Genomic DNA, 56,832 nt, shown 5'->3' with positions numbered 1-56,832 from the left:
AGAAGTGACACTTGGCCAGACTTTTCTTGGAAACATCTGTGGACATTTTGTGCCCCAGCCAGCTGATAGAAACACAGGAATGACAGAACAATTGAGGTTGGAGGAGACTTCTCGAGGTGGCTGATCCAAGTCCCTGCTCAGGGCAAAGCCAGCTTAGAGCAGGTTGCTCAGGGCTTTTTTCTAGTTGAGTTTTTAATAGCTCCAAGAACTGAAATTCATGCCTGTTTTGACGTGTGATCATTTTCATGATGAAAAAAAATTTCCCTGATACAAAATCAGAATTTTCCTCATTGAAACTTGTGTCCAGAGGGAGCAACTTGAAAGTCCTAGTTTAGCATCACTATTGCTGGAGGTCACCTCAGTGGTGAAGAGCATCAGCACAGCCCCAGTTGGGTTTGTTTTCTGGTGTGGGGTGAGGGAAGGGTCTTGCAGGACCACGCCAGCATCCCTCCCGCTTCTCCCCCGGGGCTTCTCAGCCCTTTCTGCTGATCACAGCAAGCTGTTGTGTGGTCTGTGCAGGGAGGTTGCAGTCTGCCAACACTTTGCTCTTTTCAGCTGGTTTAATTATTCTCTCATAATAACTCTTCCTCTTTTTTTCTATGAAGAACAGATGATCGACATGGATCGCATGGCGTTTCAAAAGCTGCTGTGTACATCGAGGGAGCACTTTCCAGCCACCTTCCCCCACCTCTCCCCAGATCTGCAGGGGTTGAGCTCGCTCGACTGACTCCAGAGTCCTAACTTCAACAATGACAGTGTTGCCAATACAGATATTAAACTAAATGCTTTCCATGTTGGGGCACAAGTAACAATAGTCGATATTTTGGTGAGGCTGAATTACAGGCAGCAGTTGCAACAGCTGCCTTTGGTTTTGGCTCTAACACCCTGCTCCCCAGTGAGGTACAACACACCATTTGATGAATTCCACACTCTGTTCTTCAGTTACAGTTTATTAAAAGATGGATTAAAACATTGGCACAACAGTGGCCACAGGAATATTTTTCCAGCAACATCATCCCAGAAGGCTTTGGAGACGCAGTATTGTGTCTAAATTGGGACACCATTCATACACAGTTTGAACTGGTATTCAGAAAGCTAATGCTCACTATTAAAGGAGTAGTTTGCTGAAAAAAAACAATATCTATGTCCTCTATAGGCTCAATATTGACATAAGTCACTACAGATATGATAAAGTCTGAGAAGCACCTTTTGAGCTTTGAAATCAAAGTACAGAGACCAGGAAGACTTGGAAAAACATTGATTGCAAGCAGCTGTCAGACATCATGTGTGAGCAGCAAGATCTTCACTGAGTTCAACAAGTTATACTTCCCACTGTGCTGTCTGGATGCAGAATTTAATGCAAGTCGTGCAGGAGTTGAGTGGCCCTTCCAGGAGACACACTTTACCGGTCCCACATGTATAAATCCTGTATTCCATCTTATGATCCTCCAGGTCATGGCTTTTACAGAAAAAGTGAGACTCTGTGACTATAATCCAGGCTTTAACATCATGGAAAAATCCTCATGAGCAATTGAGTCAGTTCCACAAAATGCCATGACAAGTTATAATTCAGGATGAGCCAGGGAAATGGTGGGAGCTGAAGTCGACACAAGCCAAGAGGCAGCAACAAAGCCCCATTTGAGCTGAAATTCTACTTATTCACCCACTCATTTTTCCTGCTGAGCATGCAGAATTGTTCACGACATCTTAGCCAAATCGTTTGGTGTGAATGAAGACACCAGGCAGAAACTGAGCCTTCAGAGCTGCGGATTTGCTCTCTGCTGCACTGGGGAAGCCCAAGTCCAGCTGTCTACTTGCGTGCCAAGCCAATAATCTGGCCACGATCAAAGAGGTGAGTGCACTCAGCAGTGCCGCTCAGCACGTTTCCCTGCAGCTGAGATGTTCCATCCTTTGGAGCCCTTCAACAGAGGGATGGGAGACACATTCCTGCACACAGCACTAGGGCATCAACTCTTTCATAAGGGAGCTGCACCTCTCCAGCACTGTGAACCATCCAGCTGGGGTCAGAGACTGAAGGGAGAAACATTAACCCAAGTATATTCCAGATTTCAAAATAACTAGCCAGTGAGGAAAGGAACTTGACCTTCTACATGTGTTTAAAATATTCCCCATGCACCTCTATCCACCAATACTGCAGAAGGACTGCACAGAGCCGCTGCGACCAGACCTCCTAGAGAACATTTGCTGTTTCTTTTTTCCTTGGTACAACTGCCAGCTTCACCCGAGAAACAGCGCTGAAAAAGAACATTTCATGGCATTACAATGAGACGTGTCATAGTTGCTGGCAGGCAGCAGGCGTGTGCTGTGGTCAGCCACAGAAGCCATAGGCACTGATGAGGTGATGGAGGCAACAAGAGGGTTTGCAAATCACTGTGCATGCTGCAGGGACAGGCAGAGAAGGGTACCCCTGGCAGATTTGTTTCAGATGTTCCTTTTCAGGACTCAGTGCTTTATCCACTTTCTCCAACCCACCCCTCCACTACGAAGGGAGGAGTTAAGGCATCACCCTGGTACCTCTTGCCCTCCCCACTCCTACTTCCCATTTTCATCACTAACGTATACAGGCATGTGCTAACACCCTGTCCTTTGGGGAGCTGGCCTGGATGTTCCAAAGTCTGTTCTCACATCAGAGCACGTCAGAAACCACTGGCAGATGTGTGGAGGAGTGGGAGGGAAGGGGAAAATGTTTTGCATTTCATTTGTCTTTGTGCTTTTGCATTTGCTATAGGGGCATGCAAGCTGGGTTCAGTTCCACTGAGATACTCCTTCTCAAAGTGAAATTTAAAATATTTTATTTATTTTTAAGTGCACTTGGTTCCACATAGGTTACCAACCCACCATAAGAGCCCTTCTCCTGCATTTCTTTGAAAATTAGCTTGCACACAAGGGATCTTTATTTTGAAGCTGTGCATATTGTGTCCCAAATCTGGGTTGACAAAAAGATGTTACCTCGAGAAATGAGTAAATATTTTCTCCCAATGGCTACCATGGGAGTCTTTTCCACATTCCCTCTCCAAACCAGACAGATGTGCATACAGCTGTTTCAGTAGCTCAGTACCAGCTTTCATAAAAGGCAGATTCCTGAGAGCTGCTGTTGCATGTGGAAGACAAGGCATCTTGAGTACAACTGAGAGATAAACGAAGGTAAAGGCACTAACAACTTCCACGAGACCGGTCCCATCCTAAACAAGCCAATCTCATGTCATATCCATCTCAGCACTGCCAACCCTGCTCCTGCCAACAGGCCAGTCCACCAGCAGGCTCAGTTTGCTGAAATAAAATTCTGCTGGAGCCCCGGTCCCTCCCCTGGGAGCAGCCAGAACACAGACATCCCTCCCACCTGAAACAACTCCTCTTCCCTACAGATGCATGCAGCCCAGACTTCCAGATGTGTCAGGCAGAGCTCCATCATCATTCCTGCGATGGGAACAAGGGCTTTTCATTACTGTATGAGGAAATAAGTAATTTGCTTTGCTTGCTGCTTCAGCCAAATCAGGCCACACATGCAGAAGTTTGGGGTTTACATTAGTGTAACTTCACTGGCTTCTGCCAGACCGTAACAGATGTCCCCCATGTCTGTGGCAGGTTGAGTTCAAGTTGGGCCTCAAAATAGCACAGATCTCTAGCAGACAGAAGACAAAAGCTAATTCTTCCAGTCCAGTTACCATGTGTTCTACTTTGGTGCATAGCATCTTGCAGTAGAGGGGAAAAAAAAATCTTATATGTTGACATAGGCATCCATCATAAATATTTCGAGTCTGTCAGCCAACACCCTTTCATCTCACCTCTTAAGGGAGGCTTCATCCACAGAGAGCAACTCACTCAGAGCTTGATGTGAGTGTGGAACCTTCCCTGAGAAAACACCTGCAAGTGTCCACACTTTAATGCAACCTCTTCCTGGAAACTTGAACATTTGCCGTTTAAAGGTAAAAACGCTGAGAACTACTGCAGGCTTTCCAAAGATGGGAGAAGCTCCAGGAGAGAGTAGTTCTGTAATATAGAAGGTGGTATTTTGTCCTGAGAGCAGGTTACAGTTTCTATTGCACTGTCTGCATGTCCCTCATATCATAGCCATATTTAGTACTGGAGACCAGAGTGTTGTTTTTCAGAGGAAGATGCCCCATCACAATGTTCTATTGCATCTCTCCAGCCACGGTGACATTTCTCTTGTTTGAAGGGTTTACAGGGTTTTTTTCTCCATTTCAGTTCCCCCTAATTTATTAACACAAGAGACCTGACCTCTGCAGGAATTTGCTTTCATATCAGAAAGCACACTGAGGCATCCCAGCCCTTCAAAAGCCAGCTCTTCCCTTCTATCTGCAGCTTACAGCACTGACTGCACCACAAAGCAACATAGCTGGAAAATGAAACAGTGACACTCACATCAAGGAAAGGTGAAGTCTTCAGGAACACAGGCATCCAAAATCAATAGCAGCAGACCCATTTTATGTGCAGAAGTCTTCCTCCAGGCAAGCAACAAATCAATGACGGACATTTTCATTTTGCAGATCTACCCAGACCCAATCTTAAGCCTCAGCTTCACAAATCACAGCACAGCAGCAAAGTCCAGAAGCATCCCTTTAGCCAGCAGTGATACCAGAAAAGATGTGTCCCTTTACATTGACATAAATCTCAGATCATCACAGCTCATTCTCACCACACACCAGAGGAACATGCATGGGCAGCTGCCACAGCCCAGATGTGGTTTACCAAACCACATTTTTTCTCCGTCGATCATTCACGGGTAGGCAGTTTTCAAACATAGTCACTATTCAGAAGGTCTATGCAAAGCCCAAGGAAGCAGCCTTCATCCAGCAGAAGCTGTCACCAGTGTCCTGCCTTAGACTCAAACAGCTGCTGCAGAGAAAAGCTTAGAAATTAAAGATTAGCTGGGTAGAAAATAATTCAAAAAGAGTTCACCTAATCAAAAAGATCCTTCCATGTTTAATAGCTGTTATCTTACTTTTAAAAAGCTTGGTGATTTATAGCTTGTGTATCACTAAGTCAAATAAGTACTTCCTCTTGCATTTTACCATTTCTATTTTAACCATTCTTAGCATTGGCCTCCATAATAGCACCTGGCACGATGGACAGATGTTCCTTTACACCTGCAGTGATGCCAGGTTCTCTGAGGCAAGGACAGGATCGCTGTGTGAGGCCAGGAGAGGTGAACACCACTCAGCAGATGCACATCACCATGAGCAACCTATGCTACTTCTCCACCAATGCCTCTCTCTCACCTTTCTCCTGACCCCACCATCGCTTTCCTACTTCCTAGAAGAAAAGAAATCTTGGTCCCTGGCCAGGGTCCCCCATAGCAGCCTTTTCACAGACATTATTGAGTGTGACTCTCTCCGTCAGCACTTCTGGCCACTCACAGTTCCAGATCCTTGACATTTCCACTAACAAACCCCTCTTTCCAAGTGCTACAACTACCCGAAAGGAGATTGTAGTATGGAGGGTGTTTGTTTCTTCTCCCAAGCAGCAAGGGATATGATGAGAGTAAACGGCCAGGGCAGTTGTGCCAGGGCAGGTTTAGATTGGATATTGGGAACAATTTCTTCATGGAAAGGGTTGTTGGGCATTGGAACAGGCTTCCCAGGGCAGTGGTGGAGTCACTATCCCTGGAGGGGTTTAAAAGACAGAGAGATGAGGTTCTTAGGGACATGGTTTAGAGACAGAAGTAGGTTAATGCTTGGTCTCTATCTTGAGGATTTCTTCCAACTAAAATATTTCTACGATTCCAAGAGACACTCACGGGCTCTTCACTACAGACTGAAGCCTTCAACTGCAGTCCCTGTGCAGGCAGCCCTGTGAAAGGCCAAGGACTGGGACCATCACAAAGTTTGCTGACTACATCCTAAATGCACCACATGGTGTTCAAAATGCCCTTGCTCCTCTGAGTCATCTGCCTTTTACGGGAACAGCAACCACCATCCCGGGAGAAGAAGAGCTCTTCCTCATCCAGGGGTGTTGTACCTTCCTCCAAAAGGGTAATTCTCACCAAACAGGAGGTGGTATACAAAATTGGGAAAAGGTGGTTTCTCTGGCTACAGGAGATGCATGTCAGCAAGCAAGAGTCCTCTGCTGTACCTGTCCCAGCACACACGGCTACACTGGTTGCAGTCACGGCGATGTGACAGCCAGGCTGTAACGAGTATCCTCCAGTGAGATAAGGTAAATTCGTGCCACAGCCTTCCAACTGAAAAGCTGTAAATACAATAAGGTCTGGATTTCAGCCAGGGCTGTGTTCAGCTGACAACAATTTGCAGTTAGAAACGAGGCACAGTTTTGTTTTAAATGGTGGGACTGAATCCATAAGGCTGGAGGCGATTTTCCATCAGTGGCGTTATTTAAACCAAGACTGGATGTCATACAAGATGATAGAAATGATGTCGGATTTGTCAATCACTCTTGGGCTGTATAACCCACTACCTCAGATACTAAAGGCTTATGCAAAGGGCTCTCATGGGATAAAAACAGACTCTTATTTTTTAACAGTACCTTTCTAGTCCATATAACTAAACACTGGAAGAGCCTAGGTAGCAATTTGTGTAAGTGATTCATCAGCCCTCCAGCTTACCAAGAGATTTCAGCTGCGGCACATGTCTCAGGGCACCGTCAATGTTGCCATCATGGCTTTGGGCTCATCTGTGCCACCAACACCAGCCTGGTGGGACTCTGTAAGCCATAGGGGAGAAAGCACAGAGCTTTGCACACCCACATCAATAGAATCATAGAAAAGTTTCGGTTTGAAGGGACCTTCAAAGCTCATCCAGTGCCACCCCTGCCATAAGCAGGGACATCTTCACCAGCTCAAGTTGCTCAGAGCCCCGTTCAGCCTGGCCTGGGATGTCTCCAGGGATGGGGCATCCACCACCTCTCTGGCCAACCTGTTCCAGTATTTTACTACCCTTATTGTAAAAAATAGATCCTGGCTGCTTCCACATTGTCTTTTTAAGGGACCTTGTTCTACTTGCAGGAGGAGAAAGGAGCCCTCATCACTATGGGTAAGGGACGGGGCAGCACTACTAAGATGAACCAGGTCATGGGGATGAACCAGACATTGTGTTCCAAAACTCCAGGTTAGGGTTTATATCAAGGGGTGAAGAGGGAGGGAAGAGCATGGTAACCCACATAGCCCCAGTAGGTCCAAAGTTCTTATGTTTGTCTCCACAGAGTTAATAAGTTTGGCTTTCAATCACAAGCAAGTCTAACTAAAATAAAAAAAAAATAAAACAAATAACTAGTCATTTGCTTCTGGAAACATGCACCACCATCTCCTGCTCTAGCCACTAACACCCCAGCCTTGCAAAGCTCCTGCAGATGCCAGCATCCCTTCACATGCCAGCAGCCCACCAGCTCCAGGTTTGCAGCCCCTCCTGCACCACCACTGGCATTTCGGGCTGGATGTGCCAGGGAAGGTGATGAAGGTGTCCTGGAGACAGAGCATGTCCTCATCTCTCCTTCCTCAGAGATCAGGGATGGCTAAAGTCAGCAATACTGGAGGAGGCAGAGGCCCCAACTTGGCCCTGGTCCCAGCTGAAGACATGATGTAGCAAGTACATATCTATCTACAAGAGGTCAGTCAAGTACCTCCCACTTAATATTTAAAAGCTGTTTCTCTTTTCAGGCCTGGGTCTCTGGAGTACTCATGGCTCACAGAACAACAGACCACATTCACATTTTTCAGATGTGTCTAAATGTTAAAAATAACCCATCGGGTTTCTCTTTAAGCAGGGATGAGATCAAGCCTCTGAATACCCCACTGCAACTCTGCGTCAATTTGCAATGGTCCTTGGGGGAGAAGGGAAGGGCAGGGGGAAGAGAGAAAGGTATTTTATAATGGAAAAAATGATGAAACCACCCGTCTCTCACTGCTCTGCGTATCGTTGCATGATGCAGGAACAGGTCCATAAAAGACATAAGGAAATTCCCATCATTGCTGAGTGAGGTCGTCTGGTCACAAGAGGCCGAGTTTTACCAGGCTACATGGCTCGAGAGATGAGACCTGATGGATTCCTGTTGCAGAGTGGCCTGTCGGAGGGCTCTTGTTCAATATTGCTTCTTTAGCTGATTAAACAGGAATGCATTTTGCAGCAAGAGGGTTCCACTTGCAGTCCTGGAGAGAAAAAAATAATAAAAGGAAGGGGAAAGAAGAAAAAGATGTTCCTGTTGCTTGGAGAGATGCCAAGGAAGGGTGTTAAGATCATGGTTCTACCTATGCACCACTGCTGTCCATGTTGGGGTTTTGGAAACACGAGAGGGTGGATTGGATAGACATAAAACTGCAATGAGAGTCAGAGAAAACTGCAGCGGCCTCAACAAGTTGGTACCTGGGCATCCCACCTTGGGTCTGGGTGGCAGCTGGGGCTCTTGGCTCTGCACACACCCCAGGGGACAGTGCAAGGTGATAGCTGCTCTGCCAGACCTGCCTACAAGGTTACTGAACCTGCATTTGTAGGACCCACATTGTGCTGTATTCTTCGGATAACCGAGGAGCTGTTGCCCCTCCTGTTATGAAGGGGTTTCTAGAAGCTGAAAGAGGTTCAAGAATGGGTTTTTCTGGTTGTGCTGGAAAAGATTTTTGAGGGGAGCTCATCTTTCACAGTTTCCATACCATTATTTGTTCAATAAATCTTATTGCCAGCTGGATCAGGCTTTGAGATACCAGACAAAAGGCTGGATGCATTTCTGCATTGGAAGCTTGACTCCAGCGTGATGGGAGAAAGGACAGGGGAACCCTGACGGGACTCACACAAGCAACGGGAAGAGTGAGGAAGGTGCATTTCTGGGTATATTGCCTGGTGCTCAAATCAGCACGGCCTTCCTCAAAGTTCCTTCATGACCTGACACCCTTCACTCTCTATTGCAAGTCCCATGAGGTCAGCATGTGGCTGGTGGCCCGGGACCACATAGAGGGGCATGGTGCTCACAGCGGTGGTGGCAGCTGCCTGTCAGCGTGATGGATGGAGCGAGCCAGCAGGATCGACCGCAGCCAAGTTCGTGCGTGCGACAGAAAATGCTCAAAGCGGGGGCTGAGGCGAGACTGTCTGAGCATCTCAGAAGCTGTCCTCGGAGAAATAACCCCGCAGACCCATCGAGATGTACAGCCGTCGAGTGCTTGTTTGTTTAATTGGTGAGTATTGCTCTGCAAGCCAAGAGAAAGCTTAGAGGGTGTTTTCTTTGTATTGGCTGGGAAGAAGGAGAATTTGTGGGGGATCCAGAAAGAGAAAGGAAGTTTTGTGGTTTGGTTTTCTTAGTTTTTTTGCTATCCTTAGAATTTATTTTTCTTTGATTTTGGCAAGATAAATCCCCCCTCATTCCCCACCCCCAGATGGACAGAGCAAGAGCAAAGGACAACTAGCACGGAGGAAAAGGAACTCATCTCATGACAAGAAAGACAGGGGCAGGTCGGGCCCAGATTTCTCAGAAAAAAAAAATGCCCATCAGTCCTGCAGCCCAGAAAGAAACATCTCTCCCTGTCACTGCATCCCTCATCAGCAAACCCTCCCCCCAAAATGCGACAGATTGGAGAGGCCAGCCATTGCTTCATCAGCATTCAGCAGCATTGCCATGGCACGTAGGGGATGGAGGCAGCGAGCAGGGAGAAGACACGTGTCTGCCTTACGCGTGCCCCTGCAGCTCTGGCTCCATCCCCTTCCTTGTGTGCTCAAGCTGCTGGCATGAGGCACGGACCACAGATGGCCAAGAGGGTCACCAAGACATGGACAACACATGTGGTTCTGAGTTTGCATGCCAGCTCCTGCCAGCTGCAGCATTTGGGGGTTGGAAAAGAGAAGCAGGAGGATGGATGCACAGATCAGTTGAACTGTAAGAATCCTCCCCATGACTCCAAGGCCAAAGGCTTGACAAGGTTTCTTTGTCCCTTCCCATATCTGACCCAGTGTTGCCTCCTCTTCCTCACTCCTGTGCTGGGTGGGACGCTAGAGTGCCCAGAGGGGAAGGGAAGGATTAATCGCACCAAAAATACTTGCACACTGACACGAGGACACACAGAAACACGCAGACACAGGATCTGTGCACCATCAACCAGAGTGCGTTTGGCCAGGTGATTGCTCATGGTAGGTCCTGCTGACAGGGCAAAGCACTTGCTGCTTGTGCAGCGGAGGGACTGGCTAGGACACTTTTCTGTCACCCCTCATGCTGATACAGGCGGCAACTATAAAAGCCAGAGCAGGACTTCGGACAATTTCTGTGTTGCATGTTTAGGGGGACAACTAGAACCAGTCACAACGTCACCTCTCTCCTAACACCTGAACAGACGTGCCAGTCTCTTTTGCTCCCAGTCTGTCAGCAGCAAACAGGCCAGATGAGATCTCCCAGCTCAGCATATTTCTAAGGGTCAGTGATGACCCATGGGAGCCCCCATGTACACCTGCAGCACCTAGTTTTCCAGGCATCCTTCTGTTTAAGTGGATGGGACTGTGTGGCTTCAAGGTCAGAGGTCAGATACATTCAACACTGTGCAACTGGTTAAGATTTCTTCCCATCTTGTTCTGTCCCAGTCCTGGATTCTAGATTTCTTCCTCTCAGACCTCACTGAGGTGTGGGTGCCAGCTTCTTCATCTCCTTCCCTTTGTGCTTCATCCTGCATCTCCAGCTGTCATGTTGCTTTCATCTCTCTCCTGATCTCCAGCACAATCACTGACAGAGCCCCTGTCCCCCAATTTGCACCCTAGATTTTCTCCAGCCCAGTTCCTATCCTGCAGTCTCCAACTCCAGGGATGGTTCCCTGCCTTGCCAGTTCTCAGGATCAGTTTTCCAGCTGTGTCCGCCCCGTCACTTTGAAACAGCCAGCTGTGCTCTTCATTGTCAGTTCTTTCCTCCCTTGGTCCCATGACTCGGATCTCTCCCTGCTTTTTTTCCCAGCTCCTTAGTCACTCCTTGTGCTCCGCAGAATTGCACTGTGAGCAGTGTCAGCTCCCTTCTGAGACTGTCCCTTTCCAAGATGCCTACAAAAAAGCATGAATAAGGCCAGTCATGTGCTAAGAACTCTGGCCATTCAATACTTTCTCATTATTTCATTGCACTCCTCACTCTGTCTGTCATCATCTGAGGGCTCTTGTCTTGAGCTATGATGGGGCTGCTTTCTGGCACACAAATATCCTTTCATTTGGAGCAGCCCGTGACGGGGGGTCTTCAGCATGAAAAAAATTGTATATAAATAGCGCACAATACACCTTACCCTTATGATCACAGCAGGGACATAATTAGTGAACAAGCCCATGATACACAAAGGTGCATTCAGACTGCGAATATCACAATAATTTTGAAAAATATTCTGTGCTATCCTAACTCCATAGACAGGACTAGTGGTATTTACTCACTCGGGCTCTTTCCAACAGCATTGTCCATGGCCCTCCAAACATCCACCAGCCTCTTATGGTGTTCTTGGTTGTTATTACAAAGGAAAATTCTGATTCATCCGTGGATTCAGCAGTAATTTTTATGGACGTGGAGCACTGGAAACTGATTAAAAGAATCAGATTAAAAAAAAATATCAAGATTCCTCAACCACTCCTCCCCCCAGTGATAAGACATTTGGCATTCTTTTTCCCTATCCTGTGACCATCTAGGGAGGTGGCAGAATAGACCCTCTTTCCTAAAACAGCCAAACCACCATGCACAAGACTCGTCAGGGTCAGGATCAGAGCAAACGCAAATTATTGCACATTGAGAAATATTTAACATTTTATTGTAGGGAGAGGGGTCAGCCTCCCATCGCTTGATGAACCATCAAGTACATCCTGCCAGCAGCTGGAGAACTAAGTGCAGCCCCACGCCTACCCCACGGGACCTCATTCCTTTTCCCAGAAATGGGGGAGAGGTCCCTGCTCATACCAGTCTCCCCATGTAGGAATTGGGCTTGGTTTGTTTTTATGTTCTACATATACACAAACAGAGAGCTAAGACCTTGGAGTCCATCTGAAAAAAAAAAAAAAAAACAAAAAAAAAGTCAATGTGAATAAACTCTACTAAAAATTCAGTAAAAGTTTGTTCTGTCTCTTTGATAGCCTCTTTCCAGTTTTGTTTTCAGTGGATTTTTCTCCTATTTTTAAAATCTTGTTCTCCAGGACAAAGTTAAGGAGAGAAGAACCCCAGTTACACAGGTTTAAGTGGCGCCTGGGGATCATGTTACTTATCAGGTGCTGGAGACACAGACAAGAAGAAGAAGTAGGATTTGAAGATTAGAGTTTTGAGATTTGGAGGTGGAGGGGAATCTGCGAACCCTTTCTGAGGGACCTGAAAGAGATAGCTTAGGAAACCAGCAAGTGATGTGGGTAGGTCTCCTTTGGAGGTCCTCACCTTGACAAAAATGTGGCAAGTTTCTACAGAATGATAATTGCTGTCCTTTTTTCAGCTCTGATGACCCCTCAAGTGCTGCCTTCTGGCATGGTGCCATGCTATAAGCACAGACATCCCAGTTCACACACTCTCCGCTGCGAAGTTTCCACCACTGCCACACAAACACCTTGACAGCGGGCTACAGTGTGCGGGGAACTGCACACATCAACATCGCAGATGAAAGAAAATGCGGTGCCCGGTTGTGCAAGTATCCCGATTCCTGCGGTGAGGCTCACTGACTCACTGACACCGTGATGCAAGGGATTTGACTGTAAAAAAGAGCAGATCCCACTACCTTGAAGAGCAAGCAGAGGCAGGAATTATGATTGCAATAAGGCAGGCAAAATATCACCTCAGTCAAAAATTAACTGTCCTCCCTGAGAACAAGCGAAGGGCTCTGCTGCCCTTCTTAGATACCATTTGTGAATGGCAATCAGAGAACACAGTTCCTCCCACTGGGACCAGCCCCAGGAGAGGTGGTGGCTCCAGGAGAGGCCATAGCACTTCTGCAGACCAGTGAGTCCAACTCAGTCCTTGCCTCTTCATCACCACCACCGAAGAGCTCACCATGAAATGTGCAGAGCAGAACGGGTCCTTAAGGGGAGAGGGGATCTTCTCTGAGGCCTGGTGTTCATCCATGTCTGATGGAGAGCAGGAACAAGTGATCCTACCTCCCATTAGAGTCCCAATGTTTCTCTTTTCTTCCCCATTTTGTTCAGTGTGAAGACTAGAACTCCTGGAATTTCAGGTGGGGATGAGCAAAGCACTGTTCAGTATAACCAGTGTTCAATACTATCTCCCTGAAAAATGCTGGTGAACTCCATCAGCATGCAGGGTTTTATTTGTATTAGATGATTGACTCTGAGCCCACCGCACAGTAGGAATTTTTAATGTTATTGTTCTGCCTCAACGGCGTGAGATTGAATTTCTACACCTCTCTTTCTCTAAATGTTGCCCAGGCTAATATGTAGAGAGGTCTTTTTCCTTATGCATTATACACTTTTGCAGCCTGCAGTGGATGTGATCAGAGCAGGTTAAAAGCAACCCCAGACCTTCTTTGCCAAGTCTGTGCATTAGGAATTGGAAATTGTCCACCGCTGGTCATAATGGCTATTTTACACCAACACCAGAAGCTCAAATAGAAGCTATTGATAAAATATTCTGTTAGCACTACAGGGAGCTTGCTTTGATGGCCCAGCTGTGAGAACATTTGCAAATGTTATACATTGCATGCCTGTTAGAAATAGATGTGTTTTCTGAATTTTCAAAGAGCTGGCTTAACAACATGAGTATTACACAGAGACATGCCAATATGACATTATTACTGCATTGTTATTTAAGATTTTGAGCACATCAGGTTAAAAGCATAGACACTATTATTCCAAGCATATTAAGGGGATGAAATCCTGTTCATATCACCCATTCCAAGGCCCAAAGGGTACCATCGGATTACTTGGCAGCATCTGGCTCTCACATTTCCTCCTGCACTCACTGTGAGCCAAATCCCTTGTGTTTGCCAGGTAAACAGGATTCAAGAGAAAAAGAATCAAACATTTTCTTTGTTGGTTGTTTCAGTGGCTAATCACTCTGCCATGATAAATGTGTGGCTTAATTCTGGCTGTTGTCTGTCTGCCATCAGCCACAGGTCCTTGCTCTGTCCTTCTTGTGAGATACCCAGAGATTTCTCTCCAGGTAGATGCAGGGATAATAAGGTCACCTCATCATCTCCTTTCTGTGAAGAAAACAGATAGAGCCCTCTAACACTCATGGTGCAAACATATTCTCCAGTCCTCAAGTCACTTCTGTGACTCCTTTCTCCAGAGACCAATGGCCCAAGCTGGCTCTGCAGGGCAATGAAAAAGGAGCTGTGGTTTCTCCACCATAACCTGATTCAGCCCTTCTGTGCTGCAAGGCAATCTCTGTCACCATCCCCATGTCCTGGAGCATGACCACAGTGTCTCCAGTAGCTGATGACCTGTTTAGTACAAGTGACCTCTGCTTCTCTCTGGATCTGAAACAAGGTGTTCAAATGCACACTGTGTGAACAGGCCAAGGAACCCAGGTAATTTCTATTATCTTAACTACCTTTTGCCTAGTCCCACATTCCTTTCTCAAACTAAAAAAGATGCTTTGAATATCACAGGCCAGACAGATTAAGGCATCACAGTTACAGCTTTAAAAACATGTCCAGAAAACATTATCATGCCATTCATTTCTTCCTTCTGTCTCCGTTTGTCACTGCCATTTGTCTACTCTCTTCCTCTCACAGCCTCAGATCTTTCCTGCAAAAAGATAATAAGAAAGAAATGAAGGAGAGCCAGATGAGAAATGCCTGGGATACATATTGTCCACCTGTGTGGTAGATTTCCTGTGATCCAGGCACATTCTTAGCAGTTCTAAAATTTTAAAGGCAATAGGCACCTCACAGCCCCTAAGTCCAATAGAAATTGGGTGTCTTTGGCAAGGTAGGAGGTAGGCGATGCCTTGTTTTGTATGGCCAATGGAGCCTTTGGAATCAGTTCCTGTGAGTATCCTCCCCTCCAGGATGAATAACCATCCCTCCATGTGGGATGGATGTCCTCCTCTCCATCCATCCATGATGAATGTCCATTCCTCCATCCATCCACGATGAATGTTCATTCCTCCATCCATCCACCCACGAGAGATACAGATGACATGTACACACAGTAGCAGAGGAGGACCTGGGGCACCACGCAGTCACACTCAGCCTGCGTGTAAGGAGCCGGTGAGCTGGTGAGACGACGGCCAAGCAGTTCTCCTGCCACACTGCTCCGTGTGCACAGGCATGCTCTGTTGGAGGTGGTAGACAGTGTCCTTTCAGCCCTTCAGCTTCAAAGTGGAGGGATGTTTTTCTGTAAGGCTGCCATGAGGATTTTTAAACAGGCTTTCCATTCATGCAGAGGTCAATTAACGTAGGCACCTCTGGTGGTATTTTCAGAAGCCCCCAGATACCAGAGGGCTTTGAAACGATGCCTGCAATCACAGAGCTGGGCTCTGTGAATACCTGGACTCACACAGCAGCACTGAACGCCAACTAGCCCCAGGTTTTGACAAACATTCATTTTGCTCTACTCTGCGTATACCACCACCCTGAAAGAAAGGTTGGTGTAATTAGGGTCCCCTAGTTTGCTTAGTGGCTGTATTATCCGTACGCAAAAGCTCCGGGCTCTTTCTTCTCACAGTCATGGTGATGAAAGATCAACACTGTGCAAGAGAGCAGTGGTGGCTGGGGGACACGAGAACACAGTGATGTTAGTTAAATACATTTTATTTTTTTTTCTCGCAGCCCAACCCCATTCCTCTGTCCTTTGAAACATCCTTGTTCCGAGTGCAAAACAGATAGTATCAGAAAAAAACAACTGTTGCTTGAATCTTCCAGAGAAAAAGGCCAAACCTCCCATGTCCTCTGTACAGTTTACATGTTTACATGGCGGGGGTGGGGGGGAATAAGAAACCCAAAACATCACTTGGCTTGGCAGGTCTGCGAACCCAGAAGGATGTTTGACCTTCTCCAGAGAAGCACGGCAGTCGCCATGTGCTTCCAGAGAAAATCTCCACAGTTCTGGGAAGTTCAGGGGGGGATTCAGAGGCACCAATCTCTCTTGACCAGGAAACAGGAGGATGGAATGCAAAACACTTCCCTTCAGAGAAGTTTGGATGTGAAGAAAAGAAACAAAATATTGTTTTCCCACACTGAGACCAACCCCAGCTATTGGTGTCTCTGGATAATAACTTTCTGGGGGGCAACACTCTTGGTTGGGTTTTTCCAGGAAAACAAGGAAGAGCAGCTGAAACGTTAACACTCCCCTCTCTAAGAAGCTGATCAGATAATCCTCAGCACAGACGAGAGCTGCATTTCTTCTCGCAGTGCTGAGCTCTTCAAAAAGCTCCCTATGCAGATTTAGTACCAGCCATCAGGATGTTGAATGAAAGGGACATTTAGAGCGAGCTCAGACATGGGACAAATGATGCTAATGATAAATCCATCCCCCGACGCTGGACAGACATGGATGTCCACAGCTAAAATAAACAAATGGTCTGGGCAAGCTGACAGGCTTGTTTAGATTCTGCTTGGAATAAATTGCAGTGCCCTTTGATCCCGTGATGTTTTTGGCGCCTGTGTTGCTATCTAGCAGCAGGGTATATTTTTCTATCCCGAGGAGCAAGTGGATGCAGCCGCCTATAGCTGATTTATAGTAGGAAGTGATTCACAGGAAATCAAAGCTTCTCACACAGTAAAAATTGCTGTCTTTTCACCTCCACCATCAGTGCAATGATTAGAGCTCTGGGGACTTTGGTTGGGAAGATCAGCAAAGTGTTTTGTGCTTCGCATAAATCACTTTATTCCGTGACTCACAAAGGATGCTCACAGCAGGCTGCACCTGTCTGTACGTCCTGACGCACAGGCATTGACAGCATTTGCATTCAGTCCCATTTCAGGGATTTGAAATTCATGTTTCTGTGCTCTCTGCAGCAATGCAGGCAGGTTCTAGATTTGAATTTCCTCTATTAGTCATGTCATTGCTTGCTTGATTTGGGTCTCCCACAAAACTTGTAGGTCAGAATGGGTGTGAGTGCTATAGTGGAATTGTCCCTGACCGTATATCCCCACAAACTATGTCAGGCAAGACTGTCTTTTGTCAAATGTCTGAGGCATGTAGCAAAATGAGGGCTACATTTAAGAATAAGAGATGCTACCAAATCATGTTTATCACTAATAATGGCTCTGGATTACCAGGCACATGATTTAGGAGCTGGTTACTGCTTGCAGTTTCTGGTAACTGCTCACATCAGACTGAGAAGTCAACAGAACACTTGTTTATTACTGCAAAAACTTCAGACCCTGCGGGACATTCAGCAAATATCTCCATGCTGCTAAAAGAAGATTTGGCTCCTGTTGCATCCACTCTGAGTGCAAAGCTGAGTCAAACGAGGAGGATTTGCCATCAGCATAATCAGAAACATGGTGAAAAGGAAGGATGGGATTAAGACTTGGCTGCTGGCAAGGATATGCTGCTTCAATTAATTGTGCGGAAATTTCTATGCTCAAGATAGTGATAAAAATCAAATAAGAGAAGTGTGAAAACTCAGCTCTGGAGCACATGCCTGGCTAGTTAAATATAGAGGTGTGTGTACACAAACATGCAAGTCCATGCTGAATAGTCATTAATATAAATAAAGGTTGTAGTCTTAACTAGTGAGCATCAAGGGTCTGACTCAAAACATTAGAAAAGGCAGCTATACCCCCCAGCTCTTCCTTGCCTTGCCAAGATCAGACCCCCAGGGTGAGTTTTCAGCTAGTCTGTCATCTCCACGGGCAGCATTTCTCTCCATTAACCCATGACCTCGCACAGCTCACATCTCCACAGCATCCCTCATGCACAGCAGCAGAGCTGCAGATCTACTTTTCTCAAAGCTTTCTGGGTTTTTTCCCCTCTGTTTTGTCCCCCAGGAACAGGCTGTTCGTGGGGTAGTGGCTGAAACCTGGGCAAAAGCTCTGTTTTGGGGGGATTTTTCTGAAAACTGCCTTCCAGGTAAAACACTGAAGCCCTAGACTAGTTTGGGCTCATGAAGGCACCGAAGGAGAGAGCTGGAGGAGCTGGGGGGAGGCAATGCTCTCCTAACACGAAGAGAAAAGCAGGGTAGGGAACAAGTGTGTCACGCAAATGCACCCTTACAGGAACGGGACCACACACAGAAGCATTGGGGTAAGGAGTATTTGTAACCACATTCCTGCCACAGCCTTGACACCACCAAGATTCGGACCTTATCCAGCTGCTGAAGCCGTCACACCCATTTCATTTTGCAGATCAAGCTTAAGCAAAATCCCAGTCAGCAGGAGCTGATCAAGACCACAGTGGCTACAAAGCAGCAAACATAGTCCAGTGACGCACATTGCATGGGCAGACTGGGGGATGCATTTGTCCATCGCCATTAGTGCAGAGCCCCAAAAAGCACCCTGTAGATTTGGGGAGAAAAATCCAATAGCATAAGCACAGGGAAGCAGATGTGGCTTGTTTGATCTTTTTGCAGAGAAGGCAGGATCTGTCCCTACCTGGAGTCAGCAGAGGCTGCGGGAAGCACCAAGGACTACAATGTGCTCCATCTTTCCTCCAGGCATTTAGTGGTTTGCTGTAATCAAGGCAGCAAGTCTCTCTCTCTTTTATTTTAGCAAACATCTTTCTTTGTAGTGGATATTTGGTCTGGGGAAACTTTTTTTTGGTAATCATTGCAATAAGCTACATTTATTGGCAGCAGTAGGAAAGACTCAAAACAATTCAGCAAACCAGGATTATTTCTCCAGTGCAATAATGACAGGGATTTGAGAAATCTTGCCCCTGTGTTTTGTCTTTCATCAACATGAGACCAAAGATCTTTCAGCCTGGGATAATTCCAGAAGAGAAAATTGCAGCAAAAAACCTTTTTTATGTCTTATAAGAATTGCCTGTGAAAAAGGTCTTTCCTCTAGAAAGACTGCTTGGTCTTTCTTCCCTGATCTGTCCCCCTTCCACTGACAATATTGTCTTTCAAAACATACAGCATGTTTATTTGATCTTCCTTTATTTTAACTGGAGATTTGATTTCTTTCCTGATTGGGTGAGATGCATTTAATTAACAAAGAATAAAAACACCAACCTCATTCATTCTCATGACTTGGTAAGCAATGCTGTGTCAGTAGGTAGATACAGTCATCCTGTTTTTCCCTCTCCATATCTGATTAGGCCAAAGAAGGAGGAAGACAATAATGTCTTTAGGGTAGAAAAAAGAAAAAAAAGGATTTTTTTACAAACCTACACATATATCTCCTCTGAAATATAGGACAACTTTGCCAGGATGAGGCTGGGATGAGGATAGGAAATGAACAATCAGCTGCTCTTCCAGGACTCTTCTGGCCGCGTTCTGTTCAACAGATCTGGGTCCCTTTAGCCTCTTCGGCATAGCTCCAAACTTAAAGGGAACAGAACAACTGCAAAACACAGCCCTGAAACTTCATCCGGTTCTCACAAACACACACAAGCACATGTATTTACTGAGCAACTATTCAAGCACTCTGATTGTACTTTATAACACCCTTCCATGCCAGTCCTGAAGCAGACAGGCAGACAGTGCTCAGCTTTCAGAGGGAGACCTGTCTAGAACCTTCTCAAGACACAGTAGGTGGGATGTTATCTGAGATTAGGTGAACAAAATTTAGCTGTCTATATGTGAGCTAGGTGTCTAAACCTCTGGTAGCACATCTTTAGAATTTGAAAAAATCCTGGATTTATTATAGACCAACAAATATAAATATAATAAAATATAAAGTAACATCGCCAAGTGAGACAAGGATGAGGACAGCAAATCATCAATCAGCATCTCCAAACAATGAAAGAGTATCAAGACAAACAACAAGAATTGAAACCAATTCAAGAGAAGACAACTGGAGACTGTCAGGCCAAAAAGATTTTGTCTACTATTTCGATAGGTTTAAATTCACATTGCAAAAAAAACCCCTCCAACATTTGAAAGATTGCAAGAGATCTTGTATTCCAGACACAAATCCTCCTGCTGTACCTAAGAGACATGACTCTTGAAGAGGTTAAGTTCTTGGTAAGTAAAGTTCTTAGCAAGCAATCTTTTCCCACTGAGTTGGCCTCTTCAAGTTTCTATTTGTGCTGCTAATGAGGTTCCCACAATCTCCGGGAAGCTGGTCTGAGTTCTAATTAAACAAGATTTGGGGAACTACTCTGCCAAAGTAAGCGCTGGATCTGCCCACCCCATTGACTGAGTCATGCAGGCTGGATACATGCAGGCTGGAAATGTAAATCGCATATTGACATGGAGAGCTATGCTCTCCAGTGAGGCTGCTTTCTACAGCTGCAGCATTTATTAAACTTTTGCCATCATCCAAAGACAACACTCATAACTTGAACAGTCCCCAAGGCTAGAGAGTCTTCCAGGACTCTTCACCCATGTTCTGATCAGGAGATCTGTGTTCCTCTGACCTCTTGAACATGGTCCCAGGCATTAAGAAACAGGATCCTGGAAAACACAGTTCTGGGACTCCATCCAGTCCCTTACATAAAATATGCACGCATATACATTTACTGGTAGTAGAATATCCTCATGGAGCTACAATATTCCAGAAACAGCCATGGCCTAGACACAAAGACTACAAATGCCAGCTTGGTCTTAGGCGCAGCATGTCTCCATGGACTTCCCAATTATTTTTCATATTTATTATTTGTGTTTACTTATTATCTAAACCATTTTAATTGGTGAGTTCCAAAATGCTTTCATAGACTCCAAATCAAAATGCCAAGCTATCTATTCAATGGAAGTCACAACTGTGTCCTCCCCATGAGTGTCACTCTAAAAAAAGAGGCTGATTAAGAAACACAAAACCAGCTTCTGTTCCACTCCCATAAGAAACAGTTTTTCATAGCATTTTATGCCAGGTCCTGATGGGGCCAGCAGAGAACAGACTAAGTCTCCCAGGAGACATGTAGCAGAGACAAGATTAGCGTTACTTCATCCCAGGCCAATACAAACCATCCAGTCTGTGAGCACTCAGGCATGTGACAGTGTCTGCAGACTCTGACCAGACAATGCAGGTTTTCCAGCCAGTGATGTGAGAAAATCCCATAGTCCCCAACCTCTTCATCCAGACTGAGAAGAAACAATCTTCACACAGTCTGCAAGACATTTTACAATGATGGTGGTAAAACACTGGAAGAAGTTGCCCAGAGATGTGGTAGATGCCCCAGGAAGATGATTTTACTCAAGCCAACCAACACCAGTGATGGTGGAGAATATATTCAGCTACCTTTCTGTAGAGGGAACCACTTGGCCATGCCAATGTTATATGGCTGGAAGCACGTTCACCCCAGCTGGGGTTAATAGAGAGGAGCAAAGAAGAAAGTTCATGTTGCCTCTTCTTTCTTCTATACCAAACTCAGAAAGTCTGCACCTAACCCAGGCCTTGGACAAAGATAAGTGTGAGCTGTGACCTCCACACGTTTGTGATTCCATTTCCCACACTGCACAGATCTGTTCGCAGGGGAGAGCGCACTGGAGCATCTCTCTAGCCTGCACATCTGGGCACTGGGACATGGGAGGAGGAAGCACTTACTGCACACACTGAGGTCTCAGTCCCACATGAAAAGAAGCTGCTAGAAGCACCTAGGTCAAGGACTCCCTGCCAGGTATCAGCAGAGAGGCTGAGCCATCCCTTGCTGTCTGCACTAACTTCAAGCTAACTTTTCATGCTGTGTTGAATTTTGGGCCCCTCACAACAAGAAAGACATTGATGTGCTGGAGTGAGTTCAGAGGAGGGCAATGAAGCTGGTGAAGGATATAGAGAACAAGTCTTATGAGGAGCAGCTGAGGAAACTGGTGGTTTTTAGTCTCTTCTCCAAAGTGTCAAGTCGTAGAATGAGAGGAAATGGCCTTAAGTTGTACCAGGGGAGGTTTAGATTGGATATTAAGAAAAATTTCTTCACAAAAAGTGTTGTCAGGCACTGGAATGGGCTGCCCATGGAAGTGGTGGAGTCACCATCCCTGGAGGGGTTTAAATGACCCAAAGATGAGGTTCTTAGGGACATGGTTTAATGACAGTATTAGGTTAATGGCTGGATTCGATAGTCTTGACAGTTTCTTCCAACTAAAATGATTCTATGATTCTGTGATTCGTGCTTGCAGATCCGACTCAGTTCTCCTAGTCTACTACATACAATGAGTAACACGGGACAATATTAGGTGCCAGATGGCCTGTGCTTGTGTACGACTGTGTGAGCTGATTGCAGAACAGATCCCACTGAATCAAACCATTAGGGGCCATAGATACTGCAATAGAACTGTGGAAATGTCCCTTTCTCCAGCAAAATATTTCAAGGCTCTTTGTTGATAAAGCAGTGTTATCATGGGAGCTGAGTGCCTTAGAGGAAATATTAACAGTATGCGTGGCCAGATAAGCAGGAAGGCATGAGCAAGGATCTGCTCATTGCTTGCTCCTACTGCACATCAAAGCAGCTGCATGGTGAGGGACTGGGGAAAGAAATGTGAGGAATCAGTGGCAAATGTTAGCAAGACTCTGGTCTGGAAATGTCCTGCCCCATAACAGCAGCAACTGGGGACCCAAGATGCGCAATGCTGAGCACACAGAAAGGCAGACTGTTCAACCCAGTCGCTCCACAGCCTTCGTAATCCAAATCAAGGACTCGGTGGCATTGGTGGATGGACTCCCATCGACTTGGCCGGGGCTTGAATTGGGCCCTTTAGGAACAGAGACAAAAGACCAAGCGTCTGACTTAAACCGATGACTCATCCATCACCTCAGCCCAAACTTCTCTTGACAAGTAGAGGGAAAAATCCACAAATTAAGTGACCATCACCTGGCTTCTCCTTTCTTGCTGATTGTAAAGGAGAACTTTTGACCTTTCTGCCTCATACATTACAGTTTGGCAGGAGCTGGTTGCTCACCCCGGCTGAACTGTGTCATGCATGTAGCCCCATACAAGAGGTGCCTTTCACGTGCTAAATGATCTTTCCCCCCACTCCTCCTTTGCTCTGCTACAACAATATGGAGAGGCACAATGACACAGGCCCATGGCAGAAGGAGGAGGCTCTCATTAGGAACTTCTCGTTAGGGATGAAAGACTGGCTGGATCATCCCACTGTCATTTTTGCTTCATATTGATTTCCAGAACAGGCTGATTGGAAGCATAAGTCTTATCCTTAAGAGATTTTTCCCTCCAAGCAAGCTCCCCAGCAGCAAACTCACTTGCACAGGGCAAGGTTAAGATGCTGGCAATGGGACTTGGGGACAATAAAAGGCTACATGACACTGGGCATTGCATAGGTAGCCAGCAGCACCCTGCAGACAGGACAGGAATTTGGAGGGCTCTTCAAGGACTTGAGGCAGCCTTTGAAACCCTTAAGCTTTCCCTGCATTAGAGGGGTCAATTAGTAATGCCTGTGCAACAGTGTTCAGGCTGTGAGCCACCGGGTGCCTTTGAGATGCGTATGTGGAGACAGGGCTGTTGGTGCAAAAATGAGCTCTTTTTCCAGAAGTGTCCGTGACTAAGACGACACTTCTCTGCCGTTAACTGAAGAAGGCACAAGTGCTTTGAAAGCCACTGAAACAGATCTGATGACACAGGGAGCTGATAATTACCAGTGAAGGCAAAACCATGCAGCCAGCTGACTGCAAAGCTGGGCATTTGCTGTAAAATGCTTCCTACAGCCCTACACCAAAATACTGCCAAAAGCAGCTTTTTTTGTACCAGCCACATGTTCCATTGCCCCACCAGCAGCAGAAAAACTGCTGAACAGAGACTACAAGTCCTGTGTAGTTATTGTGCAGAGAAAGCTTTGCCTGGTTTGAATTCAAGGATGAACCCCTGGAGAAACAAACCCCATTGTAAAAAACAGAGATTTAACGCTACCTCGTGGTTACGACTACATCACCATGGTGCCTTCGTGTGGTTCAGAGACTGTCTCTTAGGCAAGGACCCAAATCTGATAAAAGAAAAAGCTGTGAGTGATGCTGAAAAGACATTTTAAGCTTCACTGCAGGGTATAAATTGCTAGTCTCTCTCTGAGTATAAGTTGCAGCTCTCAGAGAGAGACCAGCACCTTGGGTCACAGTCCCGCCTTGGAGTCTGGAGCTCCTGACAGATCTTTGCTTTCAAGAAGGTCACAGCTGGTCATCTCTCCTGTACATAAAAATAATCCACCACCAGAGGCTGGACATGAGCAGAAACCCTGGGCAATTTTCTCCTAGAAGGTTGTTTCCCCAACTGGGTGGCACTGGGTTGTATTGCAAGTGTGGGATTTCTGCTCCCCAGGTGAAAGCCCCTGTCAGATTTTTGTCACACATTCACTTGGTGATCTGGGCCGAGTCCCCCTCCAGTGCCCAATTCTTCACCCTTTCCTGAGGACAGCAGCCCTGCCATGCCATGGGAGTCCATGGGAGGCATTTCACTTCTGCTACAAGGGCTGTGCTGATAGTCCCTAAAATTGAAAGATCTCAGATCATCCCCAAATTGATCTTCACTCCCTGAGCTAGGTTTTTATTGTGGTAAATGAAAGCAAATGTTGCTTAAAAGACAGTGTTTGTTACATTACAGACCAATGAAATGGTGCCAAAATTTAATCCACTTGCATGGTCTTTTACCTTGAAATTGTTCTGCTTGGTATCTCGGCTTGCTCTGTACCTATAAATTCAGGACCCAAAGCCTGAAAACCCAAAGAGGACAGAATAAAGGGAACCTAAATGGATATCTCAATACTTTCAAAATGTTGAGCTATCATATTAATTGTACAAGCTAGATAAGGCTCCATTCATCACCTATTACACCCAGAGCATGATAAGATCAGCACTCTGAGATCCTCTGGAGAGCTTCATGTCCAGGCAAACCTCCTCCTCATCCCAGCTCACCACAGCCCCATGCAGCCAGTCCTGCAGAAGACCATGGCATGGATGCCTCTTCCCAACCCTGCTCCATCAGCTGCTCCACCAGCAAGAGCCAACCTTGCTTTTGAGCTGTCGTGTTCATATAAGATCCCTTCCCTTTCCCAAGAATATACGTCTTTGCAGCCTCCTCTGCAGCCCATGAAGAGAAGCAGCAGGCTGCCATGTGGAAAGGGTGTAATCCTGTTTTTTACGACCTTCCCTGCAGCTGTAGACAGTTCCTTGTATGCTTTATGCCTTGTGCTTTCCCAAAACAAGCACGTCAAACACCGGTCTGGGGTAAAAGGCAGTGGGGAAGGGAAAAGCACCCCTGAGCATGGTGAGGAAATTCAAGATTGCTGGATTTCCTCTGCAGCTTCACCTGAATAAAAAGGCAGTATGCTTAGAGAAGGAGCCCAGGGAGTGCTCCCAACCAGAGTGGCTGGGATGGGAGATGCAGCATTGCAGTGGGAAAAGGGAGAGAGATGCTGGGAGGGGGCTCCAGGAGCACCCCAGCCCCCCTCTGGGGGAGGCTATTGCTCTCACAACCACCTGAGCCTGTAAAAGAGCTTTGCTGGTTCTTAATTTTTCAGTTAATTAAGTTTGGTGTCTGTCTGCAACCCTGTAGTGTCACAGCAACTAGTTCAGGCCCTATCCCACAGCACAAGGAACCACTTCCAACACCACCAGGGCTCTATACACCCCTGCAAGAGGTCTGAACACATCCACCAGGGCACCGACCCATCTGGGCTAAATTAGTTTAAAACAGTTTTCAAACAGACGAAGATGACTCCAAATGCATCTCCAAGGCTGTCTCTTTCAGTACACCTGTTCTCTTAGTCTTCTTCCTCAGATAAGTGTTTTGAAACCAAAGAGGTCTCCAGCCAAAAGCTGTCCTGTTGATCGGGCACATGCTAAACACCATGGCCAAATCCTGCACCTTCTCCATCCAGACCTGCTGGGTTAACTCACATCTCCCTGTTTCTAAAGCCAGCACCCATCTGTGTACTCCACGGCCAGGTGGGAAGCGCTGGCAGTACTGCTGTCTGCTGTGGGGTAAATACCTGTCCTTAAACCCTGAGTGACTCACACAGCAACACCTGACTGTCTATGCAATGCTTTTTACAAGAACTTCCACTGGAGCTAATGCAGAAGGAAGATAATAAGCAAAGCAAAGGAAACCCAAATCTAGTTGCTGGCAAACATAGATTAAACATGCTTTGGTGTCAGTCATACGTAAACTTATGAGACCATTGTATCAGGCATTTTGACTGGCCAATGTCAAATTCTTATTTAAGGCCTGTAGGGAACAGTATCAGGAATGATGTTACAATAGGACAAGGGGTGATGTTCTTGAACTAAAACAGGGGAGATGCAGGCTAGACATGAGGAAGAAATTTTTTACAATGAGGGTGGTGAGAGCCTGTCCCAGGTTGGCCAGAGAGGTGGTAGATGAACCATCCCTGGAGACATCCCAGGCCAGGCTGGATGGAGCTCTGAGCAACCTGAGCTGGTGAAGATGTCCCTGCTCATGACAGGGGTTGGACTAGACCTTTGAAGGTCCCTTCCAAGCCAAAGTACTCTATGATTAAAAAAAGTAGGGGAAGAAAATGCTTATAACTAGATTTTAGTTAAGTAGGAAAACCAGAACAAGTGAATCCATTTCCCTAACTGAAAAATCAGACCAGAACCTGCTGACAACTCCCCTTATTTCTTAGATGTTCAAACCCCACTGTTAGACACAGTAGCCTGTTTCACAGCTTGGGTGATGGTGTGTTTGAAGGCAGGGGGCCAGGCAGAGCTGATGACACTGTCCCGGAGCATCACCCCCAGGAGCTGCCCATGTCCCCATGGGATCGCACCTTCCAGGCTGCAACACCGGAGCCGCAGATGAAAGAGCCAGGCTTGCAGCTGGGCAGCGAGGTTTGTGTAAACAGTCAGTGCCCTCTTCCACTGGCGGCCATTTCATCCCCCAATTTGATGAATGTGTGGAGGGAGAACCTGGGATGTTGTTCTCCAGATGAAAACTCCTTTTTCAAAACCAGAGGTGCTGGGTTGAATTCATATCAATCACTCAGGACCGGTTGTGTATGCAGGCTAAAAGGATCCACTGAGGGCAAATCCCTGGTCTGCAGCAGATCTGTGTCATGAAAACTGATACAATCCTGAATGAAACAGGGGAAAGAAAGAGGAAAAAAGTTTGATGAAAGAAGATTAAGGAATCTTCTAGCTGAGGGCTAGAGGAAGTGGGGGAGAAACACTGTGTGCAGAAATGACAACACTGAGCAGAGAAATGTCTGATGGGATCCCCTAAGCTTCATGCAAATAATTGTTCCCATCATCTTCTAGCGAGGGACCTAGGGGTGTGCGAGAAAATCAAACAGTGGTGACACTGGGATGGGTGTGCAGGGTCAGTGGAGCTATATCCATTGCAGAGAGTTTGGCACTCAGTTGTTACAAGGGGGAAAGAATCACCAGGTTTTATGGACTCAGAAAGATGCATGAAAATTTTCACTCCCCCTAAAAAGAATTGCCTGAGGAGCTCTGCTCAGTATCTCTGTGTCTGTGGCATGTCATTTTTGCAGGGGAAAAAAAAAATAATGAAAAATAAAATAAAATAAAATAAAATGACCCTGCATTACTGCATTCAGGTCCCTCTTTTGGAGCATTGCCCGGGGCTCCGTGTTACCAGCAGCTCACTGCCATGATCAAGAGAAGCAGCTCCCAGCATTGATTTTTGAAAGCCTGAAAGGTACTTGGTACCTTGTCCAACGCTCCCCTCTGGCCCCCACACTCCTTGAAAGAGAAATATGTGTTCCCTCGGGACTTTCACTCTGTGTCATATGGCCAGCGCTAAGTGCCCGTCCCCAGGCACAGCAAGGGACCCACAAATGATGAAAAGGAGAAGGGGGCTGGGAGCCCAGCTGGGGACAGAGCCCTCCTGACCACAGGGGACAGAGGCGAGATGAAAGGCGTGTGTATTTTCCCAGGTGATCCCAATAGCATCTCAAAGCCCCGGCTTTCTCACTTTGGCTTTAGCCCCAAAACAAACAAACTGGTGCCAATTTGAATATGCCGAGGGCTGACTGATTCGAGGCTCTTGTTGTGTTTTCACAGTCAGCAGCCGACTGGAATTCAAAAGGGAAGGAAAAAGAAAATAATAAGAGCAGATTGATAAGGTTCCCCAACCCTCTCTGGGAAACATGGGGCTTAAGTCCTAGCCAGGCTGTGTGAAAAACAGGGCCAGAGAAGCCAGGGCTGTTCCAGCACAAGAATTTCAAAGCAAAAAACAAGGGGGGTTGTCCCAGCAGGGATCAGTGAGATAGCGGCTCGCTTTCCCTTTACGCCTGCTGCACCAGATAAGGGCACGTTTTGGGGACATTCAGACCCCCAGAGGCTCGAGCACCATCCAGCAAACCACCAGAGCCAGCAGCACAGCTTCCAGGGCTCTGCCAACAAGCCTCAAACATCTCATGTCAGGAGGATCTTCCCATCGGACACTGGTCCCTGTGCATCTGTGTTGGTATTCTGTTTGCTCAGAGCGTGCTGAGGGCTCTCAGGCTTGCAGATAGTGCTGGAGAAAAGGGACAACTCTCTACAACTACCTGAAAGGAAGCTGTAGCAAGGAGGATGTTGGTCTCTTCTCCCAAGTAGCAAGTGATAGGATGAGAGAAAATGGCTGTAAGTTGCACCAGAGGAGGTTTAGATTGGACATTAGGAAGACTTTCCTCATGGAAAGGGTTGTCAGGCATTGGAACAGGCTGCCCAGGGACATGGTGGAGTCACCATCCCTGGAGGGTTTAAAAGATGCAAAGATGAGTTTCTTAGGGACATGGTTTAATGATAGTGTTAACAGTTGGACTCAATGATCTTAAGGGTCTCTTCCAACCAAAATAATTCTGTGATTCTACGACGTGGTGACACTCGCTTTGCCATTCTCATCTACGCAGGTGGAAGGCATGTCCATGTGTGGTTGCTCCAGGAGCTGCTCGATGCCCCGATCTTTTCCCATCATGTGAACTGAAATGCAGCAGCCTCCCCAGCCTGCTACATGGCTCAGAGATTAGTTTCTGTTTCTGACCTAAGGAAAGGCTTGTGTGCTAAAAAACTTCTCTCCCACTCCCCACCATGCAATTATGTGATCTAAGCAAAATAAAGGCTTCTCTGGCAATCCTCTCTTTAATCACAGCCTTCAGGGGTAGGAGCAAAGTGGGATTAAGCAAAAGAGAGTGGCGACATGCTGCACACCAGATCTGCAGGGAGGGAAAGGTGCTCAGAGGTAACACCGCTTTTACGCAATTAATGGTTGGACTTGATGATCTTAAAGGTCTTTTCCAAAAAAAATGATTCTATGACACACACTGGCTGCCTCCCAGAAAGGAGGTGAGACCTCCAAGGCTATCAGAGACAGACAGACAGACAGGAACGGGTCAAGGAGCTAGGGAGCAAAGAGAGAAGTGTCAAGGAGTTAAGAGGGAGGGGAAGACTTGATAAAGAAGAAGCAAAGGACCAAGTCTCCTTTCCACTTGGAAATGCCTGGCAGGCAGGAGGGGAAGGGTGTGGAAGCATAGACAGGTTGGCAAGACGAAGATATAATTAACAGGGTATCAGTTCCCCTAATAAGAACGTGCTGGGATAGCAGCACATTGGCTCCTCACTGACCTGCATAAGCTCCACGGGCTCTTTGAAGTCGGCTTCCTGCCGGGGCTGGGACACACACAGATGCACCCGCTGCATGTCCCATCCTGGTGGTGGCACACGTCGTGCTGGCTGCAGAGTGGAGGGGATTATGAAGTATTATGTATTATGATTAGTCCCTGGAAATCCCTGCGTGTGTTTTGGCTGATGGCAGCCACTCTGATAAAGTTTAAAGCAGGGGACCCGCTGGGCAAATGTGCTCGTACCATCTCCTGCTCTGGCTGCAAAGTGAATCAGCCTCAGCAGCATCTGAGGCCAGGAATTTCTGCTTGTGTCCTTGTCAGTCACTGTCTTGTCTCATCAGGCCCAGTTTTGACAGGGAGAGGGATTCAGTGCATATTCTAAATATCTAAATCATGGAGTTACGTGGGTTGTAAAGGGAAGCGAGTTGTTGGAAATAAAATCGGAAAACCTGAACCAAATCTACCTCAGAAGCCTAAAAACAAAGGGGAGTACAAAGGTCCCATGTCAATCAAAAGTCTTGTGTGACTTTTAGGCTCACCTTTGTTTTGAGGGGATGTTGCATGGCTTCAGTTCCCACCCACAGGACAGATACTGCAGGTGTCCATGCAGCTGTGCAAGCTTCTGTTATTCAGACCATGGCTACGTCCAGCTCCACTGAGCACAAGCTGATTGCAAATCCAAGCCCTGGAGACCTATGAGCTCTTTACAGAGATGGCTGAGAATCACCCAAATCTGCTATAAACAGGCAGGAAAACAGGACATTGAATCTGTCATCTCATAGCGGGTGGCAGGGCTGCTTCAGCTGAGTCCCCCATCCCCTGCCCATCAGCTCTACCTGCTGCAGGGTATCTGGTCATGCTGCTCTGCCGAGGGAATGGATGTGATTTGGGAGGAAAAGCTTCATTTAGGAGAAAAAAAAATAAAAGGATTTTGTCACCTGGATGATCTCCACAATCCACTAGCATGACAAAAAAGGAAGAAGAGAGCAGCTGCAAAGATGGTCTTTAAGAGAGTGTTAACACAGTTGTGAAACCACAGCCTAAGGGGATGTGTCCCCTCATCACAATTCATTGCCCATCAGGAACGGGACATTTCTCCTGCTCAGCACCAGGGATGGGTGGAGATTTCTGACATGTCCTTGCAAGGCAGCCTGTCCCCAGACTATCCTCCCCATCTGTCTGCACAGAGACAGTCGGGGACCAGGGACACACGCCACCCACAGCAAAGAATCATGTTTCAGATCATGCCCTATTAAAAGATCAGCAGTACAACACAGAAAACAATTAAAAAATGACAATGACAAATGAGTTTGTTCCACCCCGTCTGGAAACACTGCTTGCCCTTCCCAGGGCCAACCTTTGCCCTGGGGACCCAGCCTCCAGTTTGCAACCCACTTCCAGGGGAGACCCTCCCCTCCTGCCTGTGGTGCTCCCTTGTACGTCCCACAAACCCTGCCTGGGGTTGCGATCCTGTGTTTGGGACCGTCACTGTCCTGGGCTTTCAGCACAAGGCAGACTTGCCTTGATTTTATCGAAAGGGAACACAAATAATGGTCTGCAAATGTAGCCATCTAGGAAAAGATCCACTTTTGTTTTCTAAAAATTTGCATCCTCCAGCATCCAGTCTAATAGCAAGCGTTATTCTGCATTTTGAGCCAGCCCATAGCTAATGATTTGCAACAAAATAATTCATCTCCATTATCCTGCCCAGTAAATATTCCCAATATGTCGTCTCAGTGTCAAACTTCCCAGAGTCATTACCCTCCCCAGCATCAGACTCCTCGGCGACGTGCAGGGCAGCCCGAGCCAGAGACTCCTGCCACAGTCAGCAAACGAGCGTGTTTTTCATTAGGCACGTTAAGAGGAACAGTCCTATTGCAAAGAACACCAAATTAAAGGAAAAAAACAACAAGGGGAAGGCTTCAACCCTGGTTATACACAGAGGAACACAGGACGAGCCCTAGATTTAGAACATGTGGAAGCACATTGTAATTTCCTCAGTCTACTTGAGCTGCCTTAAGTTACAAACAGTTATGGTTGCGTTTCATAACTCTGGGGACAGATGGCAAATTCACTCTTATCTCTTCCCCTTCTTGGGACAGTCATGTTATGCCACAAAGTCCTTTACCCCATGGCTCTCAACAGGGAAATCCTCTGCGGTTGTACACTAGAGCTCAGATGAGCAACACAGCTGAAGAAGTGTATGTGTGCATGCCTGAGTGTGCATTTTTGTGTGTAGGTGTTATCTGACACATCTGCCAGCGCAGCAGCCCAGGGCTGCCAGGTTTCTTGCCTATGGCACAGCACCAGTGTTGCAAACCTTGCACTCAGACCCCAATAAATCAGAAAACCTGTCCTGGCTCCTCACCTGGGCAGACTCCAGCTGCATCACAGCCACTTACCTTCCCAAGCTATCGCCCCCCACCCAATTCTTGACGACCTTTCAAGAGGAGGAACACATATTTTTTACTTTCCCTCCAGGCCTGTCCCACCTCCTGTCAGCCTGTAGTACTCGGAAAAAATATGAGATTCCCCAGCTGGGATTTACTAATATCAATAAAAAAAAATGCAAAAACCACCTACACTTCTGCATCATTGTCTTGCCATGTAAGATGGCTCAGCCACAAGCATCACTCAGGGCTTATGCAGAGTCTGTTGGGCAAGACTCCTCACAGCCCTGAAGCAAACCAAGAAGCTGAAAGTAACACCAGGAAAAAAGGGAAGAAAAAGATTTTGAGGGTGTTGCAAAACTGAGCCCATGGAAAGAGTGGAGACGCCAGCAGAAAAACCTGCATGAGAAATACTGCTTACCACATCTGGCGTGTGAGTTTCCAGGTGAAAACATCCATGCACTGTCCCCAGGGTTCATGGTACATGCAAATAGCTGGAGATAAACACACTTGGATCCTCAAGGGGCATAGACTGGGTGAGCTCTGGGGACTCAGCAGGATCAGTGTCAAAAGTCACTGCTCCGTGGCCGAGCGCTGGTAGAGATCACACACTCTTAGTGTTCCCCGCCTGCAAAGTAAAATTAATTTATGACGACATCATTCAATATAGGTGTTTTACTTGTGCATGAAACAGGTGAAACATGCAGTTACCATTGCTCAGCTGAAGGCTGATGACTGGTTAAGGTACAGCAATGCAGCAGCATCTCATCAGGTGGCCATTTCCTATATGCAGTGTCTCCCAAAGCAAATGCTAATGTTGCTGGAGCCATTCTGCCAGGTTATCTCTCTGTATGGACATTTTGCACCATGTCTGTATTGTAAATGTAATCCAGCTCTATACCCGAGGCCACAACACTTCTCTGTTTAATCCAAGATGGCTCTACAGAACCTACAGAAGATCAGGTCTAGGAACACCCTGCACAACTGCTGTGTGTTGCATATTAACAGAGGAACACGAGATCAGAACAACTCACCAGGAGCTTGACCGGAGTTGAGGTGGACCCAGGGCTGCTGCAGATGGATTGAAATAGTTAGGAAACTATCGAAAGGCTCAGTAACACTGGACAGTAAAGATAGAGGCCAGAAGAAAACTTCAGATCCTCCTCCAGATCCAGGTTTTTCCAAAACTCGTGTGTACTTAGATCTGAAGGTCTGGTTTGGCCTTTTCCCTGCTGCTAACAGCATTCAGTGTGAAATGTGCAGCATGCCAGAGAGCGCTAATGCTTTGCAGACCCGGGTTGTGTCATTCCCCAGTGTTATTTATACAAAACTATTTAAAAACACAGGGTAAAATTTGTAGCAGTTTCTATGTGGAAGATTCCTTTTATCTAATTTTATCCACCTACGAGCTGCATGCCTTACGTTAGACACCCAACTTAGAGATGACTGAAGCCTTCAAGGCTCCTTCACAATCAAAGGGCAGAGACAAGCCTCTCTAAAAGAGAGAGTCCTAATGTGGGCACCCATTCTGGGAAGAGAAAAATCACCTTCTAGCCATGTGTGCCTCTCCACCAGCCATGCAGTCAACTTTGAGAAGTTGCTTCAGCTAAATGCTTGGCTGTTAGCTGGGTAGATTAGGTATGCTGAATCTTGTTGATGTGACTAAAGAACTTAATTCCCATTTTCAGTAGTGTCTTAGACACCCCTAGCTAGGTGGTTAGAGTCATCAGGGACCTAAAAATGCTCCAAATCAATAATGATTTACAGGCTGTTACAGCAAGGGATGCCAGGGTGTGTAGAAGGCTTTAGGTTCATTAGTCACATAGCTGCCTGAATACTTTTGAAGAAGTTTCTTCCTCTTTGGTGTCTCACATCTGAAAAGTCTTGTACACCAGCCTACATGCAGGTCCTCTGTCCAAGGCAAGGTGTAGACTCTTTGGGGCAGAGCTGCTGGTCTAATTTGTCAGAGCAATGCAGGATACACCATCCATCTCCCAGGTGTGGACTTTGAACACTACTGTGATACCAAGAATGGAAAAGAAAAAACAAGCCTGGCAGATGCCAGTGAAGACCTCAGTGTTGTGCACTTGTCAGCCCCTTTTAAGTCACATCTTCCCTTCCCTGGGGGACAGGTCTGAGGAACTTCAAGCTTTGCTGGGAGCAGGCAGAACTGCCTCTAGACCCATTCTTAATGTCTGCTCCAGCAGGATTTAATGGTTGGGCTCAATGATACAGGGGTCTCTTCCAACAAAAATGATTCTATGATTGCTGGAGATATTCCTTTTTTCACCTCCTGTCCTTCTAAGGAGAAGGAATTGAGTTAAATCCAAGCAAGCCATGGGGAAACCTGACAAGAACCTTTCATGAAGCTCCTCTCCCTCTGCAGGACTGACAGTTGTGTCCTTGGCAGAAATGAGCTAAAAATTGCAGAAAAAAGCAGCAAATCAGGCAATGGCCACAGCCATTCTTCATGCCATATGACAGCTCCTAATACCTGGCCTCGTTAGCATCAAAGACCACAGGCTCTGAAGCAGATCATCTGCCTTTCATCAGTGCTGGGATTATGTTGGGAGTGTCTCATTCGATCTCCGGTGTTGTCAAACCTGGTGCAGCAGCAGAAGTGTCATCTCCATCTGTGTTCCTGCTGCACCAGCCAGCGTGGCTGTGTGAAATCCAAGGTGGCCTGATGGTAGTTTCTTCTGTCATCAAAATCCTAAGAAAGAAAAAAAAAAGGAAACATAAAATAAGAGAAAATCAGTAGGAGGCGGAAGCATGGCAACAAGTTGGATAATCAGCTGCAATTCAAAGCAGGGAGGAATATCTGTTTGTTCTCCTGATTTACCCACTGCACCTCAGAGCTTTCCACTTTGCAACTCCCATCCTGATGCTCAGCAAGTAAATAAATACTCCCAGAAAAAAACTGCAGAAGTTGGTCACTGCTAAATATTCTTGTTTTCTGCGAGCTCTTTTCAGTCAACCTAGGAAAGCTGAAATTTTCTTTATTAAGATAATTACCTCACTGTAGACAATTTAGTCTGTCATCTGCAAAATGAAGAATGATCAAGGGAGCTGAATCTGCTCCAGGGCGGGAGCCCTCCCTGCTGCGGGGCTGCCCAAAAAGGCTGACGATGGCCCTTCAGAGGCTGCTTTCAGTGCTCCCCCACTGCTTCCGTCCCACAGCCCTCCAGCCCCCAAGGAAATATTAAGTGCGAAGTATTACAAACCAAATAAAATCTCGCTTTGAAGGCAACACATTCAGGAAGAAGGAATAAAAATAATAATCAAGGGGCACAGCCAGGCAAGCGGCTTTGAAGGGCTGGCTGGATGCCCATTGATACCCAACATTTCTGCCTCCCCTTTGGAGCAGGGAGGGACGGAACAGCTGGAAGGTCAGCACTGAGTTGAGGAATAACAGCCAAATCACTTCGTACTCGAAACAAGGCTTGGCAAAACTTTGAGAAAATCAAGCTTTTATTTTTTGTCAGACTTGGCAAACTATTTTTGTCACTGTTGTTGCTGGGCATTTGGAGACAAAATAATAGAGGTTGGGGAGAGAACGACCGCTGCAATCTAACCCAAGGACTTACGTCCTCTCTGAGGCTTAGAGGAACAGATGACCTGCAGATATTGCTTGTTGGCTTGTACACTGTGTAACATATCATCCATCGCTTCACATTTCCTCTCTGCCTTTTGTTTATTTGTTGTTTTTTAGACAGGCTCCCTAGGCTGTGTTTTTGCTCTTTTTCCCCTGTTTCAAAGATTTTCACTCTGCTGGATCTTTTCTCTTTGCTCTGAAGAGCTGCATGATACTGAGAAGGAGCCAAACACACACAAGCTAACTGAAGCAAACTGGAAGTTCTCCCATCTAGACTTGCTGACTTCAGGTGTCTGCTACTTGGACCCGATGTCAGGCACTGGCTTATTCTGCATCCATCAGGTGGGCAGGGCAGTTTGCACCATCACTCTAAAACCCACTGCAGCCACAAAAAAGCAGTTAAATAGTGGTTAAAATAGCTTGAAGATCTGGTGTTTGACACCCTGGTGGCCTAAAAGGAGATGGATACCAAGCGGCTGTGCTCAGCAAGAGCCTGCTGTCTTCTCCAACTGCGTTAGCTGAAGCTGTACAGGGGCCGTGGGTGCTGGCATTGCTCAAAAAGTCATCGTGGATCACGTTTGCAGATCAAGCTCTGATCTGCTAGGGCCAGGTGGAAATTATAGAAACATAGAATTGTTTGGGTTGGAAGGGACATCCAAAGCTCCCCCAGTGCCACCCCTGCCATGAGCAGGGACATCTTCACCAGCTCAGGTTGCTCAGAGCCCCGTCCAGCCTGGCCTGGGATGTCTCCAGGGATGGTTCATCCACCACCTCTCTGGGCAACCTGGGCCAGGCTCTCACCACCCTCAGGGGAAAAAAATTTCTTCCTTATATCTTGTCCAAATATACCCTCTTTTAGTTTAAACCTGTGGTTTCAGCTGGTGGAATTTGTCCTTTTTCTGCCTTTATGCCTGAGGACACTGATGAGGAACAGGCAGTGCTGAAGAGGGAGGCACTGAGCGCCTGCAGACTCTGGGTTAAAACTAAGGTGAACCAAGAGATCTTGCTGCAATGCACATCTATTACTTCCAAACCATCTCCACTGCTGGCTCAGTGCTCCACACAGGAACTGCTCATCATTAGACAGAAATTAATAACTAGTCCTTTTTTTGTATTTCTTGCTTGCTTTCTTTCCCCCTTTTTAAATCCATTGCACAAGCACAGTCTGAAGAACATTTTCTGAAGCTGCATGTGTGTCACCCATCTATTTTCTCCGGGCTCTGGAAACAATGGTCCCTGGTGTTTGCTGTCGGAGGCTGGGACGTAGCTCTGCAGTGTCATCTGTTCATGGTGGTTGGACAGTCACGCTCTCCTCCTCCTGCCTGGCACTTGCACAGTGGCTCTGAAAACTAAGCCAGACAAGAGCATCCTGCCATGGGCAGCGTGTGACAGATGTCCCCAGAGCCCTCGCAAGGGCGAAGGGGACCCATGGGAATGCCCTGTCCCTTGCGAAGAAGTAGATGACTTGGTATTGGCCAGGACTCAGGTACACCCACTAGAGGTCGGTCTCCAAGGCTCAGGTGGTTGACACAAACAATTTGTCAGAGAGCTAATAAAATAATCGATGGTGGGGAGAACACCCTCAAGTAATGGATAACTGGGGTCCTCCAGGTAACAGCTGGTGCTGACAAACGATCATCGCCTGGCCAAGAGAAAATTGCTGCAGTGCAGACCACTGTCAAAGATGTCTGTTGCATATGATAGATAGCACCAGTGCATCTCTCTCTATCTTCTGCTTCGCCAACAGGGAGTGAATCCATTCTATTGGAAACCCCCCGCCTGCTCCCCAATTACATCTACCGCAACTAGATAATTTTAGAGATTGCTCCCCAGCCACTACCTACCCTGAGCTTTGCAAACAAAAGTAATGATCACCACTCCTTGTTTTATTATGGGTCTGCTGAGCTCAGAGACCTCAAAATGCCGCCTTGCAAATATTAATTCATGATGGTTCACATTTGCCTCTGGTGTCAAGGCAACGTTTGCAACCATTTTCAGCTAATTATAAAAACAGAGGCTATTCCTCACTATTGTTCTCATTAAAAGCGCTCAAAGTTGGCTAAGTTGTGCTACATTCGTTGCAAATGTTGTCTTTATTTTTGAAAAGCATAACCACTCACTGATATTTTTGTGCCCACTATAAATCAGCTCTACTTGAAAACTAGACAAAAAACATCACATCAGTTTAGCCTCTGGGCTTTTCTTTTTTTTATCCACAGGTCTAGATAAACCATCGACTGCAGTGAAGGTTAAACAACAAACCAAAGTCATTCACCTGTTTAAATTAATTTACCCATAAATTCTGTTTGTGGCTCTCACAGCTGCAGGGCACCCCTGCATCACAACCTTCAGCCTGTCCCTGCACCTGCCCCTGTATCAAACACCTTGGGCAACCCTGACCCCAGCGATTTAGCCCAAATTCAAAGGGCAAAGGGGCAATTCCACCTTCTGTTGGAACATCTGGAATGCATCAATTTGCCAGCAGTCCCCTTGCACTCTTAGCCCAAACATGTAGTTAAGGCCCAGTTTAACAAAAGCCCCTAAACTTGAGACTAATTTTAAGTTAACTTTGTGCCAACTATTGTACCAGTTAGGGGTGGGTGCTGGTGTGCCCTGCTAATGGAAACGACGTGTGTGAGACAGAAGACCCTGTGACTTGCTGATTTTTCTAGCCCCTTGTCAACCACGTGTTTACCTCTCTGCAAATTCCCCAGTGACAAATCCAGCACCCAAAACACACAATATCCTCAGTCACTTATTTACGGTGCTAAGGTTCCAAATTGGTACTTGCTAAATCTCCTTTGCGAGTGAGCTGGGTCCACACTGCCAATATTATAATACAGCCCAAGCATTTATCAGTTCTCCTTTCACACCATTATTCCTTGTCTAACAGCTCCGGCTTTTGGCACTGAATACTAATGTCACAGGCTCATCAGTATGCTGGAGGGCTGCATGTGCATCTCAGCCACGCACACTGATAGCATGAAATCCATGGAGGGCGTAATGAAAATTCACATGCATAATATCATCAGCACACTTCAGAGCCTCTTACCTATCGCTGGCAGAAAGAGCTGGCCCCCAGATGTCCCATGGATTTGGCCCTGCCACGCTCATCACTACAGAAAATGCTCCTTTGTGAAATGCAAGTGAGCCACCCAGGACCAAAAGAAAAATGTCCTTTCAAGGCTGGCTCTACCTTTCCATTTTTTATGCAAACCTTTCATTTACACAGCTTCTCCTGCTGCTGCACTGAAAGCATGACCTTGAGCAAAAATGCTTTGCTCTTCTTAAGGGACCTTGCAAGCTCCTGAAAGCACAGAAAGCCATACAGGGAACCACAGGAGATCAGGAGTACTTTAGGGTGTGGGATGGGACACAAAGCAAGGCAGTGACCACCTTGTCTGAACCAGTGGGGTCCACCATGTGATCCTCCAAGAACAGCATTTGTCTGGATTTTGTATTTTCATTACTGTATTTCCACTACTTGTGGTATCTCACTGGCCATGCAAAAGGGCCATTCTGTGGTTGGGGCACCAAGTGTCACCTCCACCCAGGACCACTGGGGCCAGTGATCTCCTTTCCCTCCACTGAAATTCTGGGTTTGCTCCATAGCACTGAGTACTGACACGGTACCTCTGATGCAAATGGCAGCTGATGTTTGCCAAATCCTGTCAGAGGGGTAGGTCCTGACCACATGGAGAAGCTATCAGAACCTAACCCAACCTGCCCATTCATAACCACTAAGCAGTGAACCTCATTTGGGGTGGAGAGGCAACCTCGGGTCTCTAAGAAGGGACACTTATGGGTCTTGTCCTGTTTCTCCTTAGGCTGCTGGACCAGAATCCCATCTATCTCCAAATACCAAGTAGTAAGTGATAGGATGAGAGGAAATGGCCTCAAGTTGTGCCAGGGGCGGTTCAGATTGGATATTGGGAACAATTTCTTCCTAGAAAGGCTCATAGGGCATTGGAACAGGCTGCCCAGGGCAGTGGTGGAGTCACCATCCCTGGAGGGGTTTAAAAGATGTAGAGATTAGGTTATTAGGGACATGGTTTAACGATAGTGTTAGGCTAATGGTTGGACGCAATGATCCTGAGGGTCTCTCCCAACCAAAATGATTCTATGATTCACCTGTTTGCACAAGTCAGGACTCTCATCATTATTATGTTATGGAAATAACAGAGAGGAGAGCAAAACATCATAGTCCCAGGCACTGAGCAACCACAGAGGGACAGATGATCCCTGCCCCAAAGCACTTATGGTATGGCTGGGTGACTGAGAAAAGCTGGGACAGAAAACAAGAGGGAAAAGCTGTGCCTACAATCACCCAGCAAAGGTAGTGGCAGGACTGAGAACAGATCCAGCTCCCAACCCTGAGCTCAGCACCCTACTGACCTGCACATGTCACCTCCCATTTCAGGGGCATTCAGAAAAGAAATCAAATGTAACACAGAAATAAAACACACAAGGCTAGTTAGCCATCTCCATACTCTGTCTCTCTGTACTGTCTGCTCCAGCGTCAGGGCTCTCTCTTTTCATCCATACATACAATATACCCACTGTTATCCCCTCTGACTCCAGAGTCGCATGACCCAGCCATGAAAAAATGGTTCTGATTCATTTACATTAAAGATGTGGATATTTTAAGGGGCATAGAAGACCTTCTCTCGCTATTGTTAAATGTCTACAGTGAAGCACACAGAGCATAAGCCACTGGGTCATGAAATGTAGCATTTCTTTCATTCTTATCTCCTTTCTCCAGCTTGCCAGAGCACTGCAAGCCATCATATTGATATATAAGCAGAAAAATCTCCCTCCCAGAGCAGAAAAAATAATTCATCTTTAAACAACGTTGGCTTTTGCCAGTGAAATGCACTGCTACAACCACAGGAAACACAACACAGGTTATTACAAATACTAAATACGAGCAACCAAAGTATAACAAGAAAGTGCAGCTGTGAGCATCGTCTCGATAATTTGCAACAACCTGTGTGGTGCCATAGGGAAGCAAACATAGCTGGCACATGGATGCACAGATCTGAGTTTTCCGGGCAAGCTGAATTGAAATCAAATAGGATGGAGAAAATGGGTTGTTCTGCAACCAGACTTCAGCCTCGGTTCCTCAATTAGCTCTCTGATGAAGCATTGCCTTTAATTTGAACCCACTCCTGGGGGAACCAGCACACAGCTGATGGATCTGATGTGCAGACCACTCTCATGTGCTGGAAATGCCTATTTATAAGCAAGGCAGATCAGAGAAGGAAAACTATGGTCTCAGCCTCCTGCTCCCAGCCCTACCAGCTCCCCTCTGCCTCCCACTCACTGTGCAAGGGCTCTGGCCCCACTTCTCTTGTACTACACCCCAGGGGTCAGCAAGGGTTTCACTGCCACAAGTGTTGTCTGGGTCAAGGGATTGCTCCTCTCCAACACACTCGCACATCCCACAGACCTTGTAGAAAACAGGCATCTGGTCTTGAAAGTCAGTGTCAAGGCACTAAAAGACCTTCAGGGAGGGGCATTCAGCTGATGGCAGAACCGGCAGCTGCAGGAGACACAGCGAATAACAGCAGTGGAGGGACCTGTCCCCAGGCTGGGACATGAGGGACCTCAGGGACTCATTATTGAGACCTAATAATATAATATCCATGCATGAAGTGATCAGTCGTGTTCTGTCGGCCGTCACACACTGCAGTCTACAAATTAACCTCTATTTCCCCTTTTGTAAGGGAGGAGAAGGAGGAGGAGGGTCTCCAGCCCATTCCCACATCTTAGAGAAGAAATCCTTTATTATTAGTATGGTCATCTGTCACGCTGCCTGCTCTGTAAGAAATGCACTCCTTTTAACACAGAAATCAATCCTTTCCTATGGAAAGGAAATAAATGTAATCACTACTAAGTATCACTCGTCCTTCTTGGCTTTTGTATCTGGGGCACTGAACAGCTTGATATTCTTTATGGATTTTCAGTGCTGACCAAAAGTTCAACTCGCTGCAAGTGAAATTTCTGGAGGAAGCTGGGAGTGTCCCATCTGAAAGCCATAAAGAGCTCCATGAAAAACAACAGAAAACACTCACACGTCTGCAACAGATTTATTTGTTGGATTAAAGAAGTCTTCCATAAAGTTGCATTTTATGTCCCAAACTCTGAAAAGCATCCCCAATCAGGATATCACTCAAACATATGATTAATTTTAAAGCAGACAAGCCAAATACGCAATCTGTTGGCCAAATCCAACCTGCACAATACATTCACTGTGCGCTATGTATCATATTCTCCAGAACAATATTTTCATTCCTTAAATGATTTTTCTGACTGCAAAGACCAGCAACCTGGTGCAACCAGCCCCACAGCAACTGTCTGGCTGTGTGGGCAACCAGCAGCAATCATAGAGTCACAGAATAGTTTGGGTTGGAGGGGACTTTCAAAGGTCATCCAGTCCAACCTCCTTGCAATGAGCAGGGACATCTTCAACTAGACCAGGTTGCTCAGAGTTCCATTTCATTGAAGATGTCCCTGGTCATGCAACGATGCTAAGAAGCAAATAACATGGCCACCCTCCTTTCAGATGAAAGTCAGAAATAATTCTTCCCATACCACACAGTGAATCTGGATCAGCACTCCCGAATTCCTGCTTGGTCTCCCCATGATTCCTCTGGATCTCAAAGTGAGATTTCACTCCTGACAACCTCTTAGTTCACCAGAAAGTGTCCCGCTCAATGGAAGCACCCCAGTCCATGCACTGGAATTTGGCTGCAAATTCTCCATCTGCAGCATAGCTCAAATGTCTTTCCTGAATGAAGACCCTCCTCCTCCCGCCCAAAAAGAAGAGTTTAACCACCTATCTAAAGAAAGAAAGGAGGAATGCAGAGAATGAACCCACCAACATCAAAACCCAGGAAGCTGCCTTTTAGTCACCGAAACAATCTCACTGATAGACTTGATTTTTCTCACCCCAGGAGGGAGTAATGTTTTCTTTCCTTTTTTTCTTTTTTTTTTTTTTTTCCCCATTTGCTGAATGTGTTAATTCTACAGAGTTTTGGAGGTTTCATGTTTTCGGTTTGTTTTTTTTTTTAAAAAAAAAAAAAAAAGAAGAACAACAGGCATTCATGGCTCCCAGCTGTCAAAAGCCACAAAATGCCTGAGGCTGTCTGTCTTCTTGCAAATGCCAAAGCCATTTTCCCGTAGCGTACGTTCTCATTAATCAAGTTTCAGACTTGACTTAGTCTATACCATTGCCCATAAGCCAAGAGAGACACTTTAGGGTCAGTAATGCAACACAGCATCGCTGAACCTACCAGGGCATTGTCAGACATGAATGTGTCATCTGGGCTTTTCTCCCGCTGAAATCAGTGGGAGGTTTTTCTTTTAATAAGGCTCAATTCAAAGCCAGGATCAACTATCATGGAATAGAGGTAATATCTACAGAATGGAGGACTGTTTCTTTGAATATCATCACCAGAAAGAAGCAAAGCCCCAGGCCCATAAAAATTGAATAGTTGCGGTGGGTTGACCTAACTCCATCCTAGCCAAACCTAATACAATAGTGTTTAATTTCCACTGAACCACTAGACATGGGTTTGGCTGGTGACTGGTGGTGTCCCTCAAGCTCCTCTTGCTGAAGTCCAGAGGGCGAACAGCATCCTGAGACATGGATACATGTGGGGTGCCAGGAGGAAGTACAGTCCATTCACCATCTGCTGCTGGAAAAACATACCCACGCCTGGGGTTCTCACTTCAAAAAGAAAGTTGACAAGCTGTAAATGGTTCAGGGAAGAGCTCTAATAAAGAGGGAAAGCTGGTCTTGGGTTGGACATTAGAAAGTCAATCTGCTCAGCTAATGCAACATAAAGCTCACAGGTGCTGAATTGGGAGCCAAAAGTATTGCAAGAAGAGACATTTTCCAGTATCAGAGCCTTTCCCGAGTGGCAGAATGACATCACACAGCTGCAGGTTTGGGCTGAAGACATTAAAACTGGAAATCTGGTGCTACAGAAATGGAATGGTGGCAATCAAAAGAAATGGAAGGCTCTCACCAGCATCACGGTGTGCTGGTAGGAAGCTTGTACGCTCCCTCTCAGCCCCGGCCTGGGCAGAGGCGGCGCAGCTCTGGCTGCCTGTGCTGTGCCCACAAAACCCTCTCATCTCGCTCGCGGCCATGGGGATTGAACAAGTCAAAACCAAGGAAAGCGAAGAGCAAGCAGAGACGTGACCCACCGCACACTGCCAGCTCAGCAACATTGCCCACAGGCCCAACCTGGCCAACACAGGCTGGAGCAATTGGATGTAATTGCCCCTTCTTGACATTTTCACATCCAGAGAAGCCGCAAAAGGGCCTCCCACGTCTCCAGCAGTGGTGGAGGACTTGGACCTCATGTGGGAGAAGGCAGGCTGCTCATAAGGCTCTTCTCAGCCAACATTCAGTCTGGTAACGAGATATTTCATGTTTTGCGCTCCTCTCCTTTAACTTAGGTGGAGGATCAAGGCAGGACAGCTTCACCAGGAAGCATTTACCATATGTCAATATTAAATTAATGGCTGTGAAAATGTCCATCAGGAGTCTGGTGGCAGCCAAGCAATCTGAGGGTCACCATGGGAAGACAAGCAACAGCAAAAGAGAGGAACAAGAAATATGAGCAGAGTCCTGCATGTGCTCCTGGGAGAAAAACAAGACCTTGCTCTATCTCATTTCATTCACAAAAATGCTTTTGCTTAGAAGGTTTTATCTTATCTCATCATTCAGGTCATCTGTTGATAATTTTAATTTCAGCAGGCAGTTAATGCGCTAATCAAAACTGATGGGTCTCAGCAGGATAGAAAATCCCAAGCATGGACACCATTATTGGGCTTCTAAAGGAAAACATTGGCATGTAAAGAAAAACAAAACAAAACAAAAAAGACTTTTATAGGGATTATTTACTGCTCTCTTCACTCCACATGCTAATTCACACACATTGGTCTGTTCTACACCCCGATTTAACCAGACACACATTACTTTGCCTGCTGCATCCCGGAACAGCAGGAGAGACAAAGCATGGGGCAAAGGGTAATGGGAATCCCTGGTTTCTTTTACCATTGACCACAGTGCTTCTGCTTCTCAGATGATGACAGCCAGACCAAAATCCCACATCTACAATGCCATGGGGTGCTCACAAAGACTGCACACCTATTCCCTTCAGGAGCAGGGCTTGACAGTGGGAGAGGGTACAGATGCAGCCCAGACATTCAGGGCAGTGCAGGCACCTTGGGCACAGATTTCCTCTCCTCACATTCCCATGCCAGCCCTGGGAATGGAGATCCAGCTGAGGAGGTGCCTGCAGCATGGGATCCAACTCCTCTGCCCCTGTCTTGCTATGGGCTCCTGTGGGTGGGCTCACAAATAGGGAGAGGAGAAATTTCTCCTCCCTTTTCCCTGATCCAGGCTTGTAAAATACGGCCTCTTGGAGAGACCAGCATGCTAATAAATCCTAACCTGCCTGGTTGACACATGGTTGCATGATATGATCAGTCCCAGAGGGAGGCAATCACTGCCTGAAAAGATTAAACTGATGGGCCGCAGTGGGTGGGCAGGGTGGGGAAACTCCTGAGCGATGGTCCAAACCTTCCTCTAGCCCCCTCATGTGCAGTGGTGCTCCCCACGCTGCCCAGTGTCTGACAGAAGAGGAGGCTGTAGCAAAGTCCACAATCAACTTACCCAAAGCAAAGTCACATCTTCTCCAGACAGGAGCAGATTTCAGGATTGATCCCAAGGCCAAGGGTGGTGGTTTTTTGCTCCCTTATAACCTGGACCTGCAGCATCCTCTGATCAGCAAAGTCTGGACTCCAGGAACTGCGCCACAATCACCCAGGATGGTTCGGATAAGAGAAGCATGGATAAAAGTCAGAAAATTTCTCCCAGATCCCAAGATAGCTTTTGCAGCGATGATGTCTCTGCATGGCTTCCCTCCCCAATATCATCAGTCCTGTCAACAGCCAGACCACTGTGCCAAGGCAGCTCACACCTGAAAGTCACACAGCCTCAAGGCACTCAGGAGAAAGAGCATCCCAAAATCAGACGGTAGAACAAGACACCTCACAGCCAGTTACACTCCAAACTACCCTGGATCCCAACAGGCCCATGCAAACTTCATGTTGGAGGTGGCTCAGAAGGTCCAGGGGCTCAGTGCAGAGCCCAAGGCATGTGTCTGTGCAAGGTGAAGAACTGGAGCAGCACAGCTTGAGCAGCCAGGTCTGGTGGTCCAGGAGTTGAAAACACTGAGGGGACAGCATTAATCCAGGTGACATGGACCTGGATTGTTGTCTACCAAGCAGGACATAGTCCAGTAGCACTGACAAGCTCATTACAATAGTAAACACATAAAGGTATGAATCTGTTCCTATAGCCAACCCTTTATACCCTGCCTGCTCCTGCTCAGCCTCAGGTCAGCTATGCAGCTATCCTTGGGAGGGTCCCCCAGCCTCCTCTGAGATAGTTTTCATGGAGATATTCAAAGAAAAACAGCCACTTTTGCAGCATTTTCCTTTTCTTTGTCTACCTGCCAACAACAAATTGGGAACATAGTACTCAGGCAGCAGTGCACAAGGGTATCTGTGGGGTGAGTTTTGAGATGCTCTGCTGACAGCCTCTTTGTGGAAATACTGCAATTCCTTATCAGCCTGGGTGCTCTTGTGTTTCACCTTTCAAATAGATTCAATTAACCTGCTTCCCTTTGTGCTTAGCACTTCTACTGTCAAAGAGCATCACCTGGAAGACCTTTTATAGGCACAGTAAACACCATGGCAACTGCAAAGATATTTCCAAGAAATCCCAGCTGCAGCCTTTGGACTGCAAGTCCAGAAGACATTTCCCATATCATCATTTCTCTCTTTCAGTATCCTCCATTTCTGGGGAAGTATTGACTAAGTGTTAAGCCTCCAGACTGAATTTCTGATCCGACCTCTTGAAAGAGCAAGAACCCATCATTTCATTTTATCTGGAAATGCTTGTACAGAAACACTGATCACTGTGATTAATTGTGACATCTGCAGGAGCATTCGGTTCAGGGAAAAATTAGACTCAGTTCTACATGGGTTATTTACGACACAGCTGCTCCAGCCATTAAAAATCACCCTGAATATCTGTTTTCCCTGCCACAGTTTGAACAAGTGGATCAGTCCCTGAAATCACAAGCCTCCGTGTTTTCCAGCTCCACACAGCTCATCACAAAATAAAGGCCTTGCCTCAATAAATAGCACTGTTAAGGGCACTCCTGCTGTAACGAGCCTTCCTTAGTAATGCTTCAACTCCGGAAAGAGCCTGTACTGAGCGCTAAAGAAATCCATCAGAAGTAACCTTGGAATGCGTATGTTTATATCCACGTAGCTGTGGAAACATTGTAGAAGAGGGTTGGTTTTATGTTTTGTGAAGCAAATTGAAAATCTATTATATTCTTCTGTATTCCAAAGCTCCCTTCCCCTCCTGTTTCAAGCAAAGGGCTCTTGCCCAAGCTGGTTTTTTTTATAAACGCCTCCCCTGTCCCAGCACAGAGCAATCCCGTGTTGAGCACATTCCTTGGCATCCTCCCCCCTAATTGCTCTCAGGCTGTCGCAACACTTCTTGTGTTCGGAGCTGGATACAGTGAGACAAGGGTTGATTTGGCTTTGGAGGAGGCTGGGCTGACCCCTGGGTCTTGCTGAATCCACACTCCTGGTGCTGGGAGACACAAAAGGAACCTGGTTGAGAGGCAAATCACCTGTTGCTTGGGATGAAATAGATTCTCATCTCTACAGCTTGCAGGAGATATGGATGAGATGGGTGCATCCAGCAGAGAGGCTGGAGAGCACAGTGCAAAGCCTCTGCCCAGGCATATTTCTGGTTGGATCTTCATGCAGACAAGTGCCCTAAAACTATTCACAGGAATAACTTCTTCATTTTCACTGCTTCCCTCTTTTCTCCTCACTGTTCCTGCTCTTGTCCCCACCTCCTTTGCATCACTGCTTGGAGGGTTCCCTGGTGCCTCCTTCTATCTGATTTCATTTCAAACCTGCAGCCCAGCCTCAAAGCAGCTGAGCTATCCTGCCCAACAAGTCACCATAGTGTCCATCACCAAAAAGATCTCTTCCCAGGAGAGCAAGTCATCTTGGCACCTCTGCTTTTTCCCTCCTTCCCAGCCCATTGAGGGGAGTCAAGACCTCTGAAATGGGAGCAGAGACCTCATCCTGCTGCCAACTCAAGCATTTCATAGAATCATAGAATCGTAGAATCATTTTGGTTGGAAGACACCCTCAAGATCATTGAGTCCAACCTTTAAACTGACGCTGTCATTAAACCATGTCCCTAAAAACCTCATCTACACATCTTTTAAACACCTCCAGGGACAGTGACTCAACCTCTTCCCTGGACAGCCTATTCCAATGCCTGACCACCCTTTTCTGGGAATAAATTTTTCCTCATACCCATCTAAGCCTGCCCTGGTACAGTTTGAGGCCATTTCCTCTCATCCTATCACTTGTTACTTGGGAGAAGAGACCAACACCCTCTATGTTCCAAGCTCCTTTCAGGCAGTTCAGAGATCAGAAGGTCTCCCCTCAGCTCCTGTTCTCCAGCTGAAGCCCCCAGGTCCCTCAGCCGCTCCCATCGCACTTGTGCTTCAGACCCTTCCCCAGCTCTGTTCCCTTCTGTCAGCTCACTCCAGCACCTCAATGTCTTTCCTGTAGTGAGAGGTCTAAAACTGAATACAGTGTTCAAGGTCCAGCCTTACCAGTGGCCAATACATTTGCGTAACCTCCTTCCTACACAGGAAGACCTCAAGCCAGATCTCTGTTGGGCAGCGATCAGTTCAAAGACATGCCACAAATCCCTCGCAAATTCTACCTACCACTTAAATCACTTAAAAAATTATTTCCCAGACACCTGCGTGGCACCAAGCACGCCAGTGTCAGCCAGAGCCTCAAGTACCACTGCAATGTTTGTTAATAATAGGCACAACCTACTAATGCAACCCAGCTACTGCACCTTGCCGTGCACATGAGCTTGTCTTTCATGATGTCTGCGTGCACAAGGTGTTATTCCCTCCAGCAACACTAGTGAACAGGGTAACCTGGGGCAGTACAACACAGTTGTCTAAGGTAGGGTTAAGCAGCTGATGATAAACTATCACCACCATAATTGAAACCCACGCACGCAGCACCAGATGTATTCAGCATCCTGCAAACAAAGGCTCCAGGCCAGCACTGAGCGACGTGCGAGCCAAAGGTTTTTCCCAGAACTAGGCTGAGCCTGGCACAAGGCTTGGGAAGGGAACTGCTCCTTGTGGTAAGATCGCCCTCTGAGCAAGTGCATGGGACACCACTAGAAAAGGGCATGAGACTGGCATCATCCTCCATTGATAACGCAGGAGCAGAGGCTCCCTGCTGCAAAAACGTCCAAGCAAGTTGTAGAGAGAAGATGTTGCTCCATCAAAGGGGATTTTCCAGACCATCTGTTGTAGCCATGCTGTCAGCCTCACCCATGAAAGAGGCAAGCCCCAAGCTGGAGGCTTCCTGCTGCTCTTGTGTTTGTTAGGAGGAGAAGTGTTGTTAAGTGGTGGTTAGTGATGAGCTGGGAGGTGAGGGGCCGCCCAGAGAAAGGCTTCCCAGCCTTGCAGGGGTGCGACCACATTGAGGGCTCTGGATTCCTGCCATTGCTACTTCGCACGAGTCCCTTTCCCGTCAGACACCAGACCCCAGTGCTCACCAGGGGCATTTATAGCCACAACTTTTGCATGTGGCTTCTGACCCTGGTTGCAACATGAGTGAGTAAAGGAATAACCTTGGGAGCAGGGAGCTTCAGACCCCTTGCATAGTTCAAGGCCAGCAGCATTTTCTTGATGCATAATAAACTGATTAATTCTTGCAAGGAGTAGAGATAGCATGCTATTGATGTCCTTCTCTATGGGTGCCTTCAGGAACATACATCCTCTTTTCTGCATTAAAAAACAAAACCAAAGCACTTATGGAAAAATCTCTTGCAGAGCAATAAGACCAGCTCCCTTTGCAGTCATGCATTTCCTTCCCCTTCCCATCTTCAGTTTGCGAACTATTTGAATACTGATGGTTTTTAAATAGCTCCCAATGAGGATTTTACATACAGGGAATGGCACAGACAAAAAAAAACCTCTCTGTGGGCTGGAGATTTATGTAAACACAAATTCCCTGCAACAGCAAGTTCCTCACTGCATGTCGCTCCTTTTATACAAACACACCATCAGATAAAGGAATGTACGTGATTCATTCGCTGCCCTCTGATGTGGTGGAGCTCTTGAATGAAATGTTTAAGCTATCCTGCTTTACTCTGCTGCTTTAAATCAGACTCATAGGACTTACAGACTGGCATGGCAAAATGCAGGCTGCGTTTCTAGCAGATGAGGGGTTGTGTAAAATGGATTGCTCCATGGGTGCTAAAAACAATCGGGGGTCTAGCAAAGAGATTTTTTTTAGCTGTGCCAAGCTGTTGGTGTGTGGAAACTAGGAAGTCATATTTATATCTGCTGGCCTGCTCTGGAAGCTGTTACAGGCTCGACATTCATTGCCAGGGGATGCTTTATCTTTCCGTGCTTATGCTAGAAATACCGTGGGACCACAATGATGGCAGTCTGCTAGATAGCGCATTCATTATTAGACCAAAATAGACAGGGTCTGTCATTCAAAAATGCTGCCAATACTGCTAAACTCTCAGTCGCATTTGCTTCTTTCCAAGAAATGGGCCAAAGCTGGTAAAAATGCTGAGCATTTTGGGAAAGAGCTGTGAGCACACGTGCTGCATGGAGGACTGGGGTGAGCCCAGATGGCTCCCTGAGACCTGAGATAAAAAGCACTTTGGTGGTGGAGGTCCATGACTCTCTGCAGACAAGTCCAGTTTCCCCATTTCTCCAAGGGAAAATGGTGGAATTGCTCCCAGTTCCACAGGACTGGGGCTGCGGTGACACTTCAACCCTGTCTCCAGATACCACCCAACTGACCCCATCAGCTGTGATGCACCAAAGAGTGCGTTGCTGAAGGAAAAATTTGACCTACAAGCCCACAGCTTCTCTTCAGCCACTGTCTGCCTTGTCACAGTGGTTACTCATACCCATATGAAACAGGGAGCCCAGAATTCTGTTTTTTTCCCCTAAGTCTGTGTAGGAAACATGGGCAAATGGCCAGTTCCTCCTTCATGCTACCAGCAGCCCCATTATGGGTGCACCAGGGAACTATTCTCACATCAATAGATCTCACTCTTCATCACTACTCCAGGTGATAATACACCAGGGTGAGACTTGTGCAGAGAAAGGAAACCCTGGCCCTTGGTCTCCCCTCAGTAAAACTCTTTCATCCTCCCCAAAAACCCAGACCAGCTCTTCTGGCCACAGTGATGCTCTGGCACTAACTGATCCCCCCAGCCTGTATTTCAGACCTCTCAGGCAAAGACAACGTCCTTGCACAGGCCTGATGATTTTTTGGGGGGTTGTGGGCAGGTCTGCTCTAGAGAGCAGGCTGAGGTTGGTGCACAGGGCAGGTGGACCTTCCTACCTTTCTCTGAGTATGAAGGATCATCACCCTTGACAAGAGGCAATGCATCCTTGGTCAACAATCCAAGCAATGATGGGGAAGGAGTAGAGCAAAACTGTGTCTTCAGCAGCTACTACAAGCACTTACCAAATGAGCTGAAAACCAGACACATCAGAAGAAAACTCAAAAAAACCCAGGGTTTAGATGGTCCTGAGCCCTGGCACTGCCTCCACAGATTGTCTGCTGAGAGCTCTGTCTCCTTTCCTATGGGATGTGTTATTCCCAGTTACCGTCCAAGGACTAGGGAGGAAATTCTCCTGTTTGAACACAACAGTTTCTGGTTTGTGTAGGGTGTCAGTAAACATTGGAGTTTCCCTGCAGAAGCCTGCCCCCATTTTGCTCCTGATCACAAAGCATTTGCTTTGCATTTAGCAGGAACAACCAGTTTAGTGGTTGAATGAACGATCGGTGTTAATTAGTAGCATTCAAAATTAAAATGAAGGTCAAAAGAGGGTAGGCATTATCAAAGAGCCTTGTTTGTTCAAAGGAAACATTAATGACACTTGTTCAGTGCTTCAAGATAAACTAGTTCAGGCACCAAGTTAATGAAGAAATAAATCCTCTTCTCCTTGGAACGTCACTACTCCTCAAACACAAACCACACGCCTTTCATCTCAAGGTGTGCCCTGCCCTATCTCTCATCTCTCCTCACTGTTTCATTTCTCCTCACTCTCAAGGTACCAGATCCCTTCCCTGAGTGGCTGCAAGATGGGCCCATTACCAGCCCATTGGACTTAGGCTGACAGGTTCTTGCTGCAGAAGTGTCACCCCAGCGCCATCTACAAAGGTATCTCACTGCCCTTCTCCCAACTCTCATTTGCCCTGAAGCAAGGGACAAGGAGGTATCGCAGGGTTAGGTACACAGGGAGTACAAAGCAGGTACTTCCAGGACCTCAGTCTTCTCCAGCTGGTCCAGACAAGCATGAGGTCCTCTGCCTCTGCCCTAGCCTGACCTGATGCTCCTGGTTTTGCCAATGTTTGGGTAGATGCACCACCAGATCACAAGCTCCCCTGGGCGGGTCCACTTTCGTGCCCCGTGTCTGGCACAGTGGGGCCCAGCCAAGGCTCCCAACCACAGAGGACATGTAGGTGCAGACTCTTCACAGCTGCCTGCAGGTTCTTTGCTGGCACAGAATAAGCCAGAAGCAATTTAACCAAACCACGCACTTGAGCACTAGGTCACGTTCTGCAGGTGCTTTGTTCCATTGACAACAGAGGGAGCCCAAGGATGATCATGTGCCAGAGTCAGGCATCTCAGGCAAATTTAGGGTGGGATGAATCCAGGGCTAAACAAATATTAAAACATTCAGAAGCCAGCAGTAGCAGCATTCAAATATATTTATATACACACAGAGAGAAAGAGGGAGGCAAAGTGCGTGCGCACCCTTTGGCTTCTCCATGACCCCCAAAATGCCATAAATCTCTTTCAAGAGAGCAAGATGCAGTAAGATTTGCCTCCTGCTCTGGCTTTCATAATTACAGCAAACCCTGCCTGGCCATTGGCATCACAGTGAGGAGGCTGCGAGGCCAGTGGGAGGAAACTGGGGTGCAGGAGATTTCGGGCTGTACCGCAGTCCCTGCGCCAAGAGCGCAGCGCTCCAGCTCCCACTGCTGAAACCACTGAAGGTCAAGAAAGATGATATTTCCATCTTTTGGAAACAAAACGCTGGGAACACGCCTACACAGTCTTTGTCATAATCTCCCAAATTCAGCTAGAAGTAAAGAACAGGCAGAGGTCAGACTTTTCCTGGCTTAATAGAAATGCTATCAAAATTTAACCTCTTCCCTGCTGGCAGTGCACGGATGTCCCATTCCCAACACAGACAGGGCCACAGCATTCACGTGCATGATGAATACGTGTTTGCCTCTGCAGCCATGTCATTTTTCTTCTCCCCCTTCCATGCATGCACAGCCAACACAGACAACAACATTTGCAACACTGGCAAGGATGAGAAGACTCAGTTACATGACAAACGTCTGTGGAGAGAAGCAATATTGCATCCTGCATCCCATTCCGTGCAGAGACCCGGTGGAGCTGCTCCACTGTGCCATGAGCACAGGCACCAGCCTGACGCTGCTTCGCCCCATCTCACGTGCTAGAGGAGGAGAGGTATGAAAGACGGGCTTCCAGGAGACCAGATGGGCACCTGTCAGCATCCATACATCAAGAGATCAGTGCTTTGGATTGTGCATTTAAAAAAAAGGGGGGGAGGGGAACCCACCTTCTGCAAGATTTTCAAACACATGATTCTCAGATGCTGTGTGAAAAAAACAAATTGGCAGCTCTCCCTTTTCTTCGGAACAGGAATGAAACAGACTGGTATCCCACATTTATGGCAGCACCCCTCTCCATTTTGGAAAAGCAGCAAAGAAGGGTCTGTTTCTCTGAGTTATTTCCCTCTGACATGTCACTGGAGCGGCGGGCAGCTGCATACAGATGGTCAACCTGGAGAGCAGGAGCAGCGAATTAGTGAAAAGTTGAACTCTGCAGCTCAGCACCGCCACTTCATAAAAGGCTGGGAGTTAATTCTGATCTGCAGGGTGGTGGCAATAAGGATCCCAAGCCTTAGAAATCGATAGTGGACTCCAAATGTGACACATTAGACAGAGATGAGGTGAAGATGCTCAAGTAACTTTATCCTGCTTAGCAGACCTCTGTGTCAAGGCTGTTTGCTCCAGCCCAGCTGTCTCGGAGCTCAGGAGCCATACGTCTGGTAGGACTTCGGAGAGGGAGATCAAATTCAGAGGCTGCAAAGCATGTGGTTGTCTGCTTTCCATGTCCCCGCTCAGCTTTTGGCTTCCTACTTTTGTAATGAATTTCTCAGAGGTTCTCAGCCTTGTTTGCTCTTTTGCAGACTGCACTTCCAGCTACAAAAATAGCACAGACACTAAAACAATCTTCAGGAATCAGATAAGAGCTCCTCCCAGGAGGAAGAGAAAGATTTCTTCCTTCTTTTTTGTTCTCTGTGCTTAAGAAGGCTGATGTGTTACAATTATAGATTGTGATTTCCATCCCGAAGTGCTTCACAAAAGCTCTGCCAGCACCTCTGCGCAGAGATGGTGCTGCTGGGAAGAGCTGTACAGCTTCGCAGAGGGGCACAGCCCACCCAAAATCCTCACACAAACTGTCCAAATACCTGCATAGGACAACTGCAACAGGCCTTGTGGTGTAGAAATAGCCAAAGATGACAGACAACATTTTTCTGACATTACTTACTCCTAAAACACAACTCAGACAGGAAAATGCAGAGGGAAAAGTGCCATCACATCACAGGTTTCTGTGGTCTTGGGCAAGTCTTTTTTGCCACTGAGGTTTGCCAAGGAAAGCCTTAGAAAGCCTCCCACATGTCCCCAGTTTCCAGCTGGCTACCCCACTCCTCCCTCCCTGGGTTTGATGCTCACCAGACTCCTCCCCAAGACACCTCAGCTCATTAAGTTGGGACAGGTGCCTGGGCGCTGGCTGAGCTGGTGTTCTCCCATCCTTGCGAGTTATATCATCTCTCAGAGGGGTCCCACCAGAGATGGGGTGAGATAAGCCCTGGGAACACGAGGATGGGAGAGGGGAGGGATTTCCACAGGTCCTTCTCCTCACTCACTGCTTTCCATGGAAACACATTTGAAACCTTTTTCTTCTCTAAAATGAGAGTTTTATAACTCCCTTATCTGCATATCATTGCTGATAAGCACTTTGATGTATGTCCGGTCACACTGTGAACTCCCTGCCCACTGCTCATATGCATGTGCACAGAAACAGATACCCACGCCCCACCCCCCAAAAATAGCCTTTAAATGCTACATAAACACAAATAAATAAATACAATATAGCAAATGGGGCCATAAGGGACCTTGAGTGGTCTCTCAGTTCATCCCCAAAGGCAGGGTCAAATTACTGTTTATTGCCCAACACAGTGCTAAAAATATCCATGGGCTGAAATTCCAGTCTTTCTGGGCAACTGCTTCCTGCTACTCTCTCTTTTTCACTCTTCAAAGCTTTTCCTGAACTTAGATGTCCCTCATTGCACTTTATACCTGGGCACTTTCCTGTCCCCAGCAGACATTGCAAACAGTTCATTCCCATCCCACTCACGATGCACATCTAGAGATGGTTACGCCTCCCACTCGGGCTCTGCTATGTTTGCATCTCTTTTCTAGACAACCAGTAGCAGTTTGTTCAGGAAAAATATTTTTTAAAAAAAGTCAGTGCTTGGCCATAACACAAGAAATCAGAGCTGGTGATGGTGCTGGAAGGAGAGGACAATATGGCTCATTTTTTGGTGAAATGGTGATAGCAAGAAAATAATGCAGGTCTCAGCAGGGGTGCCAGGGCCAGGCACTAAGGGACCCCAGGGGTATTTTGCAGCATTACTTGTCTGCTGTTAACGGTCCCAGCATCCCATACAATCATACAGTAGTTTGGTTTGGAAGGGACCTTCAAAGCTCATCCAGTGCCACTCATGACATGAGCAGGGACATCTTCACCAGCTCAGGTTGCTCAGAGCCCTGTCCAGCCTGGCCTTGAATGCTTCCAGGGTGGCACACCTGGAAGTGTTTTGCAAGTGTTTTGCAGCATTTTTCCATTTCTAATGCACTTTCAAAGATTTTCCTTGCAGGAGGCCAGAAAGAGAGACATAGTTTTAAAAACAGCCCAAGCACATGGTGGACCAAAACTACATGCTCCAGCATCAGCCTGAAGATATAACTGGTCTGAACATGGCCTTGTTTCATCATTTGCTGTGGTCCTCACTCAGTGTTCCCCCTTGTCCTCGTTTTGTTAAAAAACAAGTTTCTCTTTTAGTGAATTAGCCTGTCAGCTAAAGCTTCATATGAGCTGCATGTTCCTGGAGAACCAGATACATGTTTTGGTAAACATAGCAATGGAATGCGAAGTTATTGATAAGCATGGATGGACATCTCTTGAGAGGGGCAACGAGAAACAGGTGACCAAGAAACTGACCAACTGTGTACAACATTCCATTCACGTGAATACTTCATATAAAAGTGGGAGATCACAAGGATCTCGTCCCTTTTTTCCCTTCTGCTTATGGCCGACATTATGAGAGGACCTTGCTAGTCATCCCTGCGAACTGAAGCCTAGTGACAGACTGAATCCAGCTCCGGTTGGCTGCAGAGTCCAATCCAGGACTTTGGATGCCGGCTCTGCAGTTGCTGAGACTTTCAAGATTGTTTTCGTATTTGTATATTTTGTATTATTTTTTCTATTCTTATTAATAACATTAGTAAAACATTTTTAATTTTTTCAACTCTGTTCTCTCTGTCCTTCTTTCCCTCCCAATCGCCTGTCCTGAGTGGGAAGGGGGGAGAGGGAGGGGCAAAAAGGGGGAGGCGGGGGAAGAGAGGAGGTTAACAATACATCTGCCACAGTTTTATTGTCACTCCGCAATCAAAACCCTCGACACCCCTCCAACATGGAGCATGACCTCTGTGTACAACAGCACCTTGCAACATGACTCAGCTGCACCAAGCAAAGAAGATTTTCCACCCACATAGCAGCAGCTCCTTTGCTGGCGGTCACCACCGTGGCTGCACACAGGAACACACATCCACCCCACAGCTGCTGCACCCACTGAGCAAACGTGGCAGTGGTTTGCACTGATACACCAGTACCATGCACGGGAGCCCCTGATGGGTGGGTTCGTGATCCCATCCTTCACTGTATCTCCTCACTGCATCTCCTCTCACAGAGCCCTTAAAATGCCAGAGAAGAACAAAAGCATGCAAGAAGTTGCATAGCAAGGATAGCAGAAGACAAAATATGCT

The 56,832-nt window shown here is 46.8% G+C and overlaps 1 long non-coding RNA gene across 1 annotated transcript; it reads right to left on the bottom strand.

The window, feature by feature from the left end:
- Positions 1 to 932: 932 nt before the first annotated feature.
- On the bottom strand, positions 933 to 32,308 carry LOC135579516 (uncharacterized). The gene is made up of 5 exons (XR_010472707.1): positions 30,045 to 32,308; positions 29,507 to 29,614; positions 18,467 to 27,009; positions 11,373 to 11,514; positions 933 to 8,143 (listed from the first exon to the last, which is right to left on the bottom strand). It is a non-coding gene; the product is annotated as an uncharacterized LOC135579516 (long non-coding RNA).
- Between the last annotated feature and the right edge of the window lie 24,524 nt (positions 32,309 to 56,832).

Source organism: Columba livia, chromosome 5 (assembly GCF_036013475.1).
Source record: "Columba livia isolate bColLiv1 breed racing homer chromosome 5, bColLiv1.pat.W.v2, whole genome shotgun sequence".
In the NCBI taxonomy this organism is placed as follows: Eukaryota; Metazoa; Chordata; class Aves; order Columbiformes; family Columbidae; genus Columba; species Columba livia.
This window is presented reverse-complemented; position numbering and strand designations above follow the sequence as displayed.